We start from the raw sequence: 72,089 nt of genomic DNA on the forward strand, positions 1-72,089 counted from the left end.
CTTGGATTTCTAGTGGAGACCGTTTCTTGGTCAAAAATCCGTAGGTGTTAGCCTTCGGTATTATTGAAAATGGTCGTTCATGGCTATTTTCGACAAAAATGGGGGTTGTGTCGCCGTTGATCATCGACCAGAGGCTCGTACACCTCACCCCACATATGTTTCATTGCCATAGATCACATTCTTGGATTTCTGGTGGAGACCATTTCTTGGGCAAAAATCTGAATGTGTTAGCCTTCGGTATTATTGAAAATGGTCATTCATGGCGATTTTCGACAAAAATGGGTGTTGTGTGGCCATTGACCTTCGACCAGAGGCTCATACACCGCACTACGCATATGTTTCCTTGCCATAGATCACATTCTTGGATTTATGGTGGAGACCATTTCTTCGTCAAAATTCCGTAGGTGTTAGCCTTCAGTGTCATTGAAAATGGTCGTTGATGGCTATTTTCGAGAAAAATGGGGGTTGTGTGGCCATTGATCATCGACCAGAGGCTCGTACACCTCACCCCACATATGTTTCCTTGACATATATCACATTCTCGGATTTCAGGTGGAGACCATTTCTTGGTCAAAAATCCATACGTGTTAGCCTTCTGTATTATTGAAAGTGGTCGTTGATCGCTATTTTCGACAAAAAATGGGCGTAGTGTGGCCATTGATCAACGACCAGAGGCCCATACACCTCACCCCACATATGTTTCCATGCCATAGATCACATTCTTGGACTTATGGTGGAGACCATTTCTTGGTCAAAAATCCGTAGGTGTTACCCTTCAGTGTCATTGAAAATGGTCGTTCATGGCTATTTTCAACAAAAATGGGGGTTATGTGGCCATTGATCATCGACCAAAGTCTCGTACACCTCACCCCACATATGTTTCCTTGCCATAGATCACATTTTGGATTTCTGGTGGAGACCATTTCTTGGTCAAAAATCTGTAGGTGTTAGCCTTCGGTATTATTGAAAATGGTCGTTCATGGCTATTTTTGACAAAAATGGGGGTTCTTTGGCCATTGATCATCGACCAGAGGCCCATACACCTCACCCCACATATGTTTCCTTTCCATAGATCACATTCTTGGATATATGGTGGAGACTATTTCTTGGTCAAAAATCTGTAGGTGTTAGCCTTCGGTATTATTGAAAATGGTCGTTCATGGCTATTTTCATCAAAAATGGGGGTTGTGTGGCCATTGATCATCGACCAGAGGCTCGTACACCTCACCAGACATATGTTTCCTTGCCATAGATCACATTCTTGGATTTCTGGTGGAGACCATTTCTTGGGCAAAAATCCGAATGTGTTAGCCTTTGGTATTTTTGAAAATGGTCATTCATGGCTATTTTCGACAAAAATGGGGGTTGTGTGGCCATTGATCTTCGACCTTAGGCTCATACACCTCACTACACATATGTTTCCTTGCCATAGATCACATTCTTGGATTTATAGTGGAGACCATTTCTTCGTCAAAAATCCGTAGGTGTTAGCCTTCAGTGTCATTGAAAATGGTCGTTCATGGCTATTTTCGACAGAAAAATAGGGTTGTGTGGCCATTGATCGTCGACCAGAGGCTCATACACCTCACCCCACATATGTTTCCTTGCCGTAGATCACATTCTTGGATTTCTGGTGGGGACCATTTCTTGGTCAAAAATCAGTAGGTGTTAGCCTTCGGTATTATTGAAAATGGTCGTTCATGGCTATTTTCGACAAAAATGGGGGTTGTGTGGCCATTGATCATCGACCAGAGGCTCAAACACCTCACCCCACATATGTTTCCTTGCCATAGATCACATTCTTGGATTTCTGGTGGAGACCATTTCTTGGTCAAAAATCCGTAGGTGTTAGCCTCTAGTATTATTGAAAATGGTCGCTCATGGCTATTTTCATAAAAAATGGGGGTTGTGTGGCCATTTATCATCGACTAGAGGCTCTTAAACCTCACCCTACATATGTTTCCTTGCCATAGATCACATTCTTGGATTTCTGGTGGAGACCATTTCTTGGTCAAAAACTTGTACGTGTTAGCCTTCGGTATTATTGAAAATGGTCGTTCATGGCTATTTTCGGCAAAATGAGGGTTGTGTGGCCAATTATCATCGACCAGAGGCTCGTACACCTCACCCCACATATGTTTCCTTGCCATAGATCACATTCTTGGATTTCTGGTGGAGACCATTTCTTGGGCAAAAATCCGAATGTGTTAGCCTTTGGTATTTTTGAAAATGGTCATTCATGGCTATTTTCGACAAAAATGGGGGTTGTGTGGCCATTGATCTTCGACCAGAGGCTCATACACCTCACTATACATATGTTTCCTTGTCATAGATCACATTCTTGGATTTATGGTGGAGACCATTTCTTGGTCAAAAATCCGTAGGTGTTAGCCTTCAGTGTCATTGAAAATGGTCGTTCATGGCTATTTTCGACCAAAAATAGGGTTGTGTGGCCATTGATCGTCGACCAGAGGCTCATACACCTCACCCCACATATGTTTCCTTGCCGTAGATCACATTCTTGGATTTCTGGTGGAGACCATTTCTTGGTCAAAAATCCGTAGGTGTTAGCCTTCGGTATTATTGAAAATGGTCGTTCATGGCTATTTTCGACAAAAATGGGGGTTGTGTGGCCATTGATCATCGACCAGAGGCTCATACACCTCACCCCACATATGTTTCCTTGCCATAGATCACATTCTTGGATTTCTGGTGGAGACCATTACTTGGTCAAAAATCTGTAGGTGTTAGCCTCTAGTATTATTGAAAATGGTCGCTCATGGCTATTTTCATAAAAAATGGGGGTTGTGTGGCCATTTATCATCGACTAGAGGCTCATAAACCTCACCCCACATATGTTTCCTTGCCATAGATCACATTCTTGGATTTCTGGTGGAGACCATTTCTTGGTCAAAAACTCGTACGTGTTACCTTCGGTATTATTGAAAATGGTCGTTCATGGCTATTTTCGGCAAAATGGGGGTTGTGTGGCCATTGATAATCGACCAGAGGCTCGTACACCTCACCCCACATATGTTTCCTTGCCATAGATCACATTCTTGGATTTCTGGTGGAGACCATTTCTTGGGCAAAAATCCGAATGTGTTAGCCTTTGGTATTTTTGAAAATGGTCATTCATGGCTATTTTCGACAAAAATCGGGGTTGTGTGGCCATTGATCTTCGACCAGAGGCTCATACACCTCACTACACATATGTTTCCTTGCCATAGATCACATTCTTGGATTTATGGTGGAGACCATTTCTTGGTCAAAATCCGTAGGTGTTAGCCTTTAGTGTCATTGAAAATGGTCGTTCATGGCTATTTTCGACAAAAATTAGGGTTGTGTGGCCATTGATCGTCGACCAGAGGCTCATACACCTCACCCCACATATGTTTCCTTGCCGTAGATCACATTCTTGGATTTCTGGTGGAGACCATTTCTTGGTCAAAAATCCGTAGGTGTTAGCCTTCGGTATTATTGAAAATGGTCGTTCATGGCTATTTTCGACAAAAATGGGGGTTGTGTGGCCATTGATCATCGACCAGAGGCTCAAACACCACACCCCACATTTGTTTCCTTGATATAGATCACATTCTTGGATTTCTGGTGGAGACCATTTCTTGGTCAAAAATCCGTAGGTGTTAGCCTCTAGTATTATTGAAAATGGTCGCTCATGGCTATTTTCATAAAAAAATGGGGGTTGTGTGGCCATTTATCATCGACTAGAGGCTCATAAACCTTACCCACATATGTTTCCTTGCCATAGATCACATTCTTGGATTTCTAGTGGAGACCATTTCTTGGTCAAAAATCCATACGTGTTAGCCTTCGGTATTATTGAAAATGGTCGTTCATGGCTATTTTCGGCAAAATGGGGGTTGTGTGGCCATTGATCATCGACCAGAGGCTCGTACATCTCACCCCACATATGTTTCCTTGCCATAGATCACATTCTTGGATTTGTGGTGGAGACCATTTCTTGGTCAGAAATCCATAGGTGTTAGCCTTTAGTGTCATTGAAAATGGTCGTTCATGGCTATTTTCGACAAAAATGGGGGTTGTGTGGACATTGATCATCGACCAGAGGCTCGTACACTTCACCCCACATATGTTTTCTTTCCATAGATCACATTCTTGGATTTCTGGAGGAGGCCATTCCTTGGTCAAAAATCTATTGGTGTTAGCCTTCGGTATTATTGAAAATGGTCGTTCATGGCTATTTTCGACTAAAATGGGGGTTGTGTGGCCATTTATCATCGACTAGAGGCTCGTGCAATTCACCCCACATATGTTTCCTCGCCATAGATCACATTCTTGGATTTCCGGTGGAGACCATTTCTTGGTCAAAAATCCGTAGGTGTTAGCCTTCAGTGTCATTGAAAATGGTCGTTCATGGCTATTTTCGACAAAAATGGGGTTTGTGAGCCTCTGGTCGATAAATAGTCATGAACGACCATTTTCAATAGTACCGAAGGCTAAAACATTCAGATTTTTGACCAAGAAATTGTCTCCACCAGAAATCAAAGAATGTGATCTATGGCAAGGAAACATATGTGGGGTGAGGTTTACGAGCCTCTGGTCGATGATCAATGGCCACACAACCCCCATTTTTGTCGAAAATAGCCATGAATGACCATTTTCAATAATACTGAAGGCTAACTCGTACAGATTTTTGACCAATAAATGGTCTCCACCGGAAATCCAAGAATGTGATCTATGGCAAGGAAACATATGTGGGGTGAGGTGTACGAGCCTCTGGTCGATGATCATTGGCCACACAACCCCCATTTTTGTCGAAAATAGCCATGAACGACCATTTTCAATAATACCGAAGGCTAACACGTATGGATTTTTGACCAAGAAATGGTCTCGACCGGAAATCCAAGAATGTGATCTATGGCGAGGAAACATATGTGGGGTGATCTATGGCGAGGAAACACCAACAGATTTTTGACCAAGGAATGGCCTCCTCCAGAAATCCAAGAATGTGATCTATGGAAAGAAAACATATGTGGGGTGAAGTGTACGAGCCTCTGGTCGATGATCAATGGCCACACAACCCCCATTTTTGTCGAAAATAGCCATGAACGACCATTTTCAATGACACTAAAGGCTAACACCTATGGATTTCTGACCAAGAAATGGTCTCCACCATAAATCCAAGAATGTGATCTATGGCAAGGAAACATATGTGTAGTGAGGTGTATGAGCCTCTGGTCGAAGATCAATGGCCACACAACCCCCATTTTTGTCGAAAATAGCCATGAATGACCATTTTCAAAAATACCAAAGGCTAACACATTAGGATTTTTGCCCAAGAAATGGTCTCCACCAGAAATCCAAGAATGTGATCTATGGCAAGGAAACATATGTGGGGTGAGGTGTACAAGCCTCAGGTCGATGATCAATGGCCACACAACCCCCATTTTGCCAAAAATAGCCATGAACAACCATTTTCAATAATACCGAAGGCTAACACGTACGAGTTTTTGACCAAGAAATGGTCTCCACCAGAAATCCAAGAATGTGTTCTATGGCAAGGAAACATATGCGGGGTGAGGTTTATGAGCCTCTAGTCGATGATAAATGGCCACACAACCCCCATTTTTTATGAAAATAGCCATGAGCGACCATTTTCAATAATACTAGAGGCTAACACCTACAGATTTTTGACCAAGAAATGGTCTCCACCAGAAATCCAAGAATGTGATCTATGGCAAGGAAACATATGTGGGGTGAGGTGTATGAGCCTCTGGTCGATGATCAATGGCCACACAACCCCCATTTTTTCGAAAATAGTCATGAACGACCATTTTCAATAATACCGAAGGCTAACACCTACGGATTTTTGACCAAGAAATGGTCTCCACCAGAAATCCAAGAATGTGATCTACGGCAAGGAAACATATGTGGGGTGAGGTGTATGAGCCTCTGGTCGACGATCAATGGCCACACAACCCTATTTTCTGTCGAAAATAGCCATGAGCGACCATTTTCAATGACACTGAAGGCTAACACCTACGGATTTTTGATCATCGAAGAATGGTCTGTACCATAAATCCAAGAATGTGATCTATGGCAAGGAAACATATGTGTAGTGAGGTGTATGAGCCTCTGGTCGAAGATCAATGGCCACACAACCCCCATTTTGTCGAAAATAGCCATGAACGATCATTTTCAATAATACTGAAGGCTAACACGTACGAATTTTTGACCAAGAAATGGTCTCCACCAGAAATCCAAGAATGTGATCTATAGCAAGGAAACATATGTGGGGTGAGGTGTACGAGCCTCTTGTCGATGATAAATGGCCACACAACCCCCTTTTTGATGAAAATAGCCATGAACGACCATTTTCAATAATACCGAAGGCTAACACCTACGGATTTTTGACCAAGAAATGGTCTCCACCAGAAATCCAAGAATGTGATCTATGGCAAGGAAACATATGTGTAGTGAGGTGTAAGAGCCTCTGGTCGAAGATCAATGGCCACACAACCCCCAATTTTTGTCAAAAATAGCCAAGAATGACCATTTTCAATAATACCAAAGGCTAACACATTCGGATTTTTGCCTAAGAAATGGTCTCCACTAGAAATCCATGAATGTGATCTATGGCAAGGAAACATATGTGGGGTGAGGTGTACGAGCCTCTGGTCGATGATCAATGGCCACACAACCCCCATTTTGCCGAAAAAAGCCATGAACGACCATTTTCAGTAATACCGAAGGCTAACACATACGAGTTTTTGACCAAGAAATGGTCTCCACCAGAAATCCAATAATGTGATCTATGGCAAGAAAACATATGTAGGGTGAGGTTTATGAGCCTCTAGTCGATGATAAATGGCCACACAGCCCCCATTTTTTATGAAAATAGCCATGAGCGACCATTTTCAATAATACTAGAGGCTAACACCTACGGATTTTTGACCAAGAAATGGTCTCCACCAGAAATCCAAGAATGTGATCTATGGCAAGGAAACATATGTGGGGTGAGGTGTATGAGCCTCTGGTCGATGATCAATGGCCACACAACCCCCATTTTTTCGAAAATAGCCATGAACGACCATTTTCAATAATACCGAAGGATAACACCTACGGATTTTTGACCAAGAAATGGTCTCCACCAGAAATCCAAGAATGTGATCTACGGCAAGGAAACATATGTGGGGTGAGGTGTATGAGCCTTTGGTCGACGATCAATGGCCACACAACCCTAATTTTTGTCGAAAATAGCCATGAACGACCATTTTCAATGACACTCAAGGTAACACCTACGGATTTTTGACCAAGAAATGGTCTCCACCATAAATCCAAGAATGTGATCTACGGCAAGGAAACATATGTGTAGTGAGGTGTATGAGCCTCTGGTCGAAGATCAATGGCCACACATCCCCCATTTTTGTCGAAAATAGCCATGAATGAACATTTTCAAAAATACCAAAGGCTAACACATTCGGATTTTTGCCCAAGAAATGGTCTCCACCAGAAATCCAAGAATGTGATCTATGGCAAGGAAACATATGTGGGGTGAGGTGTATGAGCCTCTGGTCGATGATCAATGGCCACACAACCCCCATTTTGCCAAAAATAGTCATGAACGACCATTTTCAATAATACCGAAGGCTAACACGTACGAGTTTTTGACCAAGAAATGGTCTCCACCAGAAATCCAAGAATGTGATCTATGGCAAGGAAACATATGTGGGGTGAGGTTTATGAGCCTCTAGTCGATGATTAATGGCCACACAACCCCCATTTTTTATGAAAATAGCCATGAGCGACCATTTTCAATAATACTAGAGGCTAACACCTACGGATTTTTGACCAAGAAATGGTCTCCACCAGAAATCCAAGAATATGATCTATGGCAAGGAAACATATGAGGGGTGAGGTGTATGAGCCTTTGGTCGATGATCAATAGCCACACAACCCCCATTTTTGTCGAAAACAGCCATGAACGACCATTTTCAATAATACCGAAGGCTAACACCTACGGATTTTTGACCAAGAAATGGTCTCCACCAGAAATCCAAGAATGTGATCTACGGCAAGGAAACATATGTGGGGTGAGGTGTATGAGCCTCTGGTCGACGATCAATGGCCACACAACCCTATTTTCTGTCGAAAATAGCCATGAGCGACCATTTTCAATGACACTGAAGGCTAACACCTACGGATTTTTGATCATCGAAGAATGGTCTGTACCATAAATCCAAGAATGTGATCTATGGCAAGGAAACATATGTGTAGTGAGGTGTATGAGCCTCTGGTCGAAGATCAATGGCCACACATCCCCCATTTTTGTCGAAAATAGCCATGAACGACCATTTTCAATAATACCAGAGGCTAACACCTACGGATTTTTTTACCAAGAAATGGTCTCCACCAGAAATCCAAGAATGTGATCTATGGCAAGGAAACATATGTGGGTTGAGGTGTATGAGCCTCTGGTTGATGATAAATGGCCACACAACCCCTATTTTTGTCGAAAATAGCCATGAACGACCATTTTCAATAATACCGAAGGCTAACACCAACGGATTTTTGACCAAGAAATGGTCCCCACTAGAAATCCAAGAATTTGATCTATGGCAAGAAAACATATGTGGGGTGAAGTGTACAAGCCTCTGGTCGATGATCAATGGCCACACGAACCCCATTTTTTGTCGAAAATAGCCATGAACGACCATTTTCAATGACACTGAACGCTAACACCTACGGATTTTTGACCAAGAAATGGTCTCCACCATAAATCCAAGAATGTGATCTATGGAAAGGAAACATGTGTAGTGAGGTGTATGAGCCTTTGGTCGAACATCAATGGCCACACAACCCCCATTTTTGTCGAAAATAGCCATGAACGACCATTTTCAATAGTACCGAAGGCTAAAACATTCAGATTTTTGACCAAGAAATGGTCTCCACCAGAAATCAAAGAATGTGATCTATGGCAAGGAAACATATGTGGGGTTAGGTTTACGAGCCTCTGGTCGATGATCAATGGACACACAACCCCCATTTTTGTCGAAAATAGCCATGAATGACCATTTTCAATAATACCGAAGGCTAACACGTACAGATTTTTGACCAATAAATGGTCTCCACAAGAAATCGAAGAATGTGATCTATGGCAAGGAAACATATGTGGGGTGAGGTGTACGAGCCTCTGGTCGATGATAAATGGCCACACAACCCCCATTTTAGTCGAAAATAGCCATGAACGACCATTTTCAATAATACCGAAGGCTAACACCAACGGATTTTTGACTAAGAAATGGTCTCCACCAGAAATACAAGAATGTGATCTATGGCAAGAAAACCTATGTGGGGTGAAGTGTACGAGCCTCTGGTCGATGATCTATGGCCACACAACCCCCATTTTTGTCGGAAATAGCCATGAACGACCATTTTCAATAACACTGAAGGCATAACCTACGGATTTTTGACCAAGAAATGGTCTCCACCATAAATCCAAGAATGTGATCTATGGCAAGGAAACATATGTGTAGTGAGGTGTATGAGCCTCTGGACAAAGATCAATGGCCACACAACCCCCATTTTTGTCGAAAATAGCCATGAATGACAATTTTCAATAATACCGAAGGCTAACACATTCGGATTTTTGCCCAAGAAATGGTCTCCACTAGAAATCCAAGAATGTGATCTATGGCAAGGAAACATATGTGGGGTGAGGTGTACGAGCCTCTGGTCGATGATCAATGGCCACACAACCCCCATTTTGTCGAAAATAGCCATGAACGATCATTTTCAATAATACTGAAGGCTAACACGTACGAATTTTTGACCAAGAAATGGTCTCCACCAGAAATCCAAGAATGTGATCTATAGCAAGGAAACATATGTGGGGTGAGGTGTACGAGCCTCTAGTCGATGATAAATGGCCACACAACCCCCATTTTTTATGAAAATAGCCATGAACGACCATTTTCAATAATACCGAAGGCTAATACCTACGGATTTTTGACCAAGAAATGGTCTCCACCAGAAATCCAAGAATGTGATCTATGGAAAGGAAACATATGTGGGGTGAGGTGTATGAGCCTCTAGTCGATGATCAATGGCCAAAGAACCCCCATGTTTTGTCAAAAATAGCCATGAACGACCATTTTCAATAATACCGAAGGGTAACACCTACGGATTTTTTACCAAGAAATGGTCTCCACCAGAAATCCAAAATGTGATCTATGGCAAGGAAACATATGTGGGGTGAGGTGTACGAGCCTTTGGTCGATGATCAATGGCCACATAACCACCATTTTTGTTGAAAATAGCCATGAACGACCATTTTCAATGACACTGAAGGGTAACACCTATGGATTTTTGACCAAGAAATGGTCTCCACCATAAGTCCAAGAATGTGATCTATGGCAAGGAAACATATGTGAGGTGAGGTGTATGGGCCTCTGGTCGTTGATCAATGGCCACACAACGCCCATTTTTTGTCGAAAATAGCGATCAACGACCATTTTCAATAATACAGAAGGCTAACACGTATGGATTTTTGACCAAGAAATGGTCTCCACCAGAAATCTAAGAATGTGATAAATGGCAAGGAAACATATGTGGGGTGAGGTGTACGAGCCTCTGGTCAATGATCAATGGCCACACAACCCCCATTTTTATGGAAAATAGCCATGAACGACCATTTTCAATGACACTGAAGGCTAACACCTACGGATATTTGACGAAGAAATGGTCTCCACCATAAATCCAAGAATGTGATCTATGGCAAGGAAACATATGTGTAGTGAGGTGTATGAGCCTCTGGTCAAAGATCAATGGCCACACAACACCCATTTTTGTCGAAAATCGCCATGAATGACCATTTTCAATAATACCGAAGGCTAACACATTCAGATTTTTGCCCAAGAAATGGTCTCCACCAGAAATCCAAGAATGTGATCTATGGCAATGAAACATATGCGGGGTGAGGTGTACGAGCCTCGGGTCGATGATCAACGGCCAAACAACCCCCATTTTTGTCGAAACTAGCCATGAACGACCATTTTCAATAATACCAAAGGCTAACACCTACGGATTTTTGACCAAGAAACGGTCTCCACTGGAAATCCAAGAATGTGATATATAGCAAGAAAACATATGTGGGGTGAGGTGTAGGAGCCTCTGGTCGATGATCAATGGCCACACAACCCCCATTTTTGTCGAAAATAGCCATGAACGACCATTTTCAATAATTCCGACCAGAGGCTCATACACCTCACCCCACATATGTTTCCTTTCCATAGATCACATTCTTGGATTTCTGGTGGAGACCATTTGTTGGTCAAAATTCGTAGGAGTTAGCCTTCGGTATTATTGAAAATTGTCGTTCATGGCTATTTTCATCAGAAATGGGGGTTGTGTGTCCATTTATCATCGACCAGAGGCTCGTACACCTCACCCCACATATGTTTCCTTGCCATAGATCACATTCTTGGATTTCTGGTGGAGACCATTTCTTAGGCAAAAATCCGAATGTGTTAGCCTTCGGTATTATTGAAAATTGTCATTCATGTCTATTTTTGACAAAAATGGGGGTTGTGTGGCCATTGATCTTTGACCAGAGGCTCATACACCTCACTACACATATGTTTCCTTGCCATAGATCACATTCTTCGATTTATGGTGGAGACCATTTCTTAGGCAAAAATCCGAATGTGTTAGCCTTCGATATTATTGAAAATTGTCATTCATGGCTATTTTCGACAAAAATGGGGGTCGTGTGGCCATTGATCTTTGACCAGAGGCTCGTACACTTCACCCCACATAGGTTTTCTTGCCATAGATCACATTCTTCGATTTATGGTGGAGACCATTTTTGGTCAAAAATCCTTAGGTGTTAGCCTTCAGTGTCATTGAAAATGGTCGTTCATGGCTATTTCCGACAAAAATGGGGGTCGTGTGGCCATTGATCATCGACCAGAGGCTCGTACACTTCACCCCACATAGGTTTTCTTGCCATAGATCACATTCTTGGATTTCTGGTGGAGACCATTTCTTAGTCAAAAATCCGTTGGTGTTAGCCTTCGATATTATTGAAAATGGTCGTTCATGGCTATTTTTGACAAAAATGGGGGTTGTGTGGCCATTGATCATCGACCAGAGGCTCGTAAACCTCACCCCACATATGTTTCCTTGCCATAGATCACATTATTTGATTTCTGGTGGAGACCATTTCTTGGTCAAAAATCTGAATGTTTTAGCCTTCGGTACTATTGAAAATGGTCGTTCATGGCTATTTTCGACAAAAATGGGGGTTGTGTGGCCATTGATATTCGACCAAAGGCTCATACACCTCACTACACATGTTTCCTTTCCATAGATCACATTCTTGGATTTATGGTGGAGACCATTTCTTGGTCAAAAATCCGTAGGTGTTAGCCTTTAGTGTCATTGAAAATGGTCGTTCATTGCTATTTTCGACAAAAATTAGGGTTGTGTGGCCATTGATCGTCGACCAGAGGCTCATACACCTCACCCCACATAGGTTTCCTTGCCGTAGATCACATTCTTGGATTTCTGGTGGGGACCATTTCTTGGTCAAAAATCCGTTGGTGTTAGCCTTCGGTATTATTGAAAATGGTCGTTCATGGCTATTTTCGACAAAAATGGGGGTAGTGTGGCCATTTATCATCGACCAGAGGCTCATACACCTCACCCCACATATGTTTCCTTGCCATAGATCACATTCTTGGATTTCTGGTGGTGACCATTTCTTGGAAAAAAATCCGTAGGTGTTAGCCTCTGGTATTATTGAAAATGGTCGTTCATGGCTATTTTCATCAAAAATGGGGGTTATGTGGCCATTTATCATCGACCAGAGGCTCGTACACCTCACCCCACATATGTTTCCTTGCCATAGATCACATTCTTGGATTTCTGGTGGAGACCATTTCTTGGTCAAAAATTCGTACGTGTTAGCCTTCGGTATTATTGAAAATGGTCGTTCATGGCTATTTTCGACAAAATGGGGGTTGTGTGGCCATTGATCATCGACCAGAGGCTCGTACACCTCACCCCACATATGTTTCCTTGCCATAGATCACATTCTTGGATTTCTGGTGGAGACCATTTTTGGGTAAAAATCCGAATGTGTTAGCCTTCGGTATTTTTGAAAATGGTCATTCATGGCTATTTTCGACAAAAATGGGGGTTGTGTGGCCATTGATCTTCAACCAGAGGCTCATACACCTCACTATACATATGTTTCCTTGCCATATATCAAATTCTTGGATTTATGGTGGAGACCATTTCTTGGTCAAAAATCCGTAGGTGTTAGCCTTCAGTGTCATTGAAATTGGTCGTTCATGGCTATTTTCGACAAAAATGGGGGTTGTGTGGCCATTGATCATCGACCAGAGGCTCGTACACTTCACCCCACATATGTTTTCTTGCCATAGATCACATTCTTGGATTTCTGGTGGAGACCATTTATTGGTCAAAAATCTGTTGGTGTTAGCCTTCGGTATTATTGAAAATGGTCGTTCATGGCTATTTTCGACTGAAATGGGGGTTGCGTGGCCATTTATCATCGACCAGAGGCTCATACACCTCACCCAACATATGTTTCCTTGCCATAGAAAACATTCTTGGATATCTGGTGGAGACCATTTCTTGGTCAAAAATCCGTACGTGTTAGCCTTCGGTATTATTGAAAATGGTCATTCATGGCTATTTTCGACAAAAATGGGGGTTGTGTGGCCATTGATCATCGACCAAAGGCTCGTACACCTCACCCCACATATGTTTCCTTGCCGTAGATCACATTCTTTGATTTCTGGTGGAGACCATTTCTTGGTCAAAAATCCGAATGTGTTAGCCTTCGGAACTATTGAAAATGGTCGTTCATGGCTATTTTCGACAAAAATGGGGGTTGTGTGGCCATTGATATTGGACCAGAGGCTCATACACCTCACTACACATATGTTTCCTTGCCATAGATCACATTCTTGGATTTATGGTGGAGACCATTTCTTGGTCAAAAATCCGTAGGTGTTAGCCTTCAGTGTCATTGAAAATGGTCGTTCATGGCTATTTACAACAAAAATTAGGGTTGTGTGACCATTGATCGTCGACCAGAGGCTCATACACCTCACCCCACATATGTTTCCTTGCCGTAGATCACATTCTTGGATTTCTGGTGGAGACCAATTCTTGGTCAAAAATCCGTAGGTGTTAGCCTTCAGTATTATTGAAAATGGTCGTTCATGGCTATTTTCGACAAAAATGGGGGTTGTGTGGCCATTGATCATCGACCAGAGGCTCATACACCTCACCCCACATACGTTTCCTTGCCATAGATCACATTCTTGGATTTCTGGTGGAGACCATTTCTTGGTCAAAAATCCGTAGGTGTTAGCCTCTAGTATTATTGAAAATGGTCGCTCATGGCTATTTTCATAAAAAATGAGGGTTGTGTGGCCATTTATCATCGACTAGAGGCTCATAAACCTAACCCCACATATGTTTCCTTGCCATAGATCACATTCTTGGATTTCTGGTGGAGACCATTTGTTGGTCAAACACTCGTACGTGTTAGCCTTCGGTATTATTGAAAATGGTCGTTCATGGCTATTTTCGGCAAAATGGGGGTTGCGTGGCCATTGATCATCGACCAGAGGCTCGTACACCTCACCCCACATATGTTTCCTTGCCGTAGATTACATTCTTGGATTTCTGGTGGAGACCATTTCTTGGGCAAAAATCCGAATGTGTTAGCCTTTGGTATTTTTGAAAATGGTCATTCATGGCTATTTTCGACAAAAATGGGGGTTGTGTGGCCATTGATCTTTGATCAGAGGCTCATACACCTCACTACACATATGTTTCCTTGCCATAGATCACATTCTTGGATTTATGGTGGAGACCATTTCTTGGTCAAAAATCCGTAGGTGTTAGCCTTCAGTGTTATTGAAAATGGTCATTCATGGCTATTTTCGACAAAAAATAGGGTTGTGTGGCCATTGATCGTCGACCAGAGGCTCATACACCTCACCCCACATATGTTTCCTTGTCGTAGATCACATTCTTGGATTTCTGGTGGAGACCATTTCTTGGTCAAAAATCCGTAGGTGTTAGCCTTCGGTATTATTGAAAATGGTCGTTCATGGCTATTTTCGACAAAAATGGGGGTTGTGTGGCCATTGATCATCGACCAGAGGCTCATACACCTCACCCCACATATGATTCCTTGCCATAGATCACATTCTTGGATTTCTGGTGGAGACCATTTCTTGGTCAAAAATCCGTAGGTGTTAGCCTCTAGTATTATTGAAAATGGTCGCTCATGGCTATTTTCATAAAAAATGGGGGTTGTGTGGCCATTTATCATCGACTAGAGGCTCATAAACCTCACCCCACATATGTTTCCTTGCCATAGATCACATTCTTTGATTTCTAGTGGAGACCATTTCTTGGTCAAAAACTCGTACGTGTTAGCCTTCGGTATTATTGAAAATGGTCGTTCATGGCTATTTTCGGCAAAATGGGGGTTGTGTGGCCATTGATCATCGACCAGAGGCTCGTACACCTTACCCCACATATGTTTCCTTGCCATAGATCACATTCTTGGATTTCTGGTGGAGACCATTTCTTGGGCAAAAATCCGAATGTGTTAGCCTTTGGTATTTTTGAAAATGGTCATTCATGGCTATTTTCGACAAAAATGGGGGTTGTGTGGCCATTGATCTTCGACCAGAGGCTCATACAGCTCACTACACATATGTTTCCTTGCCATAGATCACATTCTTGGATTTATGGTGGAGACCATTTCTTGGTCAGAAATCCATAGGTGTTAGCCTTTAGTGTCATTGAAAATGGTCGTTCATGGCTATTTTTGACAAAAATGGGGGTTGTGTGGCCATTGATCATCGACAAGAGGCTCATACACTTCACCCCACATATGTTTTCTTTCCATAGATCACATTCTTGGATTTCTGGAGGAGACCATTCCTTGGTCAAAAATCTGTAGGTGTTAGCCTTCGGTATTATTGAAAATATGTCGTTCATGGCTATTTTCGACTAAAATGGGGGTTGTGCGGCCATTTATCATCGACCAGAGGCTCATGCAATTCACCCCACATATGTTTCCTTGCCATAGATCACATTCTTGGATTTCTGGTGGAGACCATTTCTTGGTCAAAAATCCGTACGTGTTAGCCTTCGGTATTATTGAATATGGTCATTCATGGCTATTTTCGACAAAAATGGGGGTTGTGTGGCCAATGATCATCGACCAGAGGCTCGTACACCTCACCCCACATATGTTTCCTTGCCATAGATCACATTCTTGGATTTCCAGTGGAGACCATTTATTGGTCAAAAATCTGTACGTGTTAGCCTTTAGTATTATTGAAAATGGTCATTCATGGCTATTTTCGACAAAAATGGGGGTTGTGTGGCCATTGATCATCGACCAGAGGCTCGTAAACATCACCCCATATATGTTTCCTTGCCGTAGATCACATTCTTTGATTTTTGGTGGAGACCATTTCTTGGTAAAAAATCTGAATGTTTTAGCCTTCGGTACTATTGAAAATGGTCGTTCATGGCTATTTTCGACAAAAATGGGGGTTGTGTGGCCATTGATATTCGACCAAAGGCTCATACACCTAACTACACATATGTTTCCTTGCCATAGATCACATTCTTGGATTTATTGTGGAGACCATTTCTTGGTCAAAAATCCGTAGGCGTTAGCCTTCAGTGTCATTGAAAATGGTCGTTCATGGCTATTTTCGACAAAAATGGGGTTTGTGTTGTCATTCATCATCGACCAGAGGCTCATAGACTTCACCCCACATATGTTTTCTTGCCAGAGATCACATTCTAGGATTTCTGGTGGAGACCATTTCTTGGTCAAAAATCTGTTGGTGTTAGCCTTCGGTATTATTGAAAATGGTCGTTCGTGGCTATTTTCGACTAAAATGGGGGTTGTGTGGCCATTTATCATCGACCAGAGGCTCATACACCTCACCCCACATATGTTTCCTTGCCATAGATCACATTCTTGGATTTCTGGTGGAGACCATTTTTTGGTCAAAAATCCGAATGTGTTAGCCTTCGGTATTATTGAAAATGGTCGTTCATGGCTATTTTCGACAAAAAAGGCGGGTTGTGTGGCCATTGATATTCGACCAGAGGCTCATAGACCTCACTACACATATGTTTCCTTGCCATAGATCACATTCTTGGATTTATGGTGGAGACAATTTCTTGGTCAAAAATCCGTAGGTGTTAGCCTTGAGTGTCATTGAAAATGGTTGTTCATGGCTATTTTCGAGAAAAATAGGGGTTGTGTGGCCATTGATCATCGACCAGAGGCTCGTACACCTCACCCCACATATGTTTCCTTGCCATAGATCATATTCTTGGATTTCTAGTGGAGACCATTTCTTGGTCAAAAATCCGTAGGTCACTACTACAGATCCTATTATATGAGACGGTTAATTTTCACTTATTAAGACGTTTCTCAAGTGTCCAAATTTGATGGAGTCGCAAAAGATGTCCCACATTTAAGATGGTTGCAAACCGTCTTAAAAAGATATTACATAAGACATTGTTAGTTTATAACCGTCCAAAAAAGGTATTTGTTTAAGTCATTTTGTCCAATAACCTGTCTTAAATTATGTTTATTTAAGACACTTTTTTCAAAATAACCGTCGAGTATATGAACATTTTAAGTCACAAGTTATTTAGTAAACTGTCTAAAATGTTCTATATTAATAAACGCTTGCAATATAAAAACCGTCTTATTTTGGTGACTGATATTGGACGTTTTGGAAATCGTCTTATTTAGAAGACCGATATTGGACATTTTTAGAACCGTCTGAATAAGATTTAAACAAATTGACTTAAATAACAATATATTATTCAATTTATGTTCATTTGAGATACCACATTATAATAATTTGAAAGAGAAACACACACATATATTTAATAATAATATAATTAATATAATATAGATGAGTACCAATAAATATGTCATACATAAGTGTACTCTAAATCCAAACCAAAACATTGAGATAATCCTGTAATTAGCCAAACAATCTGTGCAAGTGCAGAATACAATGTACAGCACATTGATTTGCATCATGTCAAAACCAGATTGTCCAAGGGATACATCGGTTGCCGCTGTCGCACCCCTCCTGCCGATGTTCCATGACTCCATTCTTGCTGGCCACTTTGTGCTCACACATCATCTTGTGCTCCTTCGACACTACTGTTGGCTGTTAATATACAATAACCCTGAAATAAATCCACAAGACATAATACTCAGTTTTAAAGAAGTAGAAAAAATTACTGACCATAGTACATATTTGGAAATAACGGTGTCAGATCTTCATGGTTAATTGCAAAATGTGGCCTGTCAAGTTTATTTGTAAAGATCTCAGTGGATGTTGAACCCACAAAAACAAGGCACAAGATTATAACTGGTGAACAACAATGTTCCTATCATCGCATCGGTGTTTACTGTATACATTCACGAAAATTATTGACTGCGCAGTCCCAGTGATCAAATGCTCATGTCAGTACAAGCACAACAGACTGAGATCAACATTTAAGGATCTGACCTTGCACATTGGGGCAAGCAGCACGACATCGTCCCAGTAGAGAGAATCCTTCCTGTGGAGCTGAAGCTCCCATGGAGAAGCCGTAGAGGAACCTCTTCTTTAGCCTGTTCTCCTGTTTCTCTGTGGAAATGCAGTGGTCATGGTTAACAACTAAAAAAATGGAGAGATCCCATGCTGCGGGAATGATTGGAGCTCTGCACGTGGGGCAAGTGTGTTGGTGTTCTAGCCACGACCTTAGACAATGCACATGGAACAGATGCCCATCGAGCAGTTTCTTTGCTGTAGCCATTTCCTCACGGCAAATAATACATGTAGCATCACTCCTGAATACAATAAAATTTAATGACAATTTTTATAGTTGAGTCAACGGAATCACCAAAAGATAAAATATAAAACTTACACATCGAGCTCTTCTGATGTAGCATCTGGAAAGCGTTCATTCATGTTGGAAGTGATCTTTCTGTAGCGCACATAATCTGCAATGCGAATTCTGAAGTTGCGGAAAGTCACATATAGCTCACGAACCAAGTAAAATGTATACACTGCCTTTTTCTCCCATTGACCTTCCATTAGCATGTCACTAACATAGAATATATACTTCACGAATGTTGATAATGTGGATGTTGCTAGTATCATATACCTGAAACATGGTTTATACTTGTTAGCTATTATTGAGCAACTTGAATCTTATGGTACATCAAAAAATAATTGCCGGGTATTTAGAAATAAGAACTATAGGGTTATTACCTAGCCTGTAATGCATACCCCTTGCCTTGGAAGCAAGAAGCAAACAAATTATAGTATAGCTGGAGTTTCATGCTAAATGGAACAAATACTTTGCAATCACTTAACGTATTGCTCAAACCTAAACAGACATAGCTGCACAAGCTTGTAGACTAACATCTCATGCATAATATAGCAACAAGAGCACATAGATGAACTGATTAGCAAGCTTAAGACCATTGAGGTAGTGAAAATAAGATATATCCATGGCTTAACAAAGCATATATATGTCGAGCAAATAAAAAAATAACTGCAAAGCTGGCATTATTCATGTAGTATATGGAAGTGCAAAGGACGACACACAAAATGGAAAGAGATTACATTACTGAAGAATTAAGACATCCGTGAAAGGCATGGTCCTGTGCAACTAAAAAAAGACACTCGCTTGATATATAGACCTAATATGTAGTACTTCGTTTTGCAAATATTTGCCCATTATCTTGGGAGATGCCATATCAAAGAGACTACAATTTAATTAATTTCTAGTTCTCTATCCATACTCTAATAACATTGTGAAAGAGAACAAAATATTGCAGCGTGCCACATTGATACAGTGATAAAATGAAAACAGAGAGTGCAGATTTTCCATGCACCGAAAAAGGCATTTAAGCAAAATTAAGAAAATAAAATTGAGCTTACTCAAAGGAGAAGAAGATGGCAACGGACGCCTCCTGCTGCATACGTCGGTAGTCGGATCATCTTCGCCACTTGGGGCCGCCGCCCGCCCGCGAAAACGTTCCCGAACACACCACTAGGTTGCCTATAAACGAACGATCAAAATTATCATGCGCAATATATACGGAAAATAAGATCTCAGAAATCAGCCAGCTAATCCAAAGTTCCAAACGAGGGTGCGGAGCCAGTAAAGTACATGGGCCATAATGTTTACAAAAAATCAAAATTAGTAGGCATTAAACACGCATACACTAGTAACTACTAGATCAGATCCGGATGCAGGTAACCAAATAGCATAAGTTAGGGTTTGGTAGCTCCGTTTAGATCCGAATAGCACGAAGGTAAGATAAGGGGTGGGAATACGGCATACCTGGTAGTTGCTCGTCGCCAGCGAAGGACCCGACGGACCCTGGCACCTAGCGCGTAGGGGAAGGCGACGGTCGCCGTCGTCGCCACGAGAGAAAGAGGGGGTGAACGCCAAGAAACAGAAACAGCAGGGGCGGAAGCGAAACGCACGCGGTCCGGGGTTGTTTTTCCTGGGCCTGGAGATTGGATTAGGCCTGGGAACTACTTGTGTATGTCTAGGCCCATTGGTCCAAAACAGATATATTTGTGCTTTGCTTAAACAGATTGAACTTGCCGTATCGAGATGGAGAATTTGGGATCAAATTCTGACCTTTGTCTTCTGTTCATATTGAAGTATTTTTCATTAGACATAAATTTCTTTTGCGAAACGACTCGAGATGATCGTACATTGAATCTAAATATATTAGGAAACAGAATGAAACATTTTCTATTGGTCATCGAATTATAATTGTTTTATACATGCTGGGGCGAGCTAATCCAGACCTCAATCTCTCGAATTCAGCTACAACTAACTACACGCTATGGAGTTGTTTGGCACTGCTCTAGGTTTAGCTTTAATGTGAAGTTGTGGTATATAATATAAATTTAGATGGTTTAAAAATATTTTTAATCTAAATAAGAAACAAAATGACTTATCTAAAACCTAACTTCCTAGAGGAGGCCGTAGGAAGTTAGCTGGGCAGCTAACTTCCTAGAGCCAGCCATAGGAAGTTAGCTTTTCGTTTGACTGGTCAATAGTTGAAATCTAACTTACTAGAGGAGGCCGTAGGAAGTTAGCTGGGCAGCTAACTTTCTAGAGCCAGCCGTAAGAAGTTAGTTTTTCGTTTGACTCGGTCAACAGCTGAAACCTAACTTCCTAGAGCCAGCTGTAGGAAGTTAGCTTTTCGTTTGACTGATCAACAGCTGAAACCTAACTTCCTAGAGGAGGCCGTAGAGCTAACTTCCTAGAGCCAGCCGTAGGAAGTTAGCTTTTCGTTTGACTGGTCAACAGCTGAAACCTAACTTCCTAGAGGAGGCCTTAGGAAGTTATCTAACTTCCTATGGTTTTTTAACTTCCGACAGCTTTTATAAAATATCGTAGGAAGTTATATTTATTTCCTAGAGCTACGAGTTGCCTCTCGGAAGTTATTTATTTCCTACGGTTTGTTATAAAAGTTGTAGGAGGTTAAAAAACCGTAGGAAGTGTATGATTTTGGTGTAGTGAAGGTGATTTCACTATTTGCTACATTTTTCATATACGTCTTGTCAGACTATCATGTGAAGACGGTTCCATATTTATAAGTGTCTAGTATACTCACTAACATATATGACGGTTTTTATAGTCTAAACGACTCTAATAGTATTCTTATTTGAGATGGTTTCATACATAGAAGTGTCTCAAATACTCATTGCCATCTAAGACAGTTGTTAAAGTAGGGATGACTCAAATACTATCCTTATTTGAGACAGTTAATAATAAAAACATGTCTTAAATCAATATAAGACATTTTTTACGATGTAACTGTCTCAAAAAACTTTTCCAATTAAGACGGATTTCCAAAAAATTGTCTTATCTTACTCAACATCGTATGATATAAGACACTTCTATAAAATGTACTTATATGAGTCTTTAATGGTGTGTCTTAAATAGTCATATATGTAGTAGTGGGTGTTAGCCTTCGGTATTATTGAAAATGGTCGTTCATGGCTATTTTCGACAAAAATGGGGTTGTGTGGCCATTGATCATCAACCTGAGGCTCATACACCTCACCCCACATATGTTTCCTTGCCATAGATCACATTCTTGGATTTCTGGTGGAGACCATTTCTTGGTAAAAAATTCGTAGGTGTTAGCCTCTAGTATTATTGAAAATGGTCGTTCATGGCTATTTTCATCAAAAATGGGGGTTGTGTGGCCATTTATCATCGACCAGAGGCTCGTACACCTCACCCCACATATGTTTCCTTGCCATAGATCACATTCTTAGATTTCTGGTGGAGTCCATTTCTTGGTCAAAAATTCGTACGTGTTAGCCTTCGGTATTATTGAAAATGGTCGTTCATGGCTATTTTTGACAAAATGGGGGTTGTGTGGCCATTGATCATCGACCAGAGGCTCGTACACCTCACCCCACATATGTTTCCTTGCCATAGATCACATTCTTGGATTTCTGGTGGAGACCATTTCTTGGGCAAAAATCCGAATGTGTTAGCCTTCGGTATTCTTGAAAATGGTCATTCATGCCTATTTTCGACAAAAATGGGGGTTGTGTGGCCATTCATCTTCGACCAGAGGCTCATACACCTCACTACACATATGTTTCCTTGCCATAGATCAAATTCTTGGATTTATGGTGGAGACCATTTCTTGGTCAAAAATCCATAGGTGTTAGCCTTCACTGTCATTGAAAATGGTCGTTCATGGCTATATTCGACAAAAATGGGGGTTGTGTGGCCATTGATCATCGACCAGAGGCTCATACACTTCACCCCACATATGTTTTCTTGCCATAGATCACATTCCAGGATATCTGGTGGAGACCATTTCTTGGTCAAAAATCCGTACGTGTTAGCCTTCGGTATTATTGAAAATGGTCATTCATGGCTATTTTCGACAAAAATGGGGGTCATGTGGCAATTGATCATCGACCAAAGGCTCGTACACCTCACCCCACATTCTTTTATTTCTGGTGGAGACCATTTCTTGGTAAAAATCCGTAGGTGTTAGCCTTCAGTGTCATTGAAAATGGTCGTTCATGGCTATTTTTGACAAAAATTAGGGTTGTGTGGCCATTGATCATCGACCAGAGGCTCGTACACCTCAACCCACATATGTTCCCTTGTCGTAGATCACATTCTTGGATTTATGGTGGAGACCATTTTTTGGTCAAAAATCCGTAGTTGTTAGCCTTCAGTGTCATTGAAAATGGTCGTTCATGGCTATTTTCGACAAAAATTAGGGTCGTGTGGCCATTGATCATCGACCAGAGGCTCGTACACCTCACCCCACATATGTTTCCTTGCCGTAGATCACATTCTTGGATTTCTGGTGGAGACCATTTCTTGGTCAAAAATCCGTAGGTGTTAGCCTTCGGTATTATTGAAAATGGTCGTTCATGGCTATTTTCGACAAAAATGGGGGTTGTGTGGCCATTGATCATCGACCAGAGGCTCATACACCTCACCCCAAATATGTTTCCTTGCCATAGATCACATTCTTGGATTTCTGGTGGAGACCATTTCTTAGTCAAAAATCTGTAGGTGTTAGCCTCTAGTATTATTGAAAATGGTCGCTCATGGCTATTTTCATCAAAAATGGGGGTTGTTTGGCCATCTATCATCGACTAGAGGCTCGTAAACCTCACCCCACATATGTTTCCTTGCCATAGATCACATTCTTGGATTTCTAGTGGAGACCATTTCTTGGTCAAAAATTCGTACGTGTTAGCCTTCGGTATTATTGAAAATGGTCGTTGATGGCTATTTTCGGCAAAATGGGGGTTGTGTGGCCATTGATCATCGACCAGAGACTCGTACACCTCACCCCACATATGTTTCCTTGCCATAGATTACATTCTTGGATTTCAGGTGGAGACCATTTCTTGGGAAAAAATCCGAATGTGTTAGCCTTTGGTATTTTTGAAAATGGTCATTCATGGCTATTTTCAACAAAAATGGGGGTTGTGTGGCCATTGATCTTCGACCCGAGGCTCATACACCTCACTACACATATGTTTCCTTGTCATAGATCACATTCTTGGATTTATGGTGGAGACCATTTCTTGGTCAGAAATCCATAGGTGTTAGCCTTCAGTGTCATTGAAAATGGTCGTTCATGGCTATTTTCGACAAAAATGGGGGTTGTGTGGCCATTGATCATCAACCAGAGGCTCGTACACTTCACCCCACATATGTTTTCTTGCCATAGATCACATTCTTGGATTTCTGGAGGTGACCATTTCTTGGTCAAAAATCTGTTGGTGTTAGCCTTCGGTATTATTGAAAATGGTCGTTCATGGCTATTTTCGACTAAAATGGGGGTTGTGTGGCCATTTATCATCGACCGGAGGCTCGTACAATTCACCCCACATATGTTTCCTTGCCATAGATCACATTCTTGGATTTCTGGTGGAGACCATTTCTTGGTCAAAAATCCGTATGTGTTAGCCTTCGGTATTATTGAAAATGGTCATTCATGGCTATTTTTGACACAAATGGGGGTTGTATGGCCATTGATCTTCGAGCAGAGGCTCATACACCTCACTACACAAAAGTTTCCTTGCCATAGATCACATTCTTGGATTTATGGTGGAGACCATTTCTTGGTCAAAAATCCATAGGTGTTAGCCTTCAGTGTCATTGAAAATGGTCGTTCATGGCTATTTTCGACAAAAATGGGGGTTGTGTGGTCATTGATCATCGACCAGAGGCTCGTACACTTCACCCCACATATGTTTTATTGCCATAGATCAGAATCTTGGATTTCTTGTGGAGACCATTTGTTGGTAAAAAATTCGTAGGTGTTAGCCTTCAGTGTCATTGAAAATGGTCATTCATGGCTATTTTCGACAAAAATGGGGGTTGTGTCGCCATTGATCATCAACCAGAGGATCGTACACCTCACCCCACATAAGTTTCCTTGCCATATATCACATTCTTGGATTTCTGGTGGAGACCATTTCTTGGTCAAAAATCCGTAGGTGTTAGCCTTCGGTATTATTGAAAATGGTCGTTCATGGCTATTTTTGACAAAAATGGGGGTTGTGTGGCCATTGATCATCGACCAAAGGCTCATACACCTCACCCCACATATGTTTCCTTGGCATAGACCACATTCTTGGATTTCTGGTGGAGACCATTTGTTGGTAAAAAATCCGTAGGTGTTAGCTTTCGGTATTATTGAAAATGGTCGTTCATGGCAATTTTCATCAAAAATGGTGGTTGTGTGGCCATTTATCATCGACCAGAGGCTCGTACACCTCACCCCACATATGTTTCCTTGCCATAGAGCACACTCTTGGATTTCTGGTGGAGACCATTTCTTGGTCAAAAATTCGTACGTGTTAGCCTTCGGTATTATTGAAAATGGTCGTTCATGGCTATTTTCGACAAAACGGGGGTTGTGTGGCCATTGATCATCGACCAGAGGCTCGTACACCTCACCCACATATGTTTCCTTGCCGTAGATCACATTTTTGGATTTCTGGTGGAGACCATTTCATGGTCAAAAATCCGTACGTGTTAGCCTTCGGTATTATTGAAAATGGTCGTTCATGGCTATTTTTGACAAAATAGAGGTTCTGTGGCCATTGATCATCGACCAAAGGCTCATACACCTCACCCCACATATGTTTCCTTGACATAGATCACATTTTTGGATTTCTGGTGGTGACCATTTCTTGGGCAAAAATACGAATGTGTTAGCCTTCGGTATTATTGAAAATGGTCATTCATGGCTATTTTCGACAAAAATGGGGATTGTGTGGCCATTTATCTTCAACCAGAGGCTCATACACCTCACTACACATATGTTTTCTTGCCATAGATCACATTCTTGGATCTATGGTGGAGACCAGTTCTTGGTCAAAAATCCAAAGGTGTTAGCCTTCAGTGTCATTGAAAATAGTCGTTCATGGCAATTTTTGACAAAAATGGGGGTTGTGTGGCCATTGATAATTGACCAGGGGCTCGTACACCTCACCCCACATATGTTTCCTTTCCGTAGATCACATTCTTGGATTTCTGGTGGAGACCATTTCTTGGTCAAAAATCCGTACGTGTTAGCCTTCGGTATTATTGAAAATGGTCGTTCATGGCTATTTTTGACAAAATAGAGGTTCTGTGGCCATTGATCATCGACCAGAGGCTCATACACCTCACCCCACATATGTTTCCTTGACATAGATCACATTTTTGGATTTCTAGTGGAGACCATTTCTTGGGCAAAAATCCAAATGTGATAGCCTTCGGTATTATTGAAAATGGTCATTCATGGCTATTTTCGACAAAAATGGGGGTTGTGTGGCCATTTATCTTCAACCAGAGGCTCATACACCTAACTAAACATATGTTTTCTTGCCATATATCACATTCTTGGATCTATGGTGGAGACCAGTTCTTGGTCAAAAATCCATAGGTGTTAGCCTTCAGTGTCATTGAAAATAGTCGTTCATGGCAATTTTCGACAAAAATGGGGGTTGTGTGGCCATTGATAATCGACCAGGGGCTCGTACACCTCACCCCAGATATGTTTCCTAGCCATAGATCACTTTCTTGGATTTCTGGTGGAGACCATTTCTTGGTCAAAAATCCGTTGGTGTTAGCCTTCGGTATTATTGAAAATGGTCGTTCATGGCTATTTTTGACAAAAATGGGGGTTGTGTGGCCATTTATCACCGACCAGAGGCTCGTACACCTCACCCCACACATGTTTAATTGCCATAGATCACAATCTTGGATTTCTCGTGGAGACCATTTCTTATTCAAAAATCCGTACGTGTTAGCCTTCGGTATTATTGAAAATGGTCGTTCATGGCTGTTTTGGACAAAAATGGGGGTTGTGTGGCCATTGATCATCGACCAGAGGCTCGTACACCTCACCCCAAATATATTTTCTTGCCATAGATCATATTCTTGGATTTATGGTGGAGACGATTTCTTGGTCAAAATTCCGTAGGTGTTAGCCTTCAGAATTATTGAAAATGGTCGTTCATGGCTATTTTCGACAAAAATGGGGGTTGTGTGGCCATTAATCATCGATCAGAGGCTCGTACACCTCACCCCACATATGTTTCCTTGCCATAGATCACATTCTTGGATTTCTGGTGGAGACCATTTCTTGGTCAAAAATCCGTAGGTGTTAGCCTTCGGTATTATTGTAAATGGTCGTTCATGGCTATTTTCGACAAAAATGGGGGTTGTGTGGCCATTGATCATCGACCAGAGGCTCATGCAATTCACCCCACATATGTTTCCTTGCCATAGATCACATTCTTGGATTTCTGGTGGAGACCATTTCTTGGTCAAAAATCCGTACGTGTTAGCCTTCGGTATTATTGAAAATGGTCATTCATGGCTATTTTCGACACAAATGGGGGTTGTGTGGCCATTGATCTTTGACCAGAGGCTCATACACCTCACTACACATATGTTTCCTTGCCATAGATCACATTCTTGGATTTATGGTGGAGACCATTTCTTGGTCAAAAATCCATAGGTGTTAGCCTTCAGTGTCATTGAAAATGGTCGTTCATGGCTATTTTCGACAAAAATGGGGGTTGTGTGCCCATTGATCATCGACCAGAGGCTCGTACACTTCACCCCACATATGTTTTCTTGCCATAGATCACAATCTTGGATTTCTCGTGGAGACCATTTGTTGGTCAAAAATTCGTAGGTGTTAGCCTTCAGTGTCATTGAAAATGGTCATTCAATGCTATTTTTGACAAAAATGGGGGTTGTGTCGCCATTGATCATCGACCAGAGGCTCGTACACCTCACCCCACATAAGTTTTCTTGCCATAGATCACATCTTGGATTTTTGGTGGAGACCATTTCTTGGTCAAAAATCCGTAGGTGTTAGCCTTCGGTATTATTGAAAATGGTCGTTCATGGCTATTTTCGACAAAAATGGGGGTTGTGTGGCAATTGATCATCGACCAAAGGCTCATACACCTCACCCCACATATGTTTCCTTGCCATAGACCATTTCTTGGATTTCTGGTGGAGACCATTTCTTGGTCAAAAATCCATAGGTGTTAGCCTTCAGTGTCATTGAAAATGGTCGTTCATGGCTATTTTCGACAAAAATGGGGGTTGTGTGGCCATTGATCATCGACCACAGGCTCGTACACTTCACCCCACATACATTTTCTTGCTATAGATCACATTCTTGGATTTCTGGTGGAGACCATTTCTTGGTTAAAAATCCGTACGTGTTAGCCTTCGGTATTATTTAAAATGGTCATTTATGGTTATTTTCGACAAAAATGGGGGTTGTGTGGCCATTGATTATCGACCAGAGGCTCGTACACCTAACCCCACATATGTTTCCTTGCCATAGATCACATTCTTGGATTTCTGGTGGTGACCATTTCTTGGTCAAAAATCCGTTGGTGTTAGCCTTCGGTATTATTGAAAATGGTCGTTCATGGCTATTTTTGACAAAAATGGGGGTTGTGTGGCCATTTATCATCGACCAGAGGCTCGTACACCTCACCCCACATATGTTTAATTGCCATAGATCACAATCTTGGATTTCTCGTGGAGACCATTTCTTATTCAAAAATCCGTACGTGTTAGCCTTCGGTATTATTGAAAATGGTCGTTCATGGCTGTTTTCGACAAAAATGGGGGTTGTGTGGCCATTGATCATCGACCAGAGGCTCGTACACCTCACCCCAAATATGTTTCCTTGCCATAGATCATATTCTTGGATTTCTGGTGGAGACGATTTCTTGGTCAAAATTCCGTAGGTGTTAGACTTCAGAATTATTGAAAATGGTCGTTCATGGGTATTTTCGACAAAAATGGGGGTTGTGTGGCCATTAATCATCGATCAGAGGCTCGTACACCTCACCCCACATATGTTTCCTTGCCATAGATCACATTCTTGGATTTCTGGTGGATACCATTTCTTGGTCAAAAATCCGTAGGTGTTAGCCTTCGGTATTATTGTAAATGGTCGTTCATGGCTATTTTCGACAAAAATGGGGGTTGTGTGGCCATTGATCATCGACCAGAGGCTCATGCAATTCACCCCACATATGTTTCCTTGCCATAGATCACATTCTTGGATTTCTGGTGGAGACCATTTCTTGGTCAAAAATCCGTACGTGTTAGCCTTCGGTATTATTGAAAATGGTCATTCATGGCTATTTTCGACACAAATGGGGGTTGTGTGGCCATTGATCTTTGACCAGAGGCTCATACACCTCACTACACATATGTTTCCTTGCCATAGATCACATTCTTGGATTTATGGTGGAGACCATTTCTTGGTCAAAAATCCATAGGTGTTAGCCTTCAGTGTCATTGAAAATGGTCGTTCATGGCTATTTTCGACAAAAATGGGGGTTGTGTGGCCATTGATCATCGACCAGAGGCTCGTACACTTCACCCCACATATGTTTTCTTGCCATAGATCACAATCTTGGATTTCTCGTGGAGACCATTTGTTGGTCAAAAATTCGTAGGTGTTAGCCTTCAGTGTCATTGAAAATGGTCATTCAATGCTATTTTTGACAAAAATGGGGGTTGTGTCGCCATTGATCATCGACCAGAGGCTCGTACACCTCACCCCACATAAGTTTTCTTGCCATAGATCACATCTTGGATTTTTGGTGGAGACCATTTCTTGGTCAAAAATCCGTAGGTGTTAGCCTTCGGTATTATTGAAAATGGTCGTTCATGGCTATTTTCGACAAAAATGAGGGTTGTGTGGCAATTGATCATCGACCAAAGGCTCATACACCTCACCCCACATATGTTTCCTTGCCATAGACCATTTCTTGGATTTCTGGTGGAGACCATTTCTTGGTCAAAAATCCATAGGTGTTAGCCTTCAGTGTCATTGAAAATGGTCGTTCATGGCTATTTTCGACAAAAATGGGGGTTGTGTGGCCATTGATCATCGACCAGAGGCTCGTACACTTCACCCCACATACATTTTCTTGCTATAGATCACATTCTTGGATTTCTGGTGGAGACCATTTCTTGGTTAAAAATCCGTACGTGTTAGCCATCGGTATTATTTAAAATGGTCATTTATGGTTATTTTCGACAAAAAATGGGGGTTGTGTGGCCATTGATTATCGACCAGAGGCTCGTACACCTAACCCCACATATGTTTCCTTGCCATAGATCACATTCTTGGATTTCTGGTGGTGACCATTTCTTGGTCAAAAATCCGTAGGTGTTAGCCTTCGGTATTATTGAAAATGGTCGTTCATAGCTATTTTCGACAAAAATGGGGGTTGTGTGGCCATTGATCATCAACCAAAGGCTCATACACCTCACCTCACATATGTTTCCTTGCCATAGACCACATTCTTGGATTTCTAGTGGAGACCATTTGTTGGTCAAAATTCCGTAGGTGTTAGCCTTCGGTACTATTGAAAATGGTCGTTCATGGCTATTTTCATCAAAAATGGGGGTTGTGTGGCCATTTATCATCAACCAGAGGCTCGTACACCTCACCCCACATATGTTTCCTTGCCATAGATCACATTCTTGGATTTCTAGTGGAGACCATTTCTTGGTCAAAAATTCGTACGTGTTAGCCTTCGGTATTATTGAAAATGGTCGTGGTCGTTCATGGCTATTTTCGACAAAATGGGGGTTGTGTGGCCATTGATCATCGACCAGAGGCTCGTACGCCTCACCCACATATGTTTCCTTGCCGTAGATCACATTCTTGGATTTCTGGTGGAGACCATTTCTTGGTCAAAAATCCTTACGTGTTAGCCTTTGGTATTATTGAAAATGGTCGTGCATGGCTATTTTCGACAAAATAGAGGTTCTGTGGCCATTGATCATCGACCAGGGGCTCATACACCTCACCCACATATGTTTCCTTGCCGTAGATCACATTCTTGGATTTCTGGTGGAGACCATTTCTTGGGCAAAAATCCGAATGTGTTAGCCTTCGGTATTATTGAAAATGGTTATTCATGGCTATTTTCGACAAAAATGGGGGTTGTGTGGCCATTTATCTTCAACCAGAGGCTCATACACCTCAATACACATATGTTTTCTTTCCATAGATCACATTTTGGATCTATGGTGGAGACCGGTTCTTGTTCAAAAATCAATAGGTGTTAGCCTTCAGTGTCATTGAAAATAGTCGTTCATGTCTATTTTCGACAATAATGGGGGTTGTGTGGCCATTGATAATCGACCAGAGGCTCGTACACCTCACCCCACATATGTTTCCTTGCCATAGATCACATTCTTGGATTTCTGGTGGAGACCAGTTCTTGTTCAAAAATCAATAGGTGTTAGCCTTCAGTGTCATTGAAAATAGTCGTTCATGGCTATTTTCGACAAAAATGGGGGTTGTGTGGCCATTGATAATCGACCAGAGGCTCGTACACCTCACCCCACATATGTTTCCTTGCCATAGATCACATTCTTGGATTTCTGGTGGAGACCATTTCTTGGTCAAAAATCCGTAGGTGTTAGCCTTCGGTATTATTGTAAATGGCCGTTCATGGCTATTTTCGACAAAAATGGGGGTTGTGTGGCCATTGATCATCGACCAGAGGCTCATGCAATTCACCCCACATATGTTTCCTTGCCATAGATCACATTCTTGGATTTCTGGTGGAGACCATTTCTTGGTCAAAAATCCGTACGTGTTAGCCTTCGGTATTATTGAAAATGGTCATTCATGGCTATTTTCGACACAAATGGGGGTTGTGTGGCCATTGATCTTTGACCAGAGGCTCATACACCTCACTACACATATGTTTCCTTGCCATAGATCACATTCTTGGATTTATGGTGGAGACCATTTCTTGGTCAAAAATCCATAGGTGTTAGCCTTCAGTGTCATTGAAAATGGTCGTTCATGGCTATTTTCGACAAAAATGGGGGTTGTGTGGCCATTGATCATCGACCAGAGGCTCGTACACTTCACCCCACATATGTTTTCTTGGCATAGATCACAATCTTGGATTTCTCGTGGAGACCATTTGTTGGTCAAAAATTCGTAGGTGTTAGCCTTCAGTGTCATTGAAAATGGTCATTCAATGCTATTTTTGACAAAAATGGGGGTTGTGTCGCCATTGATCATCGACCAGAGGCTCGTACACCTCACCCCACATAAGTTTTCTTGCCATAGATCACATCTTGGATTTTTGGTGGAGACCATTTCTTGGTCAAAAATCCGTAGGTGTTAGCCTTCGGTATTATTGAAAATGGTCGTTCATGGCTATTTTCGACAAAAATGGGGGTTGTGTGGCAATTGATCATCGACCAAAGGCTCATACACCTCACCCCACATATGTTTCCTTGCCATAGACCATTTCTTGGATTTCTGGTGGAGACCATTTCTTGGTCAAAAATCCATAGGTGTTAGCCTTTAGTGTCATTGAAAATGGTCGTTCATGGCTATTTTCGACAAAAATGGGGGTTGTGTGGCCATTGATCATCGACCAGAGGCTCGTACACTTCACCCCACATACATTTTCTTGCTATAGATCACATTCTTGGATTTCTGGTGGAGACCATTTCTTGGTTAAAAATCCGTACGTGTTAGCCATCGGTATTATTTAAAATGGTCATTTATGGTTATTTTCGACAAAAATGGGGGTTGTGTGGCCATTGATTATCGACCAGAGGCTCGTACACCTAACCCCACATATGTTTCCTTGCCATAGATCACATTCTTGGATTTCTGGTGGTGACCATTTCTTGGTCAAAAATCCGTAGGTGTTAGCCTTCGGTATTATTGAAAATGGTCGTTCATAGCTATTTTCGACAAAAATGGGGGTTGTGTGGCCATTGATCATCAACCAAAGGCTCATACACCTCACCTCACATATGTTTCCTTGCCATAGACCACATTCTTGGATTTCTAGTGGAGACCATTTGTTGGTCAAAATTCCGTAGGTGTTAGCCTTCGGTACTATTGAAAATGGTCGTTCATGGCTATTTTCATCAAAAATGGGGGTTGTGTGACCATTTATCATCAACCAGAGGCTCGTACACCTCACCCCACATATGTTTCCTTGCCATAGATCACATTCTTGGATTTCTAGTGGAGACCATTTCTTGGTCAAAAATTCGTACGTGTTAGCCTTCGGTATTATTGAAAATGGTCGTGGTCGTTCATGGCTATTTTCGACAAAATGGGGGTTGTGTGGCCATTGATCATCGACCAGAGGCTCGTACGCCTCACCCACATATGTTTCCTTGTCGTAGATCACATTCTTGGATTTCTGGTGGAGACCATTTCTTGGTCAAAAATCCTTACGTGTTAGCCTTCGGTATTATTGAAAATGGTCGTGCATGGCTATTTTCGACAAAATAGAGGTTCTGTGGCCATTGATCATCGACCAGGGGCTCATACACCTCACCCACATATGTTTCCTTGCCGTAGATCACATTCTTGGATTTCTGGTGGAGACCATTTCTTGGGCAAAAATCCGAATGTGTTAGCCTTCGGTATTATTGAAAATGGTTATTCATGGCTATTTTCGACAAAAATGGGGGTTGTGTGGCCATTTATCTTCAACCAGAGGCTCATACACCTCAATACACATATGTTTTCTTTCCATAGATCACATTTTGGATCTATGGTGGAGACCAGTTCTTGTTCAAAAATCAATAGGTGTTAGCCTTCAGTGTCATTGAAAATAGTCGTTCATGTCTATTTTCGACAATAATGGGGGTTGTGTGGCCATTGATAATCGACCAGAGGCTCGTACACCTCACCCCACATATGTTTCCTTGCCATAGATCACATTCTTGGATTTCTGGTGGAGACCATTTCTTGGTCAAAAATCCGTAGGTGTTAGCCTTCGGTATTATTGAAAATGGTCGTTCATGGCTATTTTCGACAAAAATGGGGGTTGTGTGGCCATTGATCATCGACCAGAGGCTCGTACACCTCACCCCACATATGTTTTATTGCCATAGATCAAAATCTAGGATTTCTCGTGGAGACCATTTCTTAGTCAAAAATCCGTACGTGTTAGCCTTCGGTATTATTGAAAATGGTCGTTCATGGCTATTTTCGACAAAAATGGGGGTTATGTGGCCATTGATCATCGACCAGAGGCTCGTACACCTCACCCGACATATAATTCCATGCCATAGATCATATTCTTGGATTTCTGGTGGAGACGATTTCTTGGTCAAAAATCCGTAGGTGTTAGCCTTCGGTATTATTGAAAATGGTCGTTCATGGCTATTTTCGACAAAAATGGGGGTTGTGTGGCCATTGATCATCGACCAGAGGCTCGCACACCTCACCCCACATATGTTTCCTTGCCATAGATCAAATTCTTGGATTTCTGGTGGAGACCATTTCTTGGTCAAAAATCCGTAGGTGTTAGCCTTCGATATTATTGTAAATGGTCGTTCATGGCTATTTTCGACAAAAATGGGGGTTGTGTGGCCATTGATCATCGACCAGAGGCTCATAAACCTCACCCCACATATGTTTCCTTGCCATAGATCACATTCTTGGATTTCTGGTGGAGACCATTTCTTGGTCAAAAATCTGTAGGTGTTAGCCTCTAGTATTATTGAAAATGGTCGTTCATGGCTATTTTGATAAAAATGGGGGTTGTATGGCCATTTATCATCGACCAGAGGCTCGTACACCTCACCCCACATATGTTTCTTGCCATAGATCACATTCTTGGATTTCTAGTGGAGACCATTTCTTGGTCAAAAATTCGTACGTGTTAGCCTTCGTTATTATTGAAAATGGTCGTTCATGGCTATTTTCGACAAAATGGGGGTTGTGTGGCCATTGATCATCGACCAAAGGCTCGTACACCTCACCCCACATATGTTTCCTTGATATAGATCACATTCTTGAATTTCTGGTGGAGACAATTTCTTGGGCAAAAATCCGAATGTGTTAGCCTTCGGTATTTTTGAAAATGGTCATTCATGGCTATTTTCGATAAAAATGGGGGTTGTTTCGCCATTGATCTTCGACCAGAGGCTCATACACCTCACTACACATATGTTTCCTTGCCATATATCACATTCTTGGATTTATGGTGGAGACCATTTCTTGGTCAAAAATCTATAGGTGTTAGCCTTTAGTGTCATTGAAAATGGTCGTTCATGGCTATTTTTGACAAAATAGAGGTTCTGTGGCCATTGATCATCGACCAGAGGCTCATACACCTCACCCCACATATGTTTCCTTGCCATAGATCACATTCTTGGATTTCTGGTGGAGACCATTTCTTGGTCAAAAATCTGTAGGTGTTAGCCTTCGGTATTATTGAAAATGGTCATTCATGGCTATTTTCGATAAAAATGGGGGTTGTGTGGCCATTTATCTTCAACCAGAGGCTCATACACCTCACTACACATATGTTTTCTTGCCATATATGACATTATTGGATCTATGGTGGAGACCAGTTCTTGGTCAAAAATCCGTAGGTGTTAGCCTTCAGTGTCATTGAAAATAGTCGTTCATGGCTATTTTCGACAAAAATGGGGGTTGTGTGGCCATTGATAATCGACCAGAGGCTCGTACACCTCACCCCACAAATGTTTCCTTGCCATAGATCACATTCTTGGATTTCTGGTGGAGACCATTTCTTGGTCAAAAATTCGTATGTGTTAGCCTTCGGTATTATTGAAAATGGTCGTTCATGGCTATTTTCGACAAAAAGGGGGTTGTGTGGCCATTTATCTTCGACCAGAGGCTCGTACACCTCACCCCACATATGTTTCATTACCATAGATCACAATCTTGGATTTCTCGTGGAGGAATTTTCTTAGTCAAAAATCCGTACATGTTAGCCTTCTGTATTATTGAAAATGGTCGTTCATGGCTAGTTTCGACAAAAATGGGGGTTGTGTGGCCATTGATCATCGACCAGAGGCTCGTACACCTCACCCCACATATGTTTCCTTGCCATAGATAATATTCTTGGATTTCTGGTGGAGACAATTTCTTGGTCAAAAATCCGTAGGTGTTAGCCTTCTGTATTATTGAAAATGGTCGTTCATGGCTATATTCGACAAAAATGGGGGTTGTGTGGCCATTGATCATCGACCAGAGGCTCGTAAACCTCACCCCACATATGTTTCCTTGCCATAGATCACATTCTTGGATTTCTGACACCTACGTCGAAAATAGCCATGAACGACCATTTTCAATAATACCGAAGGCTAACACCTACGGATTTTTGACCAAGAAATGGTCTCCACCAGAAATCCAAGAATGTGATCTACGACAAGGAAACATATGTGGGGTGAGGTGTATGAGCCTCTGGTCGACGATCAATGGCCACACAACCCGAATTTTTGTCGAAAATAGCCATGAACGACTATTTTCAATGACAATGACGGCTAACACCTACGGATTTTTGACCAAGAAATGGTCTCCACCATAAATCCAAGAATGTGATCTATGGCAAGGAAACATATGTGTAGTGAGGTGTATGAGCCTCTGGTCGAAGATCAATGGCCACACAACCCCCATTTTTGTCGAAAATAGCCATGAATGACCATTTTCAAAAATACCAAAGGCTAACACATTCGGATTTTTGCCCAAGAAATGGTCTCCACCAGAAATCCAAGAATGTGATCTACGGCAAGGAAACATATGTGGGGTGAGGTGTATGAGCCTCTGGTCGACGATCAATGGCCACACAACCCTAATTTTTGTCGAAAATAGCCATGAACGACCATTTTCAATGACACTGACGGCTAACACGTACGAGTTTTTGACCAAGAAATGGTCTCCACCAGAAATCCAAGAATGTGATCTATGGCAAGGAAACATATGTGGGGTGAGGTTTATGAGCCTCTAGTCGATGATAAATGGCCACACAACCCCCATTTTTTATGAAAATAGACATGAGCGACCATTTTCAATAATACTAGAGGCTAACACCTACGGATTTTTGACCAAGAAATGGTCTCCACCAGAAATCCAAGAATGTGATCTATGGCAAGGAAACATATGTGGGGTGAGGTGTATGAGCCTCTGGTCGATGATCAATGGCCACACAACCCCCATTTTTGTCGAAAATAGCCATGAACGACCATTTTCAATAATACCGAAGGCTAACAACTACGGATTTTTGACCAAGAAATTGTCTCCACCAGAAATCCAAGAATGTGATCTACGGCAAGGAAACATATGTGGGGTGAGGTGTATGAGCCTCTGGTCGACGATCAATGGCCACACAACCCTAATTTTTGTCGAAAATAGCCATGAACGACCATTTTCAATGACACTGAAGGCTAACACCTACGGAATTTTCACCAAGAAATGGTCTCCACCATAAATCCAAGAATGTGATCTATGGCAAGGAAACATATGTGTAGTGAGGTGTATGAGCCTCTGGTCGAAGATCAATGGCCACACAACCCCCATTTTTGTCGAAAATAGCCATGAATGACCATTTTCAAAAATACCAAAGGCTAACACATTCAGATTTTTGCCCAAGAAATGGTCTCCACCAGAAATCCAAGAATGTGATCTATGGCAAGAAAACATATGTGGGGTGAGGTGTACGAGCCTCTGGTCGATGATCAATGGCCACACAACCCCCATTTTGCCGAAAATAGCCATGAACGACCATTTTCAATAATACCGAAGGCTAACACGTACGAGTTTTTGACCAAGAAATGGTCTCCACCAGAAATCTAAGAATGTGATCTATGGCAAGGAAACATATGTGGGGTGAGGTTTATGAGCCTCTAGTCGATGATACATGGCCACACAACCCCCATTTTTTATGAAAATAGCCATGAGCGACCATTTTCAATAATACTAGAGGCTAAGACCTACGGATTTCTGACCAAGAAATGGTCTCCACCAGAAATCCAAGAATGTGATCTATGGCAAGGAAACACATGTGGGGTGAGGTGTATGAGCCTCTGGTCGATGATCAATGGCCACACAACCCCCATTTTTGTCGAAAATAGCCATGAATGACCATTTTCAATAATACCGAAGGCTAACACCTACGGATTTTTGACCAAGAAATGGTCTCCACCAGAAATCCAAGAATATGATCTACGGCAAGGAAACATATGTGGGGTGAGGTGTATGAGCCTCTGGTCGACGATCAATGGCCACACAACCCTAATTTTTGTCGAAAATAGCCATGAACGACCATTTTCAATGACACTGAAGGCTAACACCTACGGATTTTTGACCAAGAAATGGTCTCCACCATAAATCCAAGAATGTGATCTATGGCAAGGAAACATATGTGTAGTGAGGTGTATGAGCCTCTGGTCGAAGATCAATGGCCACACAACCGCCATTTTTGTCGAAAATAGCCATGAATGACCATTTTCAAAAATACCAAAGGACATTCGGATTTTTGCCCAAGAAATGGTCTCCACCAGAAATCCAAGAATGTGATCTATGGCAAGGAAACATATGTGGGGTGAGGTGTACGAGCCTCTGGTCGATGATCAATGGCCACACAATCCCCATTTTGCCGAAAATAGCCATGAACGTCCATTTTCAATAATACCGAAGGCTAACACGTACGAGTTTTTGACCAAGAAATGGTCTCCACTAGAAATCCAAGAATGTGATCTATGGCAAGGAAACATATGTGGGGTGAGGTTTATGAGCCTCTAGTCGATGATAAATGGCCACACAACCCCCATTTTTTATGAAAATTGCCATGAGCGACCATTTTCAATAATACTAGAGGCTAACACCTACGGATTTTTCACCAAGAAATGGTCTCCACCAGAAATCCAAGAATGTGATCTATGGCAAGGAAACATATGTGGGGTGAGGTGTATGAGCCTCTGGTCGATGATCAATGGCCACACAACCCCCATTTTTGTCGAAAATAGCCTTGAACGACCATTTTCAATAATACCGAAGGCTAACACCTACGGATTTTTGACGAAGAAATGGTCTCCACCAGAAATCCAAGAATGTGATCTACGGCAAGGAAACATATGTGGGGTGAGGTGTATGAGCCTCTGGTCGACGATCAATGGCCACACAACCCTAATTTTTGTCGAAAGTAGCCATGAACGACCATTTTCAATGACACTGAAGGCTAACACCTACGGATTTTTGACCAAGAAATGGTCTCCACCATAAATCCAAGAATGTGATCTATAGCAAGGAAACATATGTGTAGTGAGGTGTATGAGCCTCTGGTCCAATATCAACGGCCACACAACCCCCATTTTTGTCGAAAATAGCCATGAACGACCATTTTCAATAGTTCCGAAGGCTAACACATTCGGATTTTTGACCAAGAAATGGTCTCCACCAGAAATCAAAGAATGTGATCTATGGCAAGGAAACATATGTGGGGTGAGGTGTACGGGCCTTTGGTCGATGATCAATGGCCACACAACCCCCATTTTTGTCAAAAATAGCCATGAATGACCATTTTCAATAATACCGAAGGCTAACACGTACGGATTTTTGACCAAGAAATGGTCTCCACTAGATATTCAAGAATGTGATCTATGACAAGGAAACATATGTGGGGTGAGGTGTATGAGCCTCTGGTCAATGATAAATGGCCACACAACCCCCATTTCAGTCAAAAATAGCCATGAACGACCATTTTCAATAATACCGAAGGCTAACACCAACAGATTTTTGACCAAGAAATGGTCTCCACCAGAAATCCAAGAATGTGATCTATGGCAAGAAAACATATGTGGGGTGAAGTGTACGAGCCTCTGGTCGATGATCAATGGCCACACAAACCCCATTTTTGTCGAAAATAGCCATGAACGACCATTTTCAATGACACTGAACGCTAACACCTACGGATTTTTGACCAAGAAATGGTCTCCACCATAAATCCAAGAATGTGATCTATGGAAAGGAAACATGTGTAGTGAGGTGTATGAGCCTTTGGTCGAATATCAATGGCCACACAACCCCTATTTTTGTCGAAAATAGCCATGAACGACCATTTTCAATAGTACCGGAGGCTAAAATATTCAGATTTTTTACCAAGAAATGGTCTCCACCAGAAATCAAAGAATGTGATCTATGAAAAGGAAACATATGTGGGGTGAGGTTTACGAGCCTCTGGTCGATGATCAATGGCCACACAACCCCCATTTTTGTCGAAAATAGCCATGAATGACCATTTTCAATAATACTGAAGGCTAACACGTACAGATTTTTGACCAATAAATGGTCTCCACCAGAAATCCAAGAATGTGATCTATGGCAAGGAAACATATGTGGGGTGAGGTGTACGAGCCTCTGATCGATGATAAATGAGCACACAACCCCCATTTTAGTCGAAAATAGCCATGAACGACCATTTTCAATAATATCGAAGGCTAACACCAACGGATTTTTGACTAAGAAATGGTCTCCACCAGAAATCCAAGAATGTGATCTATGGCAAGAAAACCTATGTGGGGTGAAGTGTACGAGCCTCTGGTCGATGATCAATGGCCACACAACGCCCATTTTTGTCGAAAATAGCGATCAACGACCATTTTCAATAATATAGAAGGCTAACACGTATGGATTTTTGACCAAGAAATGGTCTCCACCAGAAATTCGAGAATGTGATCTATGCAAGGAAACATATGTGGGGTGAGGTGCGAGAGCCTCTGGTCGATGATAAATGGCCACACAACCCCCATTTTAGATGAAAATAGACATGAACGTCCATTTTCAATAATACCGAAGGCTAACACCAACGGATTCTTGACCAAGAAATGGTCTGTACCAAAAATCCAAGAATGTGATCATTGGCAAGAAAACATATGTGGGGTAAAGTGTACGAGCCTCTGGTCTATGATCAATGGCCACACAACCCCCATTTTTGTCGAAAATAGCCATGAACGACCATTTTCAATGAAACGGAAGGCTAACACCTACGGATTTTTGACCAAGAAATGGTCTCCACCATAAATTCAAGAATGTGATATATGGTAAGGAAACATATGTGAGGTGAGGTGTATGAGCCTATGGTCGATGATAAATGGCCACACAACCCCCATTTTTTATGAAAATAGCCATGAACGACCATTTTCAATAATACCAAAGGCTAACACCTACGGATTTTTGACCAAGAAATGGTCTCCACCAGAAATCCAAGAATGTGATCTATGGCAAGGAAACATACGTGGGGTGAGGTGTATGAGCCTCTGGTCGATGATCAATGGCCACACAACCCCCATTTTTGTCGAAAATAGCCATGAACGACCATTTTCAATAATACCGAAGGCTAACACCTACGGATTTTTGACCAAGAAATGTTCTCCTCCAGAAATCCAAAATGTGATCTATGGCAAGGAAACATATGTGGGGTGAGGTGTATGAGCCTCTGGTCGATGATCTATGGCCACACAACCCCCATTTTTGTCGAAAATAGCCATGAACGACCATTTTCAATGGCACTGAACGCTAACACCAACAGATTTTTGACCAAGAAATGGTCTCCACCATAAATCCAAGAATGTGATCTATGGCAAGGAAACATATGTGGGGTGAGGTGTATGGGCCTCTGGACGATGATCAATGGCCACACAACGCCCATTTTTGTCGAAAATAGCGATCAACGACCATTTTCAATAATACCGAAGGCTAACACGTATGGATTTTTGACCAAGAAATGGTCTCCACTAGAAATCCGAGAATGTGATCTATGTCAAGGAAACATATGTGGGGTGAGGTGTACGAGCCTCTGGTCGATGATCAATGGCCACACAACCCCCATTTTTGTCGAAAATAGCCATGAACGACCATTTTCAATGACACTGAAGGCTAACACCTACGGAATTTTGACCAAGAAATGGTCTCCACCATAAATCCAAAAATGTGATCTATGGCAAGGAAACATATGTGTAGTGAGGTGTATGAGCCTCTGGTCGAAGATCAATGGCCACAACACCCATTTTTGTCGAAAATAGCCATGAATGACCATTTTCAATAATACCGAAGGCTAACACATTCAGATTTTTGCCCAGGAAATGGTCTCCACCAGAAATCCAAGAATGTGATCTATGGAAAGGAAACATATGTGGGGTAAGGTGTACGAGTCTCTGGTCGATGATCAATGGCCACACAACCCCCATTTTTGTCGAAAATAGCCATGAACGACCATTTTCAATGACACTGAAGGCTAACACTCACGGATTTTTGACCAAGAAATGGTCTCCACCATAAATCCAAGAATGTGATCTATGGCAAGGAAACATATGTGGGGTGAGGTGTATGGGCCTCTGGTCGATGATCAATGGCCACACAACGCCCATTTTTGTCTAAAATAGCGATCAACGACCATTTTCAATAATACAGAAGGCTAACACGTATGGATTTTTGACCAAGAAATAGTCTCCACCAGAAATCCAAGAATGTGATCTATGACAAGGAAACATATGTGGGGTGAGGTCTACGAGCCTCTGGTCGATGATCAATTGCCACACAACCCCCATTTTTGTCGAAAATAGCCATGAACGACCATTTTCAATGACACTGAAGGCTAACACTCACGGATTTTTGACCAAGAAATGGTCTCCACCATATATCCAAGAATGTGATCTATGACAAGGAAACATATGTGTAGTGAGGTGTATGAGCCTCTGGTCGAATATCAATGGCCACACAACACTTATTTTAGTCGAAATAGCCATGAACGACCATTTTCAATAGTACCAAAGGCTAACACATTCGGATTTTTGACCAAGAAATGGTCTCCACCAGAAATCAAAGAAAGTGATCTATGGCAAGGAAACATGTGGGGTGAGGTTTATGAGCCTCTGGTCGATGATCGATGGCCACACAACCCCCATTTTTGTCGAAAATAGCCATGAATGACCATTTTCAATAATACCGAAGGCTAACATATACGGATTTTTGACCAAGAAATGGTCTCCACCAGAAATCCAAGAATGTGATCTATGCCAAGGAAACATATGTGGGGTGAGATGTACAAGCCTCTGGTCGATGATAAATGGCCACACAACCCCCATTTTAGACGAAAATAGCCATGAACGACCATTTTCAATAATACCGAAGGCTAACACCAACGGATTCTTGACCAAGAAATGGTCTCCACCAGAAATCCAAGAATGTGATCAATGACAAGAAAACATATGTGGGGTAAAGTGTACGAGCCTCTGGTCGATGATCAATGGCCACACAACCCTCATTTTAGACGAAAATAGCCATGGACGACCATTTTCAATAATACGGAAGGCTAACACCTACGGATTTTTGACCAAGAAATGTTCTCCACCAGAAATCCAAGAATGTGATCTATGGAAAGGAAACATATGTGGGGTGAGGTGTACGAGCCTCTGGTCAATGATCAATGGCCACACAACCCCCATTTTTGTCGAAAATAGCCATGAACGAGCATTTTCAATGACGTTGAAGGCTAACACTCATAGATTTTTGACCAAGAAATGGTCTCCACCATAAATCCAAGAATGTGATCTATGGCAAGGAAACATATTTGTAGTGAGGTGTATGAGCCTTTGGTCGAATATCAATGGCCACACAACCCGTATTTTTGTCGAAGATAGCCATGAACGATCATTTTCAATAGTACCGAAGGCTAACACATTCAGATTTTTGACTAAGAAATGGTCTCCACCAGAAATCAAAGAATATGATCTATGGCAAGGAAACATATGTGGGGTGAGGTTTATGAGCCACTGGTCAATGATCAATGGCCACACAACCCCCATTTTTGTCGAAAATAGACATGAATGACCATTTTCAATAATACTGAAGGCTAGCACGTACGGATTTTTGACCAAGAAATGGTCTCCACCAGAAATCCCAGAATGTGATCAATGGCAAGAAAACATATGTGGGGTAAAGTGTACGAGCCTCTGGTCGATGATCAACGGCCACACAACCCCCATTTTAGACGAAAATAGCCATGAACAACCATTTTCAATAATACCAAAGGATAACACCTACGGATTTTTGACCAAGAAATGGTCTCCACCAGAAATCCAAGAATGTGATCTATGGCAAGGAAACATACGTGGGGTGAGGTGTATGAGCCTCTAGTCGATGATCAATGGCCACACAACCCCCATTTTTTGTCGAAAATAGCCATGAACGACCATTTTCAATAATACCGAAGGCTAACACCTACGGATTTTTGACCAAGAAATGTTCTCCACCAGAAATCCAAAATGTGATCTATGGCAAGGAAACATATGTGGGGTGAGGTGTACGTGCCTTGGTCGATGATCAATGGCCACACAACCCCCATTTTTGTCGAAAATGGCCATGAACGACCATTTTCAATGACACTGAAGGCTAACACCTACGGATTTTTGACCAAGAATTGGTCTCTACCATAAATCCAAGAATGTGATCTATGGCAAGGAAACATATTTGTAGTGAGGTGTATGAGCCTCTGGTCGATGATCAATGGCCACACAACCCGTATTTTTGTCGAAAATAGCCATGAACGACCATTTTCAATAGTACTGAAGGCTAACACCTCCGGAATTTTGACCAAGAAATTGTCTCCACCATAAATCAAAGAATGTGATCTATGGCAAGGAAACATATGTGGGGTGAGGTTTACGAGCCTCTGGTCGATGATCAACGGCCACACAACCCCCATTTTAGACGAAAATAGCCATGAACAACCATTTTCAATAATACCAAAGGATAACACCTATGGATTTTTGACCAAGAAATGGTCTCCACCATAAATCCAAGACTGTGATCTATGGCAAGGAAACATACGTGGGGTGAGGTGTATGAGCCTCTGGTCGATGATCAATGGCCACACAACCCCCATTTTTGTCGATAATAGCCATGAACGATCATTTTCAATAATACCGAAGGCTAACACCTACGGATTTTTGACCAAGAAATGTTCTCCACCAGAAATCCAAGAATGTGATCTATGGAAAGGAAACATATGTGGGGTGAGGTGTACGAGCCTCTGGTCAATGATCAATGGCCACACAACCCCCATTTTTGTCGAAAATAGCCATGAACGAGCATTTTCAATGACGTTGAAGGCTAACACTCATAGATTTTTGACCAAGAAATGGTCTCCACCATAAATCCAAGAATGTGATCTATGGCAAGGAAACATATTAGTAGTGAGGTGTATGAGCCTTTGGTCGAATATCAATGGCCACACAACCCGTATTTTTGTCGAAGATAGCCATGAACGATCATTTTCAATAGTACCGAAGGCTAACACATTCAGATTTTTGACTAAGAAATGGTCTCCACCAGAAATCAAAGAATATGATCTATGGCAAGGAAACATATGTGGGGTGAGGTTTATGAGCCACTGGTCAATGATCAATGGCCACACAACCCCCATTTTAGTCGAAAATAGCCATGAATGACCATTTTCAATAATACTGAAGGCTAGCACGTACGGATTTTTGACCAAGAAATGGTCTCCACCAGAAATCCGAGAATGTGATCAATGGCAAGAAAACATATGTGGGGTAAAGTGTACGAGCCTCTGGTCGATGATCAACGGCCACACAACCCCCATTTTAGACGAAAATAGCCATGAACAACCATTTTCAATAATACCAAAGGATAACACCTATGGATTTTTGACCAAGAAATGGTCTCCACCATAAATCCAAGACTGTGATCTATGGCAAGGAAACATACGTGGGGTGAGGTGTATGAGCCTCTGGTCGATGATCAATGGCCACACAACCCCCATTTTTGTCGATAATAGCCATGAACGATCATTTTCAATAATACCGAAGGCTAGCACGTACGGATTTTTGACCAAGAAATGGTTTCCACCAGAAATCCCAGAATGTGATCAATGGCAAGGAAACATATGTGGGGTAAAGTGTACGAGCCTCTGGTCGATGATCAACGGCCACACAACCCCCATTTTAGACGAAAATAGCCATGAACAACCATTTTCAATAATACCAAAGGATAACACCTATGGATTTTTGACCAAGAAATGGTCTCCACCATAAATCCAAGACTGTGATCTATGGCAAGGAAACATACGTGGGGTGAGGTGTATGAGCCTCTGGTCGATGATCAATGGCCACACAACCCCCATTTTTGTCGATAATAGCCATGAACGATCATTTTCAATAATACCGAAGGCTAACACCTACGGATTTTTGACCAAGAATTGGTCTCCACCAGAAATCCAAGAATGTGATCTATGGAAAGGAAACATATGTGGGGTGAGGTGTACGAGCCTCTGGTCAATGATCAATGGCCACACAACCCCCATTTTTGTCGAAAATAGCCATGAACGAGCATTTTCAATGACACTGAAGGCTAACACCTCCGGAATTTTGACCAAGAAATTGTCTCCACCATAAATCCAAGAATGTGATCTATGGCAAGGATACATATGTGTAGTGAGGTGTATGAGCCTCTGGTCGAAGATCAATGGCCAAACAACCCCCATTTTTCTCGAAAATAGCCATGAATGACCATTTTCAATAATACCGAACGCTAACACATTCAGATTTTTGCCCAAAAAATGGTCTCCACCAGAAATCCAAGAATGTGATCTATGGCAAGGAAACATATGTGGGGTGAGGTGTACGAGCCTCTGGTCGATGATCAATGGCCACACAACCCCCATTTTTGTCGAAAATAGCCATGAACGACCATTTTCAATGACGTTGAAGTCTAACACTCACAGATTTTTGACCAAGAAATGGTCTCCACCATAAATCCAAGAATGTGATCTATGGCAAGGAAACATATTTGTAGTGAGGTGTATGAGCCTCTGGTCGAATATCAATGGCCACACAACCCTTATTTTTGTAGAAGATAGCCATGAACGACCATTTTCAATAGTACCGAAGGCTAACACATTCGGATTTTTGACTAAGAAATGGTCTCCACCATAAATATAAGAATGTTATCTATGGCAAGGAAACATATGTGGGGTGAGGTTTATGAGCCTCTGGTCAATGATCAATGGCCACACAACCCCCATTTTTGTCGAAAATAGGCATGAATGACCATTTTCAATAATACCGAAGGCTAACACGTACGGATTTTTGACCATGAAATGGTCTCCACCAGAAATCCAAGAATGTGATCAATGGCAAGAAAACATATGTGGGGTAAAGTGTACGAGCCTCTGGTCGATGATCAATGGCCACACAACCCCCATTTTTGTCAAAAATAGCCATGAACAACCATTTTCAATGACACGGAAGGCTAACACCTACGGATTTTTGACCAAGAAATGGTCTCCACCATAAATCCAAGAATGTGATCTATGGCAAGGAAACATATGTGAGGTGTTGGGGGCCTTCGGCTTCCGAAGGTCCTCAAAAACATGATTTGACAATGTTCTCCAAGTGAAGTATGTGAACAGGTATCTTCAGACGTCGGATTATGGGTATACAAGTGTCTGGTCAAGGCGAAGCTTGAGTGGGACGGAAGGCGATCATGACGAAGGATAAGATGACCACGAAGCTATGCGTAGAAAAGCTTCGGCATGACGGCAGAAAAGAGGAACCGACTTAAAGATGAAAAGCCAAATTAGACCTCGAAGAATTATTATAGAGTTATTGATAAATGTAAAGGGCATTAATGTAATTCTACACGGGCTGTGTCCCGCGCCTATAAATAGATGAACAGTACTCCCGTACTGTTCAGGCTGACTTGGCATTCGCTTTTTACATCACGCTTGTACCTTTGCTTTCCGTCAATTCGAAGGTACATTTATAATTTGTTATTACAAATATGATAATGCAAATAAAAATGAGTTGATGATAATACCTGTATTATTATTCGTATTTCATGTATGAATTCTTTCTTATCATCTATCGAGCTTGCGAAGGGTTTTTCCTTCATAACCTTCGTCCAGAATTCATTATATCCGAAGGGACAGAATGTTTTGAAGGACGAAGGACTTTAACATTTAACACTTTTTATGTTGCCTTGTTCTTAACTCTTAGCATTTGAGAACAAGTCCCCAACATTGGCGCCCACCTTCGGTGAACTCACGTCCATTTTTTGAGTTTTGAACACCTTCGGCAAGCATCACCTTCGTCATGCCGCCGAAGAAAGCTTCAGCCACAGGGGCTGCCACTCTACAGCCGCTGGATCCCATTCAGGATGTCCTTTCTCTTAGGGAGGCCCGAAGCCAGAAGAGGAAGGCCACCAGTCCAACGCCTCCGGAGGATGACTTGGATCAAGAAATCCAAAACTTGGAGATGCTCCACCAACAGGTTCAACGAAAGAAGGAAAAGATGGCTCGTCTAGCTGACCAAAGGTCTCCGCGCAGAGAGCTTCATCAGGAGGGCTTCTACAACGAGGACGACTGGTATGAAGATTTCCATCATGGAAATTTTGCTTTTGATGATGCTTCTCCTCTGTCAACAGAACTGCAGGCTACACCATGGCCCCAGTCTTACAAGCCACCCCAGCTCCCCATGTACGACTGTTGGGGGCCTTCGGCTTCCGAAGGTCCTCAAAAACATGATTTAACGATGTTTCTGGAGTATAATGTGTGAACAGGTATCTTCGGACTCGAATCAGTACCACAGTGGGAGAAACCCAAAGAATACGAAGGTTGACACAGCGCCGAAGGTGTGAGCAGGAAAGCTTCGGCGTGATAGCAGAAAAGGAAACCGACTTAAAGATGAAAAGGCTATTTAGACCTTGGTGGATTACTATAGAATTACTACCAAATGTAAAGGGCATGGGTGTAATTTTACATGGGCTGTGTCTCGCGCCTATAAATAGGTGAACAGTGCCCCCGTACTGTTCACGATGACTTGGCATTTGCTTTTGCGTCACGCTTGTACTTTTACCTTCTTTTAAGCCGAAGGTACATTTGTAATTTGATATCATTTCTATTTTTTCCCATAATAATAATATGGAAATAAGTTGATAATAATATATAATTGTTTACGTTATCCTTTACATTTCATATGTTTTCTTCTTCATTATTGTATGTTATGTTTATGAAGGTATGTCCTTCATAACCTTCGTCCGAAAATCATTATATCCTCAAGGGAAATAATGCTTCGAAGGATGAAGGACTTTAACGTTTAACATTTTTCGTGTTGCCTTGTTCTTAAGCCGAAGCATTTGAGAACAAGTCCCCAACAACGACGATCATTCAGACCCGAAGCAATTCTTGATGAGCTATGAAGCAACCATATCTTCGTATGGTGGCAATACTGCAGTCATGGCAAAGTCATTTGTCATGGCCGTCAAGAGTGTTGCACAAACCTGGTACTCCTCGCTTCAGCCAGGAACAATCACCTCATGGCAAAAGCTGAAGGACATGTTGATAACTAGCTTCCAAGGGTTTCAGACGAAGCCGGTCACTGCTCAAGCTTTATTCCAGTGCACCCAGGACCACGAAGAATACCTTCAGGCGTATGTCTGAAGGTTCCTGCGTCTGAGGGCACAAGCACCAATAGTGCCCAATGAAATTGTCATTGAGGCCATGATTAAGGGACTTCGGCCGGGACCTTCAGCTCAATACTTTGCCAGGAAGCCTCCTCAAACTTTGGAGAAGCTGCTCCAGAAGATGGACGAGTATATTGGAGCTGACAATGACTTTCGCCAAAGAAGGGAGGAAGCATTCAGGTTCTCTGAAATGACCAGGGGCTTCGGAGGAAGATTCCATCCGAGGCACGTCAGGTCAATTCACAATTCTACTCAAAGTGATGATAGAGGGAGTCAACAGCAAAGGCCACAGTACTCCTCGCAAGCTTCGGGGCAGCAGCAAAGTTCTTTCCGACCGCCGGCGCCAAGGGGCAGAGGCGCCAAGGGCTTCGGGGGAAGATTTGGGGATCAACCAAGAAAAATTTACTTCTTATTCTGTGGTGAAGACAAGGGCCATACCACCAGGATGTGCCATGTTACCATCCAGAAGCAAAAGGAGATAGCAGAAGCTGCAGCACAACAGAGTCAGCCGAAGCAGGTCATGCATACTGCTTCGTACCATTCGCCTTACATTCCAGAATATGTAGGCAATCACCAACACAACAAGGTCAGCAGCCAGAAGGGAGTCAGCACACTCACCTCCAGCGGGACTTCAGAGAAGAGTCCGAAGCTCGCACAGTCAATAGCACTGTGCCAGAGTCGAAGCACATTTACTGACAAATATCCTACCTCGACAGCAGCTTTTCACATTTTCGCATTCAGTATTACTTTCTTTTTAATACGGAACAATTATGGGAAGTTTAAGTGTTTTTTATCGTTTTTCAATCTCTTGTAAAAGTTTCGCTTTTTACCATAATGAAAATATATCTTCTCCATAGGCTTGAGTTGCCGAAGTATAAGAATTTATGGTGGCACGGAGGACCTTTGAATTATCAAAAATTTGTTCTAAGGAACGCAGTGCAATTTCTTCGAAGCAGCAAAAAGTCGTTCCTAAGGGAGTGCAGTGTAAGTTTTCTGCTCAAAAGTCGTTCCGAAGGGAATGCAGAGCTTACAGCGAAAAATAAACGCTGATTCTGCTGAAAGTAAAAGGCGAAGAAGCTCCTAAGGGAGGCTTACAGTGAAAAATAAACGCTGATTCCGCTGAAAGTAAAAGGCGAAGAAGCTCCTAAGGGAGGCTTACAGTGAAAAATAAGCGCTGATTCCGTTGAAAGTAAAAGGCGAAGAAGCTCCTAAGGGAGGCTTACAGCGAAAAATAAACGCTGATTCCGCTGAAGTAAAAGGCGAAGAAGCTCCCAAGGGATGCTTACAGTGAAAAATAAATGTCAACCTTCGGCAAATATCATTTTGCACAACATCACATCATTACATCATTTGCATAGCATAACATCATACATCATAGTGCATCAACAACGCAAGAAGGGGGGTCTCGATATTGATATTCGAAGATTGTTTTGAAGAAATAGTGACAAGGCACAAAAATAGCCATTGAAAAGTTATACCTTCGTCAAACTCTGAAATGGAAGGATCTATTGATTATTGATTTTACGAGGATTGATTACTGATTTTTACGAAGCATGAAAAGAAGGGAAGGTGTTTTTTCGCCGAAGGCTCAAAAATGGTATGTATATGATGTTTCATGCATCGTAAAAAATAGAAATATAAACAGGTAATATATTACATCCAAAGTTGCACAATATTACACATGATTCTCAACAAACATTACATTCTAAATGTTTTTACAACAGCATCTAATCTTCCCTTAGGACTACTTCTGCAGCTTCGTTTAGTAGCTGATCAACAACTTTATCCATTATGGCTTCGGCCATTTGTCTAATTTCGTCATCCCCCTTCGTGTGGGGGCCCGGAGATAGCTCAACAGGTTCTGAGGGAAGAGAAGATATGGATATATTACAATTACAAACCGTGAACAAGTTCGAAATCAAAAAATTACAACGAAGAGTCAAAAACCACTAATTAATACCTATTTGCCTTCGGGCTCTGCGCTTTTCTCAGCGGCCTCTGCTACTTTTCTAGCATCATGGATGCCTTTTTCGCTTTTTTGAATAATTTATTGGGCCATTTCCCAGCCACCATTGTCCCAGACGTCGGTGAAAATTTTTCCACCGACAAGGCTTGCTTCGGCCGAGGGGTCTTTTATATCTTCGGAGGATAAGGCAGTTTCGAATTGTGCCAAAAATTTCACATGCTCACAGCCTTTCCTCTCCAAAATAGTAGCAATCCCCCTGGCACCCGAAAAGGCACATATGTCTCCGCGGCTATTCAAAATTTCCTCAAAGGCCTCAGCTTCGTGACTAATCCATTCAATCGGGCCTTCGGGGTTGTCCCTTGTGAAGTTTTCTTTGCTCGAGAATGTGCCAACGCTGGCGAAGCTGGATTTTATTTTCTTAGCACATTCTATAGATTTGTCATAGCACCTTTTCTTGGATGCACGAAGCTCTTCAACGTTTCTTTCTAAATGATTTGCCCACTGATCACTAAGTTCTCATTTCGTCTCTTCAAGTGTGCGTTCTTCTTTAGCTCTGGCTAGCTGTTTCCGAAGATCCTCAATTTCGCGCTTTTGAGCCTCAGCTTGAGCTTTAGAAGTAGCTTCGTCTTCCTTTATCTTATCCACCAATGTAAGCAGAATTTTATCTTTTTCCAAAGCTTCGTTCCTCAGCTTAATAACCTCTGTTCGTAGGTTGTTGAAAGCGATATTATAGCTCTCGTCTTCGGCATTCTTTTGCGCTCTGAAAGCGTTGCTAAGAATTAAACCCTATATGAAAAGATTAGTATAAGAATAAAAGGGTAATTCAAAATTTATAAGCTTCCAAATATACAATTTTCATACCTTCAGACTATTATATGCGAGGCTATCTGCAAGATCGTCCTTCGTCATCGCGCAGAGGCCAGCTTCAAGCTTCGGGAACCCCATACTTCTAGCCATCTCCCGGCAGACAGATAATTCTTTGTTGTCTAGGAGGCAGTATAAGAAGTCATCTTCGTCTGTGCCATTGAATACTAAGGCCCCCTTTGGATACTTCAGTTCTCGGGCATAGTGATTAGCTTCAAAAATCTCTTTTTCAGATAATCTTTTTCACGAAGCATGTCGTACAATATAATCGAGGGCTTTGGAGGATGCTTCGGGGGCAGCAGCACCAGTTTCTTCAACCAAAATTGGCTCTGATATTTCTGTTTCTTCAGCTTCCAAGGATTTCACCTTGGCGGGCTCTGAAGGCCCAGCTTCAGTTTCTCCCTCGTTCTTTGAAGCTTCGGCAGCAAAGGTTTCAGTGTGCACTTCGGAAGTTTCAACAATTTTCTTCGGAGTCATACTTGAAGACTTAATTGTCTCCAAAACATCCAGCACATTAACCATCCTTTTTCTTTTGGGGGTCACTGCTGGACCCTTTTGGCTTTTTGCTGCCTCAATTTTTGCTAAAGGACTTAAAATTTCATGTGTCCTTGTTTCTGTAGCCTCCGGTTCTTCTATTTTCTTCATTTCCGGTATTATAATTGGCTCTTCAACATTCGGTAGGAGAGTAGGCTCCTTGGCTTCGGTGGCCGCAGAGGTTTCACCGACATATTCAGGCACTGTGGCCAGTTCAATATAGTGTGGCCGGTGTGTGAGAACCTTGACCCTTTTTCTCTTCGGCGCCAGCTCGCTAGGAGCGGCCGAAGCAACTTCCTCCGTAGAAGGTGTATTCTTTCTTTTTTGACCCCGCGTTGGATAGCGATAGTCAGGGTAGACAAACCCAATTGCATCAAATACTCGATTGAGTCTCTTCTTCTTTCGGCCTCCGAAGGCTGCTGACAGTGCAGTGTCTTCGGCTTTTGAGTATAATCCAAGCAATTCATCGCTTATGGCCTCAATACTTTTCAACCAGTCATCATCTGGCTCAACGAACTTATCTCCGTACTTGAATGTGTATTTTAGCCTGACTAGTCCACCTTCATCAGGTTCCTTGACGGTTTCCTTTGGCATTTCCCAGTTATCTGCAAGTGGCCATACTATGAAGGCAATGTGTTCTTGCATTAAATCCCTTGTTCCAATAAAAGAGCACACTGCGCCGAAGGCTCTTTGGCATTCTTCGGTTGTTTCATCCATCTCCACCTTCGGCCTCCGAAGGCCGAAGCGTTGCCAAATAGGGCGCATAATGATACCTTTAATATCTTCCCGAGTTTTTAAATCATTCTTTACATAAAACCATTCTGTCATCCAGTTGTCGGGCCATCTTTTCCGAAAGGTTGGCATGGGACAACTTGACCCAAATCGGGCGCCGAAGCTGTAGCAGCCAAAATTGTTGTGATACTGCTCTTTACCCCAAGGCTTCGTCTCGTACAATAACTCATGTATATTGCAGAAACTTTTTGCATTTGGTTCTAAACCTTGGCTCCTCACGGCCCAGACGAAAATACCCATTCTTATGATTGATTCGGGAGTAAGTTGGTGAAAGTAGACTTCAAATATCTTCAGTACTTCCATGACAAAATTGCTCAAGGGAAATCGCAGTCTAGCCTTCAAGAAGCTTCGGAAGATTACGACTTCATTCTCTTCGGGAGTAGACACAGTCTTCTCCCCATCATCTGCCCTCACAATAGACATGTCTCGAAAATACCTTCCCTTCATGGTATCAAGATGACTCTGTTTAATGCTCGATTTTCCGAAGACTGTGTGACTTGGTCGCCACGGTCGATCTTCGGAGTCTTCACCCCCACTTTCTACATCATAACTGTCACTTTCACCAGTATCTTCAGATAAACCCTCCAAGGTCTCCCTAGTGATCTTCTCCGTATTGGTCTTTGTTATTGACTGAAGAAAGCCAAGATGCATCTCCTCAGAAAGGCTCAGCTTTGATTCAGCAACAACTTTCTTATCTTCAGACATCTTCGCAAACGCTGAGAAAGTGCTCCCAGAACCGAAGCTTAAAAGTCTAAAAAAGCCAAGCAATAGTTGTTGCGCACAGGCTAAAAGTCGGGTGAGCAAGAGCAGATGGCAAGAGAGCGTGCCAAATAAAATCGTGTTGAGCTTTTATTTATACACCCAGTGCGTCGAAAACTGGAGGGTCCTGCTTGTCAAAGACTGTTGCTATTCTTGCAAAGGGAAGGTGTTTTTTTGGACCTTCGGCTTAAAGCCTTCGTCCATGTCGCAATATGAATTTATCATTCAAGCAAAATTAATACTGCGAGGGGCTACTGTTGGGGGCCTTCGGCTTCCGAAGGTCCTCAAAAACATGATTTGACAATGTTTTCCAAGTGAAATATGTGAACAGGTATCTTTGGACGTCAGATTATGGGTGTACAAGTGCCTGGTCAAGACGAAGCTTGAGTGGGACGGAAGGCGATCATGACGAAGGATAATATGATCACGAAGCTATGCGCAGAAAAGCTTCGGCATGACGACAGAAAAGAGGAACCGACTTAAAGATGAAAAGCCAAATTAGACCTCGAAGAATTATTATAGAGTTATTGATAAATGTAAAGCGCATTAATGTAATTCTACACGGGCTGCGTCCCGCGCCTATAAATAGATGAACAGTACTCCCGTACTGTTCAGGCTGACTTGGCATTCGCTTTTTACATCACGCTTGTACCTTTGCTTTCCGTCAATTCGAAGGTACATTTATAATTTATTATTACAAATATGATAATGCAAATAAAAATGAGTTGATGATAATATCTGTATTATTATTCGTATTTCATGTATGAATTCTTTCTTATCATCTATCGAGCTTGCGAAGGGTTTTTCCTTCATAACCTTCGTCTGGAATTCATTATATCCGAAGGGACATAATGTTTTGAAGGACGAAGGACTTTAACATTTAACACTTTTTATGTTGCCTTGTTCTTAACTCTTAGCATTTTAGAACAAGTCCCCAACATGAGGTGAGGTGTACGAGCCTCTGGTCGATGATCAATGGCCACACAACCCCCATTTTTGTCGAAAATAGCCATGAACGACCATTTTCAATGACACTGAAGGCTAACACCTACGGATTTTTGACCAAGAAATGGTCTCCACCATAAATCCAAGAATGTGATCTATGGCAAGGAAACATATGTGGGGTGAGGTGTATGGGCCTCTGGCCAATGATCAATGGCCACACAACGCACATTTTTGTCGAAAATAGTGATCAACGACCATTTTCAATAATACCGAAGGCTAACACGTATGGATTTTCGACCAAGAAATGGTCTCCACCAGAAATCCGATAATGTGATCTATGGCAAGTAAACATATGTGAGGTGAGGTGTACGAGCCTCTGGTCGATGATCAATGGCCACACAACCCCCATTTTTGTCAAAAATAGCCATGAACGACCATTTTCAATAATACCGAAGGCTAACACCTACGGATTTTTGACCAAAAAATGGTCTCCACCATAAATCCAAAAATGTGATCTATGGCAAGTAAACATATGTGCAGTGAGGTGTATGAGCCTCTGGTCGAATATCAATGGCCACACAACCCCCATTTTTGTCGAAAATAGCAATGAACGACCATTTTCAATAGTACCGAAGGCTAACACATTCGGATTTTTGACCAAGAAATGGTCTCCACCAGAAATCAAAGAATGTGATCTATGGCAAGAAAACATATGTGGGGTGAGGTTTACGAGCCTCTGGTCGATGATCAATGGCCACACAACCCCCATTTTGTCGAAAACATCCATGAATGACCATTTTCAATAATACCGAAGGCTAACACGTACGAATTTTTGACCAAGAAAAGGTCTCCACCAGAAATCCAAGAATCTGATCTATGTCAAGGAAACATATGAAGGGTGAGGTGTACGAACCTCTGGTCGATGATAAATGGCCACACAACCCCCATTTTAGTCAAAAATGGACATGAACGACCATTTTTCAATAATACCAAAGGCTAACACTAATGGATTTCTGACCAAGAAATGGTCCCCACCAGAAATCCAAGAATATGATCTATGGCAAGAAAACATATGTGGGGTGAAGTGTACGAGCCTCAGGTCGATGATCAATGGCCACACAACCCCCATTTTTGTCGAAAATAGCCATGAACGACCATTTTCAATGACACTGAAGGCTAACACCTAAGGATTTTTGACCAAGAAATGGTCTCCACCATAAATCCAATAATGTGATCTATGGCAAGGAAACATATGTGTAGTGAGGTGTATGAGCCTCTGGTCAAAGATCAATGGCCACACAACCCCCATTTTTGTCAAAAATAGCCATGAATGACCATTTTCAATAATACCGAAGGCTAACACATTCGGAATTTTGCCCAAGAAATGGTCTCCACCAGAAATCCAAGAATGTGATCTATGGCAAGGAAACATATGCGGGGTGAGGTGTACGAGCCTCTGGTCGATGATCAATGGCCACACAACCCCCATTTTTTTCGAAAATAGCCATGAACCACCATTTTCAATGACACTGAAGGCTAGCACCGACGGATTTTTGACCAAGAAATGGACTCCACCAGAAATCCAAGAATGTGATCTATGGCAAGGAAACATTTGTGGGGTGAGGTGTATGAGCCTCTGGTTGAATATCAATGTCCACACAACCCCCATTTTTGTCAAAAATAGCCATGAACGACCATTTTCAATAGTACCGAAGGCTAACACATTCGGTTTTTGACCAAGAAATGGTCTCCACCAGAAATCAAAGAATGTGATCTACGGCAAGGAAACATATGTGGGGTGAGGTTTACGATCCTCTGGTCGATGATCAATGGCCACACAACCCCATTTTTGTCGAAAATAGCCATGAATGACCATTTTCAATAATACCAAAGGCCAACACGTACGGATTTTTGACCAAGAAATGGTCTCCACCTGAAATCCAAGAATGTGATCTATGGCAAGGAAACATATGTGAGGTGAGGTGTATGAGCCCCTGGTCGATGATAAATGGCCACACAACCCCCATTTTAGTCGAAAATAGCCATGAACGACCATTTTCAATAATATCGAAGGCTAACACCAACGGATTTTTGACCAAGAAATGGTTTCCACCAAAAATCCAAGAATGTGATCTATGGCAAGAAAAATTATGTGTGGTGAAGTGTACGAGCCTCTGCTCGATGATCAATGGCCACAAAACCCCTATTTTTGTCGAAAATAACCATGAACGACTATTTTCATTGACACTGAAGGCTAACACCTACGAATTTTTTACCAAGAAATGGTCTCCACCATAAATCCAAGAATGTGATCTATGGGAAGGAAACATACGTGTAGTGGGGTGTATGAGCCTTTGGTCGAAGATCAATGGCCACACAACCCCCATTTTTGTCGAAAATAGCGATGAATGACCATTTTCAATAATACCGAAGGCTAACACGTACGAATTTTTGACCAAGAAATGGTCTCCACCAGAAATCCAAGAATGTGTTCTATGGCAAGGAAACATATGTAGGGTGAGGTGTACGAGCCTCTGGTCGATGATTAATGGCCACACAACCCCCAATTTTGATGAAAATAGCCATGAACGACCATTTTCAATAATACCGAAGGCTAACGCCTACGGATTTTTGACCAAGAAATGGTCTCCACCAGTAATCCAAGAATGTGATCTATGGCAAGGAAACATATGTGGGGTGAGGTGTATGAGCCTCTGGTCGATGATCAATGGCCACACAACCCTCGTTTTTTGTAGAAAATAGCCATGAACAACCATTTTCAATAATACCGAAGGCTAACACCTACGGATTTTTGACCAAGAAATGGTCTCCACCAGAAATCCAAGAATATGATCTATGGCAAGGAAACATATGTGGGGTGAGGTGTACGAGCCTCTGGTCGATGATCAATGGCCACACAACCCCCATTTTTGTCGAAAATAGCGATGAATGACCATTTTCAATAATACTGAAGGCTAACACCTTCGGATTTTTGCCCTAGAAATGGTCTCCACCAGAAATCCAAGAATGTGATCTATGGCAAGGAAACATATGTGGGGTGAGGTGTACGAGCCTCTGGTCGATGATCAATTGCCACACATCCCCCATTTTGTCGAAAATAGCCATGAACGACCATTTTCAATAATACCGAAGGCTAACACGTACGAATTTTTGACCAAGAAATGGTCTCCACCAGAAATCCAAGAATGTGTTCTATGGCAAGGAAACATATGTAGGGTGAGGTGTACGAGCCTCTGGTCGATGATAAATGGCCACACAACCCCCATTTTTGATGAAAATAGCCATGAACGACCATTTTCAATAATACCAAAGTCTAACGCCAACGGATTTTTGACCAAGAAATGGTCTCCACCAGTAATCAGAGAATGTGATCTATGGCAAGGAAATATATGTGGGGTGAGGTGTATGAGCCTCTGGTCGATGATCAATGGCCACACAACCCCCGTTTTTGTCGAAAATAGCCATGAACAACCATTTTCAATAATACCGAAGGCTAACACCTACGGATTTTTGACCAAGAAATGGTATCCACCAGAAATCCAAGAATATGATCTATGGCAAGGAAACATATGTGGGGTGAGGTGTACGAGCCTCTGGTCGATGATCAATGGCCGCACAACCCCCATTTTTGTCGAAAATAGCCATGAACGACCATTTTCAATGACACAGAAGGCTAACACCTATGGATTTTTGACCAAGAAATGGTCTCCACCATAAATACAAGAATGTGATCTATGGCTAGGAAACATATGTGTAGTGAGGTGTGTGAGCCTCTAGTCGAATATCAATGGCCACACAACCCCCATTTTTGTCGAAAATAGCCATAAACGACCATTTTCAATAGTACCAAAGGCTAACACATTCGGAGTTTTTGACCAAGAAATGGTCTCCACCAGAAATCAAAGAATGTGATCTATGGCAAGGAAACATATGTGGGGTGAGGTTTACGAGCCTCTAGTCGATGATCAATGGCCACACAACCCCCATTTTTTGTCAAAAATAGCCACGAACGACCATTTTCAATAGTACCGAAGGCTAACACATTCGGATTTTTGACCAAGAAATGGTCTCCAGCAGAAATCAAAGAATGTGATCTATGGCAAAGAAACATATGTGGGGTGAGGTTTATGATCCTCTGGTAGATGATTAATGGCCACACAACCCCCATTTTTGTCGAAAATACCATGAATGACCATTTTCAATAATACCGAAGGCTAACACGTATGGATTTTTGACCAAGAAATGGTCTCCACCAGAAATCCAAGAATGTGATCTATGGCAAGGAAACATATATGGGGTGAGGTGTACGAGCCTCTAGTCGATGATAAATGGCCACACAACCCCCATTTTAGTCGAAAATGCCATGAACGACCATTTTCAATAATATCGAAGGCTAACACCAACGGATTTTTGACCAAAAAATGGTCTCCACCAGAAATCCAAGAATGTGATCTATGGCAAGAAAACATATGTGGAGTGAAGTGTACGAAGCTCTGGTTGATGATCAATGGCCACACAAGCCCCTTTTGTCGAAAATAGCTATGAACGACCATTTTCAATGACACTGACGGCTAACACCTACGAATTTTTGACCAAGAAATGGTCTCCACCATAAATCCAAGAATGTGATCTACGGCAAGGAAACATATGTGTAGTGGGGTGTATGAGCCTCTGGTCGAAGATCAATGGCCACACAACCCCATTTTTGTCGAAAATAGCCATGAATGACCATTTTCAATAATACCGAAGGCTAACACATTCGGATTTTTGCCCAAGAAATGGTCTCCACCAGAAATCCAAGAATGTGATCTATGGCAAGGAAACATATGTGGGGTGAGGTGTACGAGCCTCTGGTCGATGATCAATAGCCACACAACCCCCATTTTGTTGAAAATATCCATGAACGACCTTTTCAATAATACTAAAGGCTAACACGTATGAATTTTTGACCAAGAAATGGTCTCCACCAGAAATCCAAGAATGTGATCTATGGCAAGGAAACATATGTGGGGTGAGGTGTACGAGCCTCTGGTCGATGATAAATGGCCACACAACCCCTATTTTTGATGAAAATAGTCATGAACGACCATTTTCAATAATACCGAAGGCTAAGACGTATGAATTTTTTACCAAGAAATGGTCTCCACCAGAAATCCAAGAATGTGATCAATGACAAGGAAACATATGTGGGGTGACGTGTATGAGCCTCTGGTCGATGATCAATGGCCACACAACCCCCATTTTTGTCGAAAATAGCCATGAACGACCATTTTCAATAATACCAAAGGCTAACACTTACGGATGTTTGACCAAGAAATGGTCTCCACCAGAAATACAATAATGTGATCTATGGCAAGGAAACATATATGGGGTGAGGTGTACGAGCCTCTGGTCGATGATAAATGGCCACACAACCCCCATTTTAGTCGAAAATGCCATGAACGACCATTTTCAATAATACCGAAGGCTAACACCAACGGATTTTTGACCAAGAAATGGTCTCCACCAGAAATCCAAGAATGTGATCTATGGCAATAAAACATATGTGGAGTGAAGTGTACGAAGCTCTGGTTGATGATCAATGGCCACACAACCCCCTTTTTGTCGAAAATAGCCATGAACGACCATTTTCAATGACACTGACGGCTAACACCTACGGATTTTTGACCAAGAAATGGTCTCTACCATAAATCCAAGAATGTGATCTATGGCAAGGAAACATATGTGTAGTGGGGTGTATGAGCCTCTGGTCGAAGATCAATGGCCACACAACCCCCATTTTTGTCGAAAATAGCCATGAATGACCATTTTCAATAATACCGAAGGCTAACACATTCGAATTTTTGACCAAGAAATGGTCTCCACCAGAAATCCAAGAATGTGATCTATGGCAAGGAAACATATGTGGGGTGAGGTGTACGAGCCTCTGGTCGATGATAAATGGCCACACAACCCCCATTTTTGATGAAAATAGTCATGAACGACCATTTTCAATAATACCGAAGGCTAAGACCTACGGATTTTTTACCAAGAAATGTTCTCCACCAGAAATCCAAGAATGTGATCAATGACAAGGAAACATATGTGGGGTGAGGTGTATGAGCCTCTGGTCGATGATCAATGGCCACACAACCCCCATTTTTGTCGAAAATAGCCATGAACGACCATTTTCAATAATACCGAAGGCTAACACCTACGGATGTTTGACCAAGAAATGGTCTCCACCAGAAATCCAATAATGTGATCTATGGCAAGGAAACATATGTGGAGTCAGGTGTATGAGCCTCTGGTCGATGATCAATGCCACACAACCCCCATTTTTGTCGAAAATAGCCATGAACGACCATTTTCAATAATACCGAAGGCTAACACCTACGAATTTTTGACAAAGAAATGGTCTCCACCATAAATCCAAGAATGTTATCTATGGCAAGGAAACATATGTGTAGTGAGGTGTATGAGCCTCTGGTCGAATATCAATGGCCACACAACCCCCATTTTTGTCGAAAATAGCCATGAACGACCATTTTCAATAGTACCGAAGGCTAACACATTCGGATTTTTGACCAACAAATGGTCTCCACCAGAAATCAAAGAATGGGATCTATGGCAAGGAAACATATGTGGGGTGAGGTTGAAGAGTCTCTGGTCGATGATCAATGGCCACACAACCCCCATTTTTGTCAAAAATAGCAATGAATGACCATTTTCAATAATACCAAAGGCTAACACGTACGGATTTTTGACCAAGAAATGGTCTCCACTAGAAATCCAAGAATGTGATCTATGGCAAGGAAACATATGTGGGGTGAGGTGTACGAGCCTCTGGTCAATGACAAATGGCCACACAACCCCCATTTTAGTCGAAAATAGCCATGAACGACCATTTTCAATATTACCGAAGGCTAACACCAACGGATTTTTGACCAAGAAATGGTCTCCACCAGAAATCCAAGAATGTGATCTATGGCAAGAAAACATATGTGGGTTGAAGTGTACGAGCCTCTAGTCGATGATCAATTGCCACACAACCCCCATTTTTGTCGAAAATAGCAATGAACGACCATTTTCAATGACACTGAAGGCTAACACCTACGAATTTTTGACCAAGAAATGGTCTCCACCATAAATCCAGGAATGTGATCTATGGCAAGGAAACATATGTGTAGTTGGGTGTATGAGCCTCTGGTCTAAGATCAATGGCCACACAACCCCCATTTTTCTCGAAAATATCCATGAATGACCAGTTTCAATAATACCGAAGGCTAACACATTCGGATTTTTGCCCAAGAAATGGTCTCCACCAGAAATCCAAGAGTGTGATCTATGGTAAGGAAACATATGTAGGATGAGGTGTACGAGCCTCTGGTCGATGATCAATGGCCACACAACCCCCATTTTGTCGAAAATAGCCATGAACGGCCATTTTCAATAATACTGAAGGCTAACACGTACGAATTTTTTACCAAGACATGGTCTCCACCAAAAATCCAAGAATGTGATCTATGGCAAGGAAACATATGTGGGGTGAGGTGTACCAGCCTCTGGTCAATGATACATGGCCACACAACCCCCATTTTTGATGAAAATAGCCATGAACGACCATTTTCAATAATACTGAAGGCTAAGACCTACAGATTTTTTACCAAGAAATGGTCTCCATCAGAAATCAAGAATGTGATCTATGGCAAGGAAACATATATGGGGTGAGGTGTATGAGCATCTTGTTGATGATCAATGGCCACACAACCCCCATTTTTGTCGAAAATAGCCATGAACGACAATTTTCAATAATACCGAAGGCTAACACCTACGGATTTTTGACCAAGAAATGGTCTCCACCAGAAATCCAAGAATGTGATCTATGGCAAGGAAACATATGTGAGGTGAGGTGTACGAGCCTCAGGTCGACGATCAATGGCCACACAACCCCCATTTTTGTCAAAAATAGCCATGAACGACCATTTTCAATGACACTTAAGGCTAACACCTACGGATTTTTGACCAAGAAATGGTCACCACCATAAATCCAAGGGTATGATCTATGGCAAGGAAACATATGTGTAGTGATGTGTATGAGCCTATAGTCGAATATCACTGGCCACACAACCCCCATTTTTGTCGAAAATAGCCATGAACGACCATTTTCAATAGTACTGAAGGCTAACACATTCGGATTTTTGACCAAGAAATGGTCTCCACCAGAAATCCAAGAATGCGATCTATGGCAAGGAAACATATGTGGGGTGAGGTGTACGAGCCTCTGGTCGATGATAAATGGCCACACAACCCCCATTTTAGTCGAAAATAGCCATGAACGACCATTTTCAATAATACCGAAGGCTAAGTCCAACAGATTTTTGACAAGGAAATGATCTCCACCAGAAATCCAAGAATGTGATCTATTGCAAGGAAACATATGTGGGGTGAGGTGTACGAGCCTCTGGTCAATGATAAATGGCCACACAACACCCATTTTGGTCGAAAATAGCCATGAACGACCATTTTCAATAGTACTGAAGGCTAACACACTCGGATTTTTGACCAAGAAATGGTCGGGGTGAGGTTTACGAGCCTCTAGTCGATGATCAATGGCCACACAACCCCCATTTTTGTCGAAAATAGCCAAGAATGACCATTTTCAATAATACCGAAGGCTAACACGTACGGATTTTTGACCAAGAAATGGTGTCCACCAGAAATCCAAGAATGCGATCTATGGCAAGGAAACATATATGGGGTGAGGTGTACGAGCCTCTCGTCGATGATAAATGGCCACACAACCCCCATTTTAGTCGAAAATAGCCATGAACGACCATTTACAATAATACCGAATGCTATCACCAAGGGATTTTTGACCAAGAAATGGTCTCCACCAGAAATCCAAGAATGTGATCTATGGCAAGAAAAAATATGTGGGGTGAAGTGTACGAGCCTCTGGTCGATGATCAATGGCCACACAACCCCCATTTTTGTCGAAAATAACCATGAACGACCATTTTCAATGACACTGAAGGCTAATACCTATGGATTTTTGACCAAGAAATGGTCTCCACCGTAAATCCAAGAATGTGATCAATGGCAAGGAAACATATGTGTAGTGAGGTGTATGAGCCTCTGGTCAAAGATCAATGGCCACACAACCCCCATTTTTGTCGAAAATAGCCATGAATGACCATTTTCAATAATACCGAAGGCTAACACATCCATAGGTGTTTGCCTTCGATATTATTGAAAATGGTTATTGATGCAATTTTCGACAAAAATTGGGGTTGTGTAGCCATTGAACATCGAACAAAGGCTCGTACACCTGACCCCACATATGTTTCCTTGCCATAGGTCACATCGAGATCCGTAGGTGTTAGCCTTCGATATTATTGAAAATGGTCGTTCTTGCAATTTTTGACAAAAATGGGGGATGTGTGGCAATTGATTATCAACCAGAGGCTCATACACTTGACCCCACATATGTTTCCTTGCCATAGATCACATTCTTCGATTTTTGGTGGAGGCCTTTTCTTGGCCAAAAATCTGTTGGTGTTAGCCTCGGTAGTAATTAAAATGGGGGTTTTTTAGTCGATGATCAATGGCCACACAACCCCATTTTTGTCGAAAAAGCATGAACGACCATTTTCAATAATACCGAAGGCTAACACCTACAGATTTTTGACCTAGAAATGGTATCCACCAGATATCCAAGAATGTGACCTATGGAAAGGAGACATATGTGGAGTGAGGTGTATGAACCTCTAGTCGATGATCAATGGACACCTATGGATTTTTGATCAAGAAATGGTCTCTGCCAGAAATGCAAGAATGTGATCTATGGCAACGACACATATGTGGGTTGTGGTTTCTGAGCCTCTGGTCATTGGTAAATGGCCACACAACCCCCATTTTGACGAAAATAGCATGAACAACCATTTTCAATAATAACGAGGGCTAACACCTATGGATTTTTGACCAAGAAATGGCCTCCACCAGAAATCTAAGAATGTGATCTATGGCAAGGAAACATATGTGGATTGAGGTGTACGAGCCTCTGGTCCATGATTATTGGCCACACAACGCATATTTTTGCCGAAAATTGCATCAACGACCATTTACAATAATACCGAAGGCTAACACCTACAGATTTTTGACCAATAAATGGTCTCCACCAAAAATCCAAAAATGTGATCTATGGCATAGAAACATATGTGGGATGAGGTGTACGAGTCTCTAGTCGATGATCAATGGCCACATAACCCCAATTTTTGTCAAAAATAGCATGAACGACCATTTTCAATAATACCGAAGGATAACACCTATGGATTTTTGACTAAGAAATCGTCTCCACCAGAAATCTAAGAATGTGATCTATGGCAAGGAAAATATGTGGGGTATGGTGTACGAGCCTCTGGTCGATGATCAATGGCCACACAACCCCCATTTTGTCGAAAATAGCCAAGAACGACCATTTTCAGTAATACCGAAGGCTAACGCCTACGGATTTTCGACCAAGAAATGGTCTCCACCAGAAATACAAGAATGTAATCTATGGCAAGGAAACATATGTGGGGTGAGGTGTACAAGCCTTTGGTCACTGATAAATGGCCACACAAGCCCCATTTTGGTCAAAAATAGCATGAACGACCATTTTCAATAATACTGAAGGCTAACACCAACGGATTTTTCACTAAGAAATGGTCTCCACCAGATATCCAAGAATGTGATCGCTGGTAAGGAAACATATGTGGGGAGAGGTGTACGAGACTCTGGTTGACGATCAAAGGCCACCCAACACCTATTTTTGTTGAAAATAGCATGAAAGACCATTTTCAATAATACCGAAGGCTAACACCTATAGATTTTTGACCAAGAAATGGTCTCCACCAGAAATCCAAGAATGTGATCTATGGCAAGGAAACATATGTGGGGTGAGGTGAACGAGCCTCTTGTCAATGATCAATGGCCACACGACCCCCATTTTTGTCGAAAATAGCCATGAACGACCATTTTCAATAATACCAAAGGCCACCCAACACCTATTTTTGTTGAAAATAGCATGAACGACCATTTTCAATAATACCGAAGGCAAACACCTACGGATTTTTGACCAAGAACTGGTCTCCACCAGAAATCCAAGAATGTGATCTATGGCAAGGAACCATATGTGGGGTGAGGTGAACGAGCCTCTAGTCAATGATCAATAGCCACACAACCCCCATTTTTGTCGAAAATAGCCATGAACGACCATTTTCAATAATACCGAAGGCTAACACCTACAGATTTTTGACCAAGAAATGGTCTCCACCAGAAATCCAAGAATGTGATCTATGGCAAGGAAACATATGTGGGGTGAGGTGAACGAGCCTCTGGTCAATGATCAATGGCCACACGACCCCCATTTTTGTCGAAAATAGCCATGAACGACCATTTTCAATAATACCAAAGGCTACAGATTTTTGACGACCATTTTTGAAAATGGTCGTTCATGGCTATTTTCGACAAAAATGGGGGTTGTGTGGCCATTGATCATTGACCAGAGGCTCGTTCACCTCACCCCACATATGGTTCCTTGCCATAGATCACATTCTTGGATTTCTGGTGGAGACCAGTTCTTGGTCAAAAATCCGTAGGTGTTTGCCTTCGGTATTATTGAAAATGGTCGTTCATGCTATTTTCAACAAAAATAGGTGTTGGGTGGCCTTTGATCGTCAACCAGAGGCTCGTACACCTCTCCCCACATATGTTTCCTTACCATAGATCACATTCTGGGATTTCTGGTGGAGACCATTTCTTAGTGAAAAATCCGTTGGTGTTAGCCTTCAGTATTATTGAAAATGGTCGTTCATGCTATTTTCGACCAAAATGGGGCTTGTGTGGCCATTTATCATTGACCAAAGGCTCGTACACCTCACCCAACATATGTTTCCTTGCCATAGATTACATTCTTGTATTTCTGGTGGAGACCATTTCTTGGTCAAAAATCCGTAGGCGTTAGCCTTCGATATTATTGAAAATGGCTGTTCTTGGCTATTTTCGACAAAATGGGGGTTGTGTGACCATTGATCATCGACCAAAGGCTCATACACCATACCCCACATAATTTCCTTGCCATAGATCACATTCTTAGATTTCTGGTGGAGACCATTTCTTAGTCAAAATCCATAGGTGTTATCCTTCAGTATTATTGAAAATGGTCGTTCATTCTATTTTTTGACAAAAATGGGGGTTGTGTGTCCATTGATCATCGACTAGAGACTCGTACACCTCATCCCACATATGTTTCTATGCCATAGATCACATTTTTGGATTTTTGGTGGAGACCATTTATTGGTCAAAAATCTGTAGGTGTTAGCCTTCGGTATTATTGTAAATGGTCATTGATGCAATTTTCGGCAAAAATATGCGTTGTGTAGCCAATAATCATGGACCAGAGGCTCGTACACCTCAATCCACATATGTTTCCTTGCCATAGATCACATTCTTAGATTTCTGGTGGAGGCCATTTCTTGGTCAAAAATCCATAGGTGTTAGCCCTCGTCATTATTTAAAATGGTCGTTCATGCTATTTTCGTCAAAATGGGGGTTGTGTGGCCATTTACCAATGACCAGAGGCTCACAAACCACTACCCACATATGTGTCGTTGCCATAAATCACATTCTTGCATTTCTGGCAGAGACCATTTTTTGATCAAAAATCCATAGGTGTTAGCCTTCACTATTATTGAAAATGGTCATTCATGCAATTTTCAACAAAAATAGGGGTTGTGTGTCCATTGATCATCGACTAGAGGTTCATACACCTCACCCCACATATGTTTCCTTTCCATAGGTCACATTCTTGGGTTTCTGGTGGAGACCATTTCTAGGTCAAAAATCCGTAGGTGTTAGCCTTCGATATTATTGAAAATGGCCGTTCATGCTTTTTTCGACAAAAATGGGGTTGTGTGGCCATTGATCATCGACTAAAAAACCCCCATTTTCAATACTACCGAGGCTAACACCAACGGATTTTTGGCCAAGAAATGGCCTCCACCAAAAATCCAAGAATGTGATCTATGGCAAGGAAACATATGTGGGGTCAAGTGTATGAGCCTCTGGTTGATAATCAATTGCCACACAGCCCCCATTATTGTCCAAAATTGCAAGAACGACCATTTTCAATAATAACGAAGGCTAACACCTACGGATCTCGACCAAGAAGTGGTCCCCACTAGAAATCAAAGAATGTGACCTATGTCAAAGGAAACATATGTGGGGTCAGGTGTACGAGCCTTTGTTCGATGGTCAATGGCTACACAACCCCAATTTTTGTCGAAAATTGCATCAACAACCATTTTCAATAATATCGAAGGCAAACACCTATGGATGTGTTAGCCTTCGGTATTATTGAAAATGGTCATTCATGGCTATTTTCGACAAAAATGGGGGTTACGTGGCCATTGATCTTCAACCAGAGGCTCATACACCTCACTACACATATGTTTCCTTGCCATTGATCACATTCTTGGATTTATGGTGGAGACCATTTCTTGGTCAAAAATCCATAGGTATTAGCCTTCAGTGTCATTGAAAATGGTCGTTCATGGCTATTTTCGACAAAAATGGGGGTTGTGTGGCCATTGATCATCGACCAGAGGCTCGTACACTTCACCCACATATGTTTTCTTGCCATAGATCACATTCTTGGATTTCTGGTGGAGACCATTTCTTGGTCAAATATCCGTTGGTGTTAGCCTTTGGTATTATTGTAAATGGTCGTTCATGGCTATTTTCGACTAAAATGGGGGGTTGTGTGGCCATTTATCATCGACCAGAGGCTCGTACACCTCACCCCACATATGTTTCCTTGCCATAGATCGCATTCTTGGATTTCTGGTGGACACCATTTCTTGGTCAAAAATCCGTACGTGTTAGCCTTCGGTATTATTGAAAATGGTCATTCATGTCTATTTTCGACAAAAATGGGGGTTGTGTGGCCATTGATCATCGAATAGAGGCTCGTAAACCTCACCTCGACCATTTCTTGGTCAAAAATCCGAATGTGTTAGCCTTCAGTACTATTGAAAATGGTCGTTCATGGCTATTTTCGACCAAAATGGGTGTTGTGTGGCCATTTATCATCGACCAGAGGCTCATACACCTCACCCACATATGTTTCCTTGCAATAGATCACATTCTTGGATTTCTGGTGGAGACCATTTCCTTGTCAAAAATCCGTTGGAGTTAGCCTTCGGTATTATTGAAAATGGTCGTTCATGGCTATTTTCGACTAAAATGGGGGTTATGTGGCCATTTATCATCGACCAGAGGCTCGTACACCTCACCCCACATATGTTTCCTTGCCATAGATCGCATTCTTGGATTTCTGGTGGAGACCATTCCTTGGTCAAAAATCTGTACGTGTTAGCCTTCGCTATTATTGAAAATGGTCATTCATGGCTATTTTCGACAAAAATGCAGATTGTGTGGCCATTGATCATCGACCAGAGGCTCGTAAACCTCACCCCACATATGTTTCCTTGCCATAGATCACATTCTTTGATTTCTGGTGGAGACCATTTCTTGGTCAAAAATCCGAATGTGTTAGCCTTCGGTACTATTGAAAATGGTCGTTCATGGCTATTTTCGACAAAAATGGGGGTTGTGTGGCTAGTGATATTCGACTATAGGCTCATACTCCTCACTACACATATGTTTCCTTGCCATAGATCACATTCTTGGATTTATGGTGGTGACCATTTCTTGGTCAAAAATCCGTAGGTGTTAGCCTTCAGTGTCATTGAAAATGGTCGTTCATGGCTATTTTCGACAAAAAATGGGGGTTGTGTGGCCATTGATCATCGACCTGAGGCTCGTACACCTCACCTCACATATGTTTCCTTGCCATAGATCAAATTCTTGGATTTCTGGTGGAGACCATTTCTTGGTCAAAAATCCGTAGGTCTTAGCCTTCGGTATTATTGAAAATGGTCGTTCATGGCTATTTTCGACAAAAATGGGGGTTGTGTGGCCATTGATCATCGACGAGATGCTCATACACCTCACCCCATATATGTTTCCTTGCCATATATCACATTCTTGGATTTGTGGTGGAGACCATTTCTTGGTCTAAAATCCGTAGGTCTTTGCCTTCGGTATTATTGAAAATGGCCGTTCATGGCTATTTTCATCAAAAATGGGGGTTGTGTGGCCATGTATCATCGACCAGAGTCTCGTACACCTCACCCCACATATGTTTCCTTGCCATAGATCACATTCTTGGATTTTTGGTGGAGACCATGTCTTGGTAAAAAATTTGTACGTGTTAGCCTTCAGTATTATTGAAAATGGTCGTTCATGGCTATTTTCGACAAAATGGGGGTTGCGTGGCCATTGATCATCGACCAGAGGCTCGTACACCTCACCCCACATATGTTTCCTTGCCATAGATCACATTCTTGGATTTCTGGTGGAGACCATTTCTTGGGCAAAAATCTGAATGTGTTAGCCTTCGGTATTATTGAAAATGGTCATTCATGGCTATTTTCGAGAAAAATGGGGGTTGTCTGGCCGTTGATCTTAGACCAGAGGCTCATACACCCAACTACACATATGTTTCCTTGCCATAGATCACATTCCTGGATTTATGGTGGGGACCATTTCTTGGTCAAAAATCTATAGGTGTTAGCCTTCAGTGTCATTGAAAATGGTCGTTCATTGCAATTTTCGACAAAAATGGGGGTTGTGTGGCCATTGATCATCGACCAGAGGCTCGTACACTTCAACCCACATATGTTTTCTTGCCATAGATCACATTCTTGGATTTCTGGTGGAGACCATTTCTTGGTCAAAAATCTGTTGGTGTTAGCCTTCAGTATTATTGAAAATGGTCGTTCATGGCTATTTTCGACTAAAATGGGGGTAGTGTGGCCATTTGTCATCGACCAGAGGCTCGTACACCTCACCCCACATATGTTTCCTTGCCATAGATTACATTCTTGGATTTCTGGTGGAGACCATTTCTTGGTCAAAAATCCATACGTGTTAGCCTTCGGTATTATTGAAAATGGTCATTCATGGTATTTTCGACAAAAATGGGGGTTGTGTGGCCATTGATCATTGACCAGAGGAACGTAAACCTCACCCCACATATGTTTCCTTGTCATATATCACATTCTTTGATTTCTGGTGTAGACCATTTCTTGGTCAAAAATCCGAATGTGTTAGCCTTTGGTACTATTGAAAATGGTCGTTCATGGCTATTTTCGACAAAAATGGGGGTTGTGTGGACATTGATCATCGACCAGAGGCTCGTAAACCTCACCCCACATATGTTTCCTTGCCATAGATCACATTCTTTGATTTCTGGTGGAGACCATTTCTTGGTCAAAAATCCGTACGTGTTAGCCTTCAGTATTATTGAAAATGGTCATTCATGGCTATTTTTGACAAAAATGGGGGTTGTGTGGCCATTGATCATCGACCAGAGGCTCGTCAACCTCACCCGACATATGTTTCCTTGCCATAGATCCCATTCTTTGATTTCTGGTGGAGACCATTTGTTGGTCAAAAATCCGAATGTGTTAGCCTTCGGTACTATTGAAAATGGTCGTTCATGGCTATTTTCGACAAAAATGGGGGTTGTGTGGCCATTGATATTCGACCAGAGGCTCATACACCTCACTACACATTTGTTTCCTTGCCATAGATAACATTCTTGGATTTATGGTGGAGACCATTTCTTTGTCAAAAATCCATAGGTGTTAGCCTTCGGTATTATTGAAAATGGTC

The 72,089-nt window shown here is 42.0% G+C and overlaps 1 protein-coding gene across 3 annotated transcripts; it reads right to left on the reverse strand.

The window, feature by feature from the left end:
* Window positions 1-17,961: 17,961 nt before the first annotated feature.
* LOC100279006 (uncharacterized) lies at window positions 17,962-20,632 on the reverse strand. Of its 3 annotated transcripts, NM_001407569.1 has the most exons (7): window positions 20,431-20,612; window positions 20,025-20,145; window positions 19,166-19,242; window positions 19,003-19,078; window positions 18,836-18,925; window positions 18,603-18,722; window positions 17,964-18,276 (listed from the first exon to the last, which is right to left on the reverse strand). In NM_001407569.1, the coding sequence occupies exons 2-7, from the start codon at window positions 20,063-20,065 to the stop codon at window positions 18,261-18,263; spliced, it is 420 nt and encodes a 139-aa protein (NP_001394498.1). In that variant the 5' UTR covers window positions 20,066-20,145; window positions 20,431-20,612; the 3' UTR covers window positions 17,964-18,260. The 3 variants fall into 3 exon arrangements, with proteins under 3 accessions (XP_035819593.1, NP_001394498.1, NP_001145552.1); XM_035963700.1 differs by having other exon boundaries at window positions 17,962-18,257; window positions 19,003-19,242; window positions 20,431-20,632; NM_001152080.2 differs by having other exon boundaries at window positions 19,003-19,242; window positions 20,431-20,611.
* Between the last annotated feature and the right edge of the window lie 51,457 nt (window positions 20,633-72,089).

This window comes from Zea mays, unplaced genomic scaffold (assembly GCF_902167145.1).
Source record: "Zea mays cultivar B73 unplaced genomic scaffold, Zm-B73-REFERENCE-NAM-5.0 scaffold_22, whole genome shotgun sequence".
Taxonomy (NCBI): domain Eukaryota; kingdom Viridiplantae; phylum Streptophyta; class Magnoliopsida; order Poales; family Poaceae; genus Zea; species Zea mays.

Coding starts and splice junctions, on each gene's coding strand:
- LOC100279006 (NM_001152080.2), bottom strand. CDS start 20,065: ATGCAGCAGGAGGCGTCCGTTGCCATCTTCTTCTCCTTTGA. Junction 19,243..20,024: donor GCCATCTTCTTCTCCTTTGA/GTAAGCTCAATT, acceptor ACCATGTTTCAG/GTATATGATACTAGCAACAT. Junction 18,926..19,002: donor ACATCAGAAGAGCTCGATGT/GTAAGTTTTATA, acceptor TATTGTATTCAG/GAGTGATGCTACATGTATTA.